Source organism: Somniosus microcephalus, chromosome 3, assembly GCF_052327205.1.
Source record: "Somniosus microcephalus isolate GS21.2 chromosome 3, FLI_Smic_1.0, whole genome shotgun sequence".
NCBI lineage: Eukaryota > Metazoa > Chordata > Chondrichthyes > Squaliformes > Somniosidae > Somniosus > Somniosus microcephalus.
This window is the reverse complement of record NC_140989.1, coordinates 379,014,566-379,086,072: the sequence shown is the minus strand read 5'-3', so window position 1 is coordinate 379,086,072 and position 71,507 is coordinate 379,014,566. Positions and strand designations below refer to the sequence as shown.

Here is a 71,507-nt window from a genome sequence, read left to right as displayed (position 1 = left end):
AGTACTGCCCCTCCGACAGTGCAGCGCTCCCTCAGTACTGCCCCTCCGACAGTGCAGCACTCCCTCAGTACTGCCCCTCTGACAGTGCCGCGCTCCCTCAGTACTGCCCCTCCGACAGTGCAGTGCTCCCTCAGTACTGCCCCTCCAACAGTGCAGCACTCCCTCAGTACTGCCCCTCCGATAGTGCAGCGCTCCCTCAGTACTGCCCCTCCGACTGTGCAGCACTCCCTCAGTACTGCCCCTCCGACAGTGCAGCACTCCCTCAGTACTGCCCCTCCGACAGTGCAGCACTCCCTCAGTCCTGCCCCACCGACAGTGCCTCAGTACTGCCCCTCTGACAGTGCAGCACTCCCTCAGTACTGCCCCTCCGACAGTGCGGCACTCCCTCAGTACTGCCCCTCCGACAGTGCATTGCTCCCTCAGTACTGCCCCTCTGACAGTGCAGCACTCCCTCAGTACTGCCCCTCCGACAGTGCAGCGCTCCATCAGCACTGCCACTCCGACAGTGCAGCGCTCCCTCAGTACTGCCCTTCCGACAGTGCAGCACTCCCTCAGTACTGCCCCTCTGACAGTGCCGCGCTCCCTCAGTACTGCCCCTCCGACAGTGCATTGCTCCCTCAGTAGTGCCCCTCCAACAGTGCAGCACTCCCTCAGTACTGCCCCTCCGACAGTGCAGCACTCCCTCAGTACTGCCCCTCCGACAGTGCAGCGCTCCCTCAGTACTGCCCCTCCGACAGTGCAGCACTCCCTCAGTACTGCCCCTCCGACAGTGCAGCACTCCCTCAGTACTGCCCCTCTGACAGTGCAGTGCTCCCTCAGTACTGCCCCTCCGACAGTGCAATGCTCCCTCAGTACTGCCCCTCCGACAGTGCAGTGCTCCTTCAGCACTGCCCCTCCGACAGTGCAGCGCTCCCTCAGTACTGCCCCTCCAACAGTGCAGCATTCCCTCAGTACTGCCCCTCTGACAGTGCAGCGCTCCCTCGGTACTGCCCCTCCGACAGTGCAGCGCTCCCTCAGTACTGCCCCTCCGACAGTGCAGCACTCCCTCAGTACTGCCCCTCCGACAGTGCAGCGCTCCCTCAATACTGACCCTCCGACAGTGCAGCGCTCCCTCAGTACTGACCCTCCGACAGTGCAGCACTCCCTCAGTACTGCCCCTCCGACAGTGCAGCGCTCCCTCAGTACTGCCCCTCCGACAGTGCAGCACTCCCTCAGTCCTGCCCCACCGACAGTGCCTCAGTACTGACCCTCCGGCAGTGCAGCGCTCCCTCAGTACTGCCCCTCCGACAGTGCAGCACTCCCTCAGTACTGCCCCTCCGACAGTGCAGCACGGCCTCTTTCTGTGCTGTAAATGGTGGGACCAGGGAATGTTGGGAGTTCCTGAGCTCCAGGTTGTCAGGGGTCACAGCACAGGTCCGTCTACCCGGAGCCGGCATCGATTTTCCACCGGGAGAGGTGGGACCTCGAGGGTCCAGGTCAGGATCACAGGCCCGATCCCTGGAAACAATTGTACAGCAGCCCCTCACACAAAGAGGGCGGGGTGACAGCTATAGGAGGGGCAGCACTGAGGGAGCACTGCACTGTCGGAGGGGCAGTACTGAGGGAGCGCTGCACTGTCGGAGGGGCAGTACTGAGGGAGTGCTGCACTGTCGGAGGGGCAGTACTGCGGGAGTGCTGCATTGTCGGAGGGGCAGTGCTGAGGGAGTGCTGCACTGTCGGAGGGGCAGTACTGAGGGAGCGCTGCACTGTCGGAGGGGCAGTACAGAGGGAGCACTGCACTGTTGGAGGGGCAGTACTGAGGGAGCACTGCACTGTCAGAGGGGCAGTACTGAGGGAGCGCTGCACTGTCAGAGGGGCAGTACTGAGGGAGTGCTGCACTGTCAGAGGGGCAGTACTGAGGGAGTGCTGCACTGTCAGAGGGGCAGTACTGAGGGAGTGCTGCACTGTCAGAGGGGCAGTACTGAGGGAGCGCTGCACTGTCGGAGGGGCAGTACTGAGGGAATGCTGCACTGTCAGAGGGGCAGTACTGAGGGAGCGCTGCACTGTCGGAGGGGCAGTACTGAGGGAATGCTGCACTGTCGGAGGGGCAGTACTGAGGGAATGCTGCACTGTCAGAGGGGCAGTCCTGAGGGAGTGCTGCACTGTCGGATGGGCAGTACTGAGGGAGTGCTGCACTGTCAGAGGGGCAGTACTGAGGGAGCGCTGCACTGTCGGAGGGGCAGTACTGAGGGAGTGCTGCACTGTCAGAGGGGCAGTACTGAGGGAGCGCTGCACTGTCAGAGGGGCAGTACAGAGGGCGCGCTGCACTGTCAGAGGGGCAGTACTGAGGGAGTGCTGCACTGTCAGAGGGGCAGTACTGAGGGAGCGTTGCACTGTCGGAGGTGCCACCTTACTGATGGGACGTTATAACTAAGCAACATTTGACGTCTCAGGTGGACGTAAATTACACTATTTAAAAATAAAATAAAAATCTGGGATCAGTAAAAGCAATCACGAAGCTGTCCGATTGTTGTAAAAACCCAGCTGGTTCACTGATGTCCTTTAGGGATGAAACCTGCCGTCCTTACCCGGGTTACTGCTGTCCTGTTACAGCGAGTGTGTCATAAAACTCCTTTCATTACTCACAGCCCACAGAGGGTGTTTGAAGCACAATTGAACATCACCGATCCTGATCTATAACTCAGCGCTGGAGGTTCTGGTTGGAGAAGATTCACTAAATCAGCTCATTGTTTAAACTGCCACAAGCGATGTGAGATCATTCAGAACACATCTTTATCACAAAGGTCACACAACCTCAGGAACAGGCTGGAGGGAGAGAGACTCCCTCACCCCTAGCCCAGGGAACAGACTGGAGGGAGCGAGACTCCCTCACCCCTAGCCCAGGGAACAGACTGGAGGGAGCGAGACTCCCTCACCCCTAGCCCGGGGAACAGACTGGAGGGATCGAGACTCCCTCACCCCTAGCCCAGGGAACAGACTGGAGGGAGAGAGACTCCCTCACCCCTAGCCCGGGGAACAGACTGGAGGGATCGAGACTCCCTCACCCCTAGCCCAGGGAACAGATTGGAGGGAGCAAGACTCCCTCACCCCTAGCCCAGGGAACAGACTGGAGGGATCGAGACTCCCTCACCCCTAGCCCAGGGAACAGACTGGAGGGAGCAAGACTCCCTCACCCCTAGCCTAGGGAACAGACTGGAGGGAGCGAGACTCCCTCACCCCTAGCCCAGGGAACAGACTGGAGGGAGCGAGACTCCCTCACCTCTAGCCCTGGGAACAGACTGGAGGGTGTAAGGGGTCGTTTTAACGAGCTTGTGGTGTGCGAGATCGGTTTTTGATTTCACACTGCTCGTGAGCGGTTCCGAAGCGCTCTCCCCTCACCGGTTCTAGACACTGGGCTTATTGACAGACCACCTTGATGTGTTGGCCCAACTTGTGACTCGGAAGACAAATGGATCAGGTGAGACAAGGTAAGTTTTAAATCAAAGGTATCTTTATTTTTAAGGAGAATAAAACATAGAGAATGAAGAAACAATGCAGACAAAAATCATGAACACGCCTCTCAATGGGAACTAAAATTTAACACACAAGAGTTATTTTGACTATCATAATACAGGTAGACTATCCTTTATCCGAAAACCTCGGGACCAGCCGAGTTTCGGATAAAGGAGAATTTCGGATTTCGGAAGGTGGGTCGGCGGGGGTCCGCGGGGGGGGTCGGCGGGGGGTCGTGCGCACGACTTACGCTGACGCTCAGCGTAAGTCAGTCGGGGTCGGCGGGGGTCGGGGCCGGCGTGGTACGCGGGGGGGTCGGCGGTTGTCGGGGCCGGCGGGGTCCGCGGGGGGGTCGGCGGTTGTCGGGGCTGGCGGGGTCGGTGGTTGTCGGGGCTGGCGGGGTCCGCGGGGGGGTCGGTGGTTGTCGGGGCTGGCGGGGTCGGCGGTTGTCGGGGCCGGTGGGGTCTGCGGGAGGGTCGGCGGTTGTCGAGGCTGGCGGGGTCGGCGGTTGTCGGGGCCGGCGGGGTCTGCGGGGGGGTCGGCGGTTGTCGGGGCTGGCGGGGTAGGCGGTTGTCGGGGCTGGCGGGGTCCGCGGGGGGGTCGGCGGTTGTCGGGGCTGGCGGGGTAGGCGGTTGTCGGGGCTGGCGGGGTCCGCGGGGGGGTCGGCGGTTGTCGGGGCTGGCGGTTGTCGGGGCCGGCGGGGTCCGCGGGGGTGTCGGCGGTTGTCGGGGCTGGCGGGGTCGGCGGTTGTCGGGGCTGGTGGGGTCGGCGGATGTCGGGGTTGGCGGGGTCGGCGGTTGTCGGGGCTGGCGGGGTCGGCGGATGTCGGGGTTGGCGGGGTCGGCGGTTGTCGGGGCTGGCGGGGTCGGCGGATGTCGGGGCTGGCGGGGTCGGCGGTTGTCAGGGCTGGCGGGGTCCGCGGGGGGGTCGGCGGTTGTCGGGGCTGGCGGGGTCGGCGGTTGTCGGGGCTGGCGGGGTCGGCGGTTGTCGGGGCTGGCGGCGTCGGCGGTTGTCGGGGCTGGCGGGGTCGGCGGTTGTCGGGGCCTACGGGGGGGTCGGCGTTTGTCGGGGCTGGCGGGGTCGGCGGTTGTCGGGGCCGGCGGGGTCTGCGGGGGGGTCGGCGGTTGTCGGGGCTGGCGGGGTCCGCGGGGGGGTCGCCGGTTGTCGGGGCTGGCGGGGTCGGCGGTTGTCGGGGCCGGCGGGGTCCGCGGGGGGGTCGGCGGTTTTCGGGGCTGGCGGGGTCGGCGGTTGTCGGGGCTGGCGGGGTCGGCGGATGTGGCGTTTGGCGGGGTCGGCGGTTGTCGGGGCTGGCGGGGTCGGCGGATGTCGGGGCTGGCGGGGTCGGCGGTTGTCGGGGCCGGCGGGGGGGTCGGCGGTTGTCGGGGCTGGCGGGGTCGGCGGTTGTCGGGGCTGGCGGGGTCGGCGGATGTCGGGGCTGGCGGGGTCCGCGGATGTCGGGGCTGGCGGGGTCGGCGGATGTCGGGGCTGGCGGGGTCGGCGGATGTCGGGGCTGGCGGGGTCGGCGGATGTCGGGGCTGGCGGAGTCGGCGGTTGTCGGGGCTGCCGGGGGTTCGTGCGCACGACTTACCCTTTATCCGAACTTCCGCAACCGGAACCCTCTAAAAACCGAAGGTTTTTAGAGGGTTTCGGTTTTCGGAAGTCCGGATAAAGGGTAGTCTACCTGTACATCAATTCTAGATCAGCGATAAAATAAAACGGGGGTGGAGAAAGCGCACGGCACAACGAAGGATGAATAACACTCCCGAATTACAAAGCCCTTAATATTAAAAACCCTCCCGTCTCTACAGTATACCTCAACTAGATCAGCTAGGTGGAGTTGGGCCTTTATGCTCACCAGGGTTTAAAAAAAACTGTCCTTGACCTTGGTGCTCCTGTGTCGTCCGGGATCTCCAATCTTCCTTATGGGACCGGCTCCTGAACCTGCTCTCCTGCTCGAACTTGTAGGCCCTCCGTGCTCCTCGAACCGTAATCGAACCTCTCCACTCGCTCTGCCTTTGACCTCGTGTCTGTGTGAAACTGTCTTTTTGTCTCCTTTTCCCCCAACAGTTATACTGTTTTCTTGCTCTTATCTTGGCGCCAAATCAGGGGTTTTCTTTTGTTAAAGTAATGGGCAGGCTGCTTTGACAAAAGCGGGTACTTTAATTTAATAAGATAGCAAAATACTGCAGATGTTGGAAATCCGAAATAACAACAGAAAATGCTGGAAAAACTCAGCAAGTCAGGCAACATCCGTGGAGAGAAATTTGAGTTGACGTTTCGGGTTTGACCCTTCTTCAAAACTGGAGAGAAAAGGAACTAGATCGAAGGCAGGGCTGCGATCGGACAAAAGAATAAAAGAACCAAAAGAAGTAAAAGAGATTAGAAGCTAGACGAGATGGTAATAGGCTGTGATTAGGTGTAAAGTGTACCGGCAGGGCAAAAGATAGCTGCCAGGTGTGAGAGAGAAACAAAAGGAAAGGGGGGGGGGAAAGGAAAGGAGTGGAAAAATATAAGTGAAAATGAAATAGGGGCCGAGGTTATGATCTGAAATTGTTGAACTCGATATTGAGACCGGAAGGCTGCAGAGTGCCTAATCGGAAGATGAGGTGCTGTTCCTCGAGTTTACGTTGAGCTTCCGTGGAACAGTACAAGAGGCCAAGGACGGTGAGGTCCGAGTGGGAATGGAGCGGTGAATTGAAATGACAGGCGACCGGAAGCTCGGGGTCACCCTTACGGACTGAACGGAGGTGTTCCGCAAAGCGGTCACCCAATCTGCGTTTGGTCTCCCCAATTACTTTAATTTAATGTCTTGTGAATGAAACTAATGGGATCTGTCCTGTGTCCCTCTGAGTTTGGTACAGATAATAGGTTTTGACTGTGCTCTGCGATTTCAGAGATGGGTTTGCGTTTTGCTAGCAATTAACCCACCTTGAGGTGTAAATACTTTTGTTTTGACTTCGTTACTACTGTAACCATTTTACCATATCAATTGCAGTCAGTTCTGGAATCTTCAATTCGGTGGTGACTCAGGTTTCTGTAAGATACTGCAGTGGTATGTCCTTCTGAAATGAGTCATGTGATCTGCCAACTCCATCTTGTGTTCATAAAATGTGGCCATTTCAGGGGTTTTCCAATGTAGACTGTATTTTCCTGGATTTTTGCGAATCCTACAAGGGAGCGAGACTCCCTCACCCCTAGCCCAGGGAACAGACTGGAGGGAGGGAGACTCCCTCACCCCTAGCCCAGGGAACAGACTGGAGGGAGCGAGACTCCCTCACCCCTAGCCCAGGGAACAGACTGGAGGGAGCGAGACTCCCTCACCCATAGCCCAGGGAACAGACTGGAGGGAGCGAGACTCCCTCACCCCTAGCCCAGGGAACAGACTGGAGGGAGCGAGACTCCCTCACCCCTAGCCCAGGGAACAGACTGGAGGGAGAGAGACTCCCTCACCCCTAGCCCAGGGAACAGACTGGAGGGAGTGAGACTCCCTCACCCCTAGCCCAGGGAACAGACTGGAGAGAGCGAGACTCCCTCACCCCTAGCCCAGGGAACAGACTGGAGAGAGCGAGACTCACTCACCCCTAGCCCAGGGAACAGGCTGGAGGGAGCGAGACTCCCTCACCCCTAGCCCAGGGAACAGACTGGAGGGAGCGAGACTCCCTCACCCCTAGCCCAGGGAACAGACTGGAGGGAGCGAGACTCCCTCACCCCTAGCCCAGGGAACAGACTGGAGGGAGCGAGACTCCTTCACCCCTAGCCCAGGGAACAGACAGGAGGGAGCGAGACTCCCTCACCCCTAGCCCGGGGAACAGACTGGAGGAGAGAGACTCCCTCACCCCTAGCCCAGGGAATAGACTGGAGGGAGCGAGACTCCCTCGCCCCTAGCCCAGGGAACAGACTGGAGGGAGCGAGACTCCCTCACCCCTAGCCCAGGGAACAGACTGGAGGGAGCGAGACTCCCTCACCCCTAGCCCAGGGAACAGACTGGAGGGAGCGAGACTCCCTCACCCCTAGCCCAGGGAACACTGCCATATCGAACATTTCACCCAATCCCACAAAGACAGACAACGGACAGAAGTTTGCTCCGTGAACAAACCGATTGTGTGGGAGCTGTTTGCCCGCGGGTATAAATAGTTTTGAGCTCACACAGGGAGAAGCACAGACAGAAATGTCTGGAGATATTAATCAGTCAGTGATGGCCTTTTCCCGCCTGATAGACTCTACAGGTGGATTTGAAACCAGTCCTTTGGTGAAGGAATTCTACAAACAATCTCTGAAATCTCAGCCCACAAGATGAGCTCGGGATACAATGCCAATTAGGACTTCTCCTGATTCAGTAATATTGCCGCTTTATCACACAATGGATAAATGGGAAACACGGAGCTTAATGACCTTCCCACCGCCTCATTCCCAGAGAGAAATCCCAAATTGCCGACTATGAAGGCCGGGAATGATTTGCTGAAAGGAGGCAGTGGGCCCAGTGAGAGTGCTGAGCTGGAGAATGTTGTGTCCTCACCTCTCGCTCTCCTGACCCACTGGAAATCCCCGGGAGTGTTGATTAGAACAGCAATCATTGACCATGGAGGGCCTGCCCTGGAAGGCCATCTACCGCTGATTATTGCAGCATCTTTTCTATTCTCCACACACACAGCAGCTTTATATTGAGCAAGAGTGAGGCGCAGGCAGAGTATGCCTGCAGTCTCCCCACCCAGCGGCACTGGGCGATGGGCTGCTCCCTCCCCTCTCCTCCAATACTTGCTCATTAACTGTTCCTAATGAAACAGCTCCCTCTCAGCACAAGGCTCTGGGCTTTGGGAGTCTGCAGACACAAACTGTGGCTCGCTCGCAATGAATCTCAGCAATAAACACCCACACAAAGTCCGTTCAATGCTGTGTAACCAGAGAATTGACATCTGACTCACTGCTAAAAGGTTCATGGCTCTTCAATTCAACATCTTCAAAGAATAATTCATAATGTTTCAACATTAATGAAAGGCAGAAACTGTCCTCAACTCAAAGGGACACAGGAATGAATTGTAATCAAAGACAGACTTGTATTTCTATAGCGCCTTTCACATCCTCAGGACATCCCACAGCGATTTACAGATAATGAAGTATTTTGGGTGTAAATCTCGCTGATCTGGGGGACAGAATGATATATCCTGGCCTGCTCTCTGAGGGAGATTTCACAGCATTGAGACTGGGCTGGAGAGCTTCACTACAGGAAAGCTGCTCTCTCAATACAGCTCCTCGTCCCCTGTCCCAGAGCCCAGCTTCAGACCCGCCACCTTCCCCTCTGGGAATGGGAGTGGGCTCGGGGCCGGGGGGAGCAGAGGGATTTGGGGACAGGGTCACAGCTCATTAAAGGCAGCACCTCAGGGGATAAGGCTGTGAAACAGCTCCTGGAATTCGGGGTTTTATCAGAAGAGGTGCAGAATAATCGGGGTTGGGTGGTGTCGGGGTTAATGTTCCTGGACTGATAATCCAGGGACTGTGAGCTCAAATCCCACCCGGGCAGGTTCAGAATTAGAATTCAGTTAAATCTGGAAATAAAAATCTGGGACCAGTAAAAGTGACCATGAAGCTGTCGGATTGTCTAAAAACCCAACGGGTTCACTGATGTCCTTCAGGGAAGGAAACCTGCCGTCCTTACCCGGTCTGGGCCTATATGTGACTCCAGTCCCTCACCAACCTAGTTGACTCTGAACTGCCCTCTGAAGTGGCCGAGCGAGACCCTCAGTTTGTATCAAACCCACTCCCAGTGGTTCAGGAAGGCGGCCCACCCCCACCTTAACATTGCCCACCTCCCCCTTGCCCATTGATGCTGTAACCCTCACCGGTGCCTTTGCCACCTCCAGACTCGATTACTCCAACACTCTCCCAGCCGATCGCCCATCCTCCACCCTCTTCAGCTCATCCCAAACTCTGCTGCCCATCACCCTTGTCCCACATTGGTTCCCGGTCCCTCAATACCTCAAATTTAACATTCTCAACCTCCTGTTTAAACAATGTGAGTAATGACACCACAGTGTCAGCCAATGAGTTAGAGGCAGGGTGGGACTTATGGCAGGACTCACAACAAACAGTCTATTTTACTGCAAACAGAGTCTATTTACTCAGCAATCAGCAAACAGAGTCTATTTACTCAGCAACCAGTAAACAGAGTCTATTTACTCAGCAGTCGGCAGAGTCTATTTAAACAGAGTCTCTCTGAGCTTCAGCATACAGAACTCCTGACCGAAGCTGCAGCAAAATCTCCTGATTAAAGCAGGATTATTTCTCCAGCAAATAAAAGTGAGTAATTGCAGTGCAGAAAAAAACTGCAGGGCTTTGAAGAAAGAGCGGGGGAGTGGGATTAACTGAATCACTCTTCAGAAGAGCCAGCGCAGACTCAATGGGCTGAATGGCCTCCTTCTGTGCTGTACTATTCTCCGATTCTATGAGTGTGGAGGATAGTTACAGAATACAAGTGATGTGGGTGAAATCAATCCCAGTCACTGACAGCAGTGCGGCCTCCAGGTGTGATTGGCGGGGGAATTACCCAATCATCTCCATTCTGGCTGGGAATAGCTGTGTCGCTCTTTGCAGCCGTGTTTAAATCCCTTCACGGCGTCTCCAGCTCGCTCTCTATCTCTCTCTCTCTCTATCTCTCTATCACTCTCTCTCTCCCCACTATCTCTCTATTTCTCTCTCTCCCCTCTATCTCTCTCTCTCTCTCTATCTCTCTATCACTCTCTATCTCCCCACTATCTCTCTCTATCTCTCTCTCTCCCCTCTCTCTCCCCACTAATTCCAATTCCAATTAAAATGCTTTATTGGCATGAAAGTTTACAGAGAACCATATTGCCAAAGCTTACATAGCAAAAAGGTACAGTTTTCCAACATTCTGTAGGTGTCAATCGATTTGACATTTGTTGGGTACATACAATATTACTTTTAAACAATATTAATTTTAAACAGTCTTTGTACTTCATTTGGTACGTTCAATATTAATTTTAAACAGTCTTAATTTTAAACAGTCCTCAGGTTGTGACATGTTGTTACATATTTGGCCCCAAGGTATGGTCTGTCTCCTTCTCCTAGGACTAATCTCAATTTTGACAGATCATCCAATTCCTTGAAATCTGGGGTTGTTTGGCTTAGCTTGTTGAATAATATGTTTCTTGATGTGTTGAATTTTTCGCATTTTAGGAGGAAATGCATTTCTGTTTCAACCTCGCCAGCCAGACATTGATCGCATATTCTATTCTCTCTAGGCTGCCAGGATTTCTTGTATCTGCCTTTTTCAATTTCCAGTTGGTGGTCGCTTAGTCTGTACCTGGTGAGGGTCTGTCTCTGTTTTGTGTCTCTGATGGTCGTGAGGTAGTCTGCCAGTTTATATTCTCTTTTTAGGGCCCGGTAACATTCTAATCTGCTTTGGCTTTCGGTTATTTTGTTCCAATGTTCCAGGTAGGTTTCTTTGCATTTTTTAATGATTTGGTTCACTCGGATTGGTGTTTGGGCGGCTGTGTTGGTCTGGGGCTGGTCAGGGTCCGGCTGAGTACTTAGTTTCCGTAGCAGCTGACTCAGGGGACTCTTTTCTGGGTTTAGCTCTTGGGTCTGAAAGGCTTTGAAATGAAGGGTGTCTGGGGAGCTAGATTTGAGGTGATTTAGGAAGTTTAGTGCTCGTTTTTGGATGTTTATTATCAGTGGGTATCTGCCTAGTTCGGCTCTGCATGCATTTGTTGGCGTTTTCCTTTGGGTGCGAAGGATGCTTCGGCAGAATTCTGCATGTAGGGCTTCTATTGTATGTTTTTCCCATTTAGTGTAGCTTTGGTGATTTAGCGGGCCCCATACTTCACTACCGTACAGTGCAATGGGCAGGATTATGCTGTCAAATATTTTGAGCCAGATTTTGATTGGGATTTGGATGTTGTAGAATTTTCTTTTTATTGCATATAGGGCTCTTCGGGCTTTTTCTTTTAGTGCATTCACTGCTATGCTGAAGCTCCCTGATGCTGTAATAGTTAGACCAAGGTAGGTGTAGCTCATAGTGTGTCCTATAGTGATATCACTGAGGGTAAACTGGTATTTGTTTTCCTGACATCTGGGCCTTTTTTGAAAAATCATGATGTTGGTTTTCTTTAGATTTACTGTTAGAGCCCAATTTTGGCAGTATTTGTCGAGTAGGTCTAGTTGTTGCTGTAATCCCTGTTCTGTGGGAGACAGCAGAACCAGGTCGTCCGCATAGAACAGGGATTTCACTTCTCCATCTAGGAGACGGAGACCTGGTGACTCGCTTTGCTCCAGCATGTCTGCTAATTCATTTATGTATATGTTGAACAGGGTCGGGCTCAAATTGCAGCCCTGCCGGACGCCTCTTCTCTGGGTGAAGAAATCGGTGCGTTTGTCTCCAATTTTGACCCCGCATTTGTTTTTCAGATACATTGATTTAATAAGGTCATAGACTTTGCCCCCTATTCCACATTGAAGAAGTTTATAATAGAGCCCTTCGTGCCATATAGAGTCAAAGGCTTTCTTGAAGTCGATGAAACAGGCGAATATTTTCCCATTTTTTGTTTGGTGTATATGTTTTTCAATGAGGGTGTGAAGGGTATAGATATGGTCGGCGGTGCGGTGTTTTGGAAGAAAGCCTATTTGGTTTTTTCTGAGGATATTATGTTTGTTAAGAAAATCAAGTAATCTACTATTTAGAATACTGCAGAATAACTTCCCTAGACAACTGTTGACACAGATGCCGCGGTAGTTATTTGGGTCTGATTTGTTTCCGCTTTTATATATGGGGGAGATTAGTCCTTGGCACCAGATATCGGGAAAACAGCCTGAACGTAATATGATGTTGAATAATTTGAGTACCACACCCTGCATCTCCATATTGCTGAACTTGAGCATTTCATTTTTGATGTTGTCTGGGCCACAGGCTTTCTTTAGGTGGAGAGATTTTGTTTTTGTGGCCATTTCTTTCCATGTGATTGGGGAGTCTAGAGGGTTTTGGTTGTCTTTGATTGTTGCTTCTAATGTGTGGAGTTTTTCTGTGACCTGATGTTGACTTGGGTTTGTTTCGTTTATTGGGATGTCTTTGTAGAGGTTTTCAAAATGTGTTCTCCAGATGTCGCCATCTTGGATTGGTAATGCTTGCAATTGTGTTGTACTCAGGTTATTCCACATTTCCCAGAATTGTTTTGGGTTGGTGGAGTTTTCAATTTCTTCTAGTATTTTGTGGGTATAGTTTTGTGTTTTGTTCCTAATGGTGTGTTTATATCTTTTGAGGGTTTCATTGTATCTAGTACGTAGGTCCGGATTGTTTGGTTGGCGATGCTTTTGGTTTGATATTTTTCTCAGGTCTTTTCTGGCATTTTTGCATTCGTGGTCAAACCATTTCTTATTTTTATTTTGTCTTTTGTGACTCTTCCTCTTCTGTTTCACGAGGTCGGCTTTTACAGCTGCCTCATGAAAGATCATATTTATATCCTCTATGGCCATGTTTACCCCATCTCTGGTGATCTCATATAGATTTTCTTTAAATTTTGAAATTTTACTTGTGAGATCAGGTGAATTTAGTGCTGTGATGAATTTATCTCCACTGTCTGGGGCCCATCTGTATGTCTGGTTTATTTTATGTAGCTTACTGGGTTCCTTTTTTGTGTCTGTAGTTTGGGCAGAAAGTTTAAGGTACACATTTATTTGGTTATGGTCTGAGAGGGGGGATTGCTGCCTGACAGTGAATGCGTTGATATCGCAGGGGTCCAGGTCAGTGATTGTATAATCCACCACACTAGACCCAAGAGTTGAGGAATATGTGAGTCTCCCTAAGGAGTCCCCTCTGAACCTACCGTTAACTATGTACAGGCCTAAGGCTCGGCAGAGTTGCACTACCTCCCTACCGCTTTTATTTATTTCACAATCGAGGTTGTTTCGGTTTGCGATGGCTGGTGTGACATATAGAGGGGTCTGGCCAAACACATGGTTGTTGCCCTGTGGGTCTATGAAGTCAGGTTCACATCCTGTCCTTGCATTTAGGTCCCCACATAGTAGCACCTTTCCTTGGGCCTGGAAATGGCTGATTTCCATGTGGAGAGTGTCAAATATCTCCTCTTCAAAATATGGCGATTCTATTGGAGGTATGTAGATCGCACATAAGTAAACATCGTTTTTTTCTATTCCTATATTTTTATCTAATTTTAGCCATACGTGTGATTTTCCCTGTTTTATCGGTGAGATGTGTTTGTTCAGTTCTCCTTTATACCACACCAGGATTCCCCCGGAGGTTCTGCCCTTGCGTGTCTTAATGTTCTTTACTGAAGGCACAATAATTTCATGGTACATTGGGGGACAGTGGGTCGGCATGTCCTTTTGGCACCATGTTTCTGTTAACACAATTATATCAATGTCTTTTATAGCTTTTAGGAATTCAGGGTCTGTACTCTTCATCCCAAAAGTTGAGGAGCGGAGGCCCTGGATATTCCAGCAGCTTATGTGGAAAGAACGCATTTATATAGTTCAATAAAACGAAATAAAATGGACCTATTTTGTGGGATGAGTGTGGAAACACTATTTTCTATAATGCTAAATGATGATTTAGTATAAATTTCATGAGGCATGCACATATATCTATCTAATAGTAGTAATAATACTGATAAGATAACAATAATGATAATGATAAATAACAATATTAATAATTTCTCCGGCTTTCTATCAGGCTGTTCAGCATCGTCATGATCTTTCTCAGTTCTTGGTCTACAGTCTGTGGTCTAGAGGGGGGTCTTGGGTTCTGTTGTTGGTTTTGTAAAGGGGGGTGGGGGACATTGGTGGTCCTGTTTGGGTTACGGCTCCCAATGGTAGAGGGGGTGGGAGGGCTGCGTCTTTTGGCAGTGTTTATGAGGTTTTTTGCAAAGACCCACATCCGCTGTTTGAGTAGATGTATTTCGTCATAGAGGTCCCTTGTGTTGATGTTTGGATGATGGGCCAGGTAGACGTTGGGGAAGACAGAACATCTCGTGTCGATCTCCCTGTTGGTGTTGTGGATTATATAGGCTGGGGTGTCCTTTCTGGGCAGTAGTGTGGAGATCACGATCCGCGCCTCGGGGAATTCCTTGCTGGCCTTTTCCGCCATCCTGCTCACCGCCCTAGCAGTGCCTTCCCGTAGGGTGCGTAGGTCGTTTGTGCCTGTGTGGATCACAAGCCATTTGGGGCTTCCAAGGGATTCTTTGTTCAGGATCTTCATTGCATGTTCTGTGTTGCTGCACCATTTTTTCAGGACTTGATGACCTGGGAACAGCCTCTGGGGGTCCAGAAACTTTCCGTTGGAGTCGGTCAGCAGGACCGCCTGAGGGGCTGGTTTTTCAGACTGGGTAGCAGTAGTCTGGGCAGGACTCGACTGATGGCTGGTTGTTGGCTGGGTTTCTGGGATATGTTGTGTGGCAGGAGCGGGGTTTGAGGCTTTCGGTGTGTCCTCGTGTGGGGGGGCATCTGACGGGTTCTGCGTCCCTGTGTGTGAGGACTGGGTAGCGGTAGTCTGGGCAGGACTCGACTGAGGGCTGGTTGTTGGCTGGGTTTCTGTGGTGAGCTGTGTGGCAGGAGCGGGGTTTGTGGCTTTCGGTGTGTCCTCGTGTGGGGTGGCATCCGACGGGTTCTGTGTCCTTGTGTGTGTTGTTTTTTGGACCTTAAGAGGTTTGTGTTGCCTGCTGAGCCTTTCTACGGCCTCCGTCATTTTGTTTAGTTGGGTATGGAGTTCTTGGATCTTATTTATTTGTTCCTCTACGGTCTTTCTCAGATTGTGGATGGTGGACTCGTTTTCCATTTTCAGCTGTTTGAGTTCCTCCGTCCAGTTCTTGGTCTGTGTTTCTCTGTATTCGTTGAATTCGAGTTCTAGTTTGGACAGACTCTCTTTCAGCAGTTTGTTTGCGTTGAGAGGTGTGGGGGGGGTGGAGATGGTCAGGGAGGTGTGTGTCTCTGCTGGACTCTCTTCTTCTTCCTCCGCTTGGCTCTCATCATCCTCTGTTCGATTCTCTTTTGCCTCCTGTCCATTGGTCCTATTTGTGTCTGCCTTAGTTTTCAGCTGGGGGAATTCCTTTTCGAAGGAGTCCAGACTTTCTACATTCCCCTGTATCATGATCTTTCCTTTTTTGTTGTAGTAGCTTATGGTTAGCAGGGGGTCATCTTTATCTAGATTTCCATCTTTACATATTTTCAGTCTGCCTCCACTGCCAATACCTTCGCTGGAGACGTATGCGTAGTATTTTTGTAAAGTCTCCTTCCATGAGGGAATGGAGTCGGTGTAGAATATGAGGTTGTTCTTCGTCTTAATCCCTTTGTGTGTGGTATAGTCAACGTAGAGGACCTCTGGGTTACTTTTTAGTGTTATGTCCTTGTGTTTTTCCTTTGCTTTATTTTTTGTGCATTGCTCAGGATATTTCATTTCCCTGCTCATTGTAGTCGTTTGTTTTGTCTCAGGTAGATAACTTTTTTTCTCTTTTTTGTGTCGTGTTCCACCTTATCCCACTTTTAGGTCCAAAATTGAGAGTTTTTCAGGGGTTCATCTTTGATATAGCTGCTCTTAAAAGTTTCTCTCTCTCTCTCTCACAGGTTCCTGGTTCGGGTTGTTTATCGTTTCTCTCTGGTTTCTATTCCTTTTTTTTTTTTCTTTCTTTTTTTTTTTTTCTTTTTTTCTTTTTTTTTTTTTTTTTCTTCGGGTTTGTTGTTCTTTTTCTAGGTTAACTAAATTTAGGTAGATCTAGGTATAGCTTTTTTCCTCCGGACCCGGAGTTTTCCTCTCTCTCCTCGCGTCGGTCTCAGGCTGTTTCTGCTCTGGTCCCAGCCCCTCGGCTCGGCTGTGCAGTCCCGTCCCGGCCCGGTGTTTGTCCGAGTTTCTCCGACCCCGGAGTTTCTCGGGTTTCGGGCCCCGGGCTTGCTCTCTCTCCGGGCTTCTGCCCTGGTCCCAGCCCCTCGGCTCGGCTGTGCAGTCCCCGCCCGGCCCGGTGTTTGTCCGAGTTTCTCCGATCCCGGAGTTTCTCGGTTTTCAGGCCCCGGGCTTGCTCGCTCTCCGGGCCTCTGCCCTGGTCCCAGCCCCTCGGCTCGGCTGTGCAGTCCCGGCCCGGCCGAGTCTCTCCGACCCCGGAGTTTCTCGGATTTCAGGCCCCGGGCTTGCTCGCTCTCCAGGCCCGACCCGATCCGGCACCCCTACCTCTCCACTCGCCTCTTTGACTGGCTCGGGCCGTTCCTCCCGGTCTGGGTCGACTCCTGTTGCTGCTCGCTCTCTATCTCTCTATTTCTCTCTCTCCCCTCTATCTCTCTCTCTCTCTCTATCACTCTCTATCTCCCCACTATCTCTCTCTATCTCTCTCTCTCCCCTCTCTCTCCCCACTATCTCGCTGTCTCTCTCTCTCTCTATCTCTCTATCACTCTCTATCTCCCCACTATCTCTCTCTCTCTCTCTCTCTATCTCTCTCTATCTCTCTATCACTCTCTCTCTCCCCTCTCTCTCTCTCTATCACTCTCTATCTCCCCACTATCTCTCTATCTCTCTCTCTCTCTCTCTATCTCTCTCTCTCTATCTCCCCTCTATCTCTTTATCACTCTCTCTCTCCCCTCTCTCTCTCTCTATCTCCCCACTATCTCTCTATCTCTCTCTCTCTCTATCTCTATCTCTCTCTCTCTCTCTCCCCATCACTCTCTCTCTCCCCTCTCTCTCTCTCTATCTCTCTCTCTCTATCTCCCCACTATCTCTCTATCTCTCTCTCTCTCTATCTCTCTCTCTCTATCTCCCCACTATCTCTCTATCTCTCTCTCTCTCTCTCTCTCTCTATCTCTCTCTCTCTATCTCCCCTCTATCTCTCTATCTCTCTCTCTCTATCTCTCTCTCTCTATCTCTCTCTCCCCACTATCTCTCTCTCTCTCTCTCTCTATCTCTCTCTCTCTATCTCCCCACTATCTCTCTATCTCTCTCTCTCTCTCTCTCTCTCTATCACTCTCTCTCCCCCCTCTCTCTCTCTCTATCTCTCTCTCTCTATCTCCCCACTATCTCTCTATCTATCACTCCAATTCCAATTCCAATTCCAATTCAAATGCTTTATTGGCATGAAAGTTTACAGAGAACCATATTGCCAAAGCTTACATAGCAAAAAGGTACAGTTTTCCAACATTCTGTAGGTGTCAATCGATTTGACATTTGTTGGGTACATACAATATTACTTTTAAACAATATTAATTTTAAACAGTCTTTCTACTTCATTTGGTACGTTCAATATTAATTTTAAACAGTCTTACTTTTAAACAGTCCTCAGGTTGTGACATGTTGTTACATATTTGGCCCCAAGGTATGGTCTGTCTCCTTCTCCCAGGACTAATCTCAATTTTGACAGGTCATCCAATTCCTTGAAATCTGGGGTTGTTTGGCTTAGCTTGTTGAATAATATGTTTCTTGATGTGTTGAATTTTTCGCATTTTAGGAGGAAATGCATTTCTGTTTCAACCTCGCCGGCCAGACATTGATCGCATATTCTATTCTCTCTAGGCTGCCAGGATTTCTTGTATCTGCCTTTTTCAATTTCCAGTTGGTGGTCGCTTAGTCTGTACCTGGTGAGGGTCTGTCTCTGTTTTGTGTCTCTGATGGTCGTGAGGTAGTCTGCCAGTTTATATTCTCTTTTTAGGGCCCGGTAACATTCTAATCTGCTTTGGCTTTCGGTTATTTTGTTCCAATGTTCCAGGTAGGTTTCTTTGCCTCTCTCTCTCTCTATCTCTCTCTCTCTATCTCCCCACTATCTCTCTATCTCTCTCTCTCTCTCTATCTCTCTCTCTCTATCTCCCCACTATCTCTCTATCTCTCTCTCTCTATCTCCCCACTATCTCTCTATCTCTCTCTCTCTATCTCTCTCTCTCTATCTCCCCTCTATCTCTCTCTCTCCCCTCTCTCTCTCTCTCTCTCTCTATCTCTCTCTCCCCTCTCTCTCTCTCTCTATCTCTCTCTCTCTATCTCCCCTCTATCTCTCTCTCTCTCTCTCTCTCTCTCTCTATCACTCTCTCTCTTCCCTCTATCTCTCTATCTCTCTATCACTCTCTCTCCCCTCTATCTCTCTATTTATGTCTCTTTTTCTCCTTCTATGTCTCTCCCCTCCTCTATCTCTATCTTTCTATATGTATCTCGGCGGCGGAAATCCTGAGCGGCAGAGCGGGGCTGTAAAAGCCCCAGAGACCAGGTAAGGCCTCACAGCGTCGGCGGGAATCCTGAGCGGCAGAGCGGGGCTGTAAAAGTCCCAGAGACCCAGGTAAGGCCTCACAGCGTCGGCGGGAATCCTGAGCGGCAGAGCGGGGCTGTAAAAGTCCCAGAGACCAGGTAAGGCCTCACAGCGTCGGCGGGAATCCTGAGCGGCAGAGCGGGGCTGTAAAAGTCCCAGAGACCAGGTAAGGCCTCACAGCGTCGGCGGGAATCCTGAGCGGCAGAGCGGGGCTATAAAAGCCCCAGAGACCAGGTAAGGCCTCACAGCGTCGGCGGGAATCCTGAGCGGCAGAGCGGGGCTGTAAAAGTCCCAGAGGCCAGGTAAGGCCTCACAGCGTCGGCGGGAATCCTGAGCGGCAGAGCGGGGCTATAAAAGTCCCAGAGACCAGGTAAGGCCTCACAGCGTCGGCGGGAATCCTGAGCGGCAGAGCGGGGCTATAAAAGGCCCCAGAGACCAGGTAAGGCCTCACAGTGTCGGCGGGAATCCTGAGCGGCAGAGCGGGGCTATAAAAGTCCCAGAGACCAGGTAAGGCCTCACAGTGTCGGCGGGAATGCTGAGCGGCAGAGCGGGGCTATAAAAGCCCCAGAGACCCAGGTAAGGCCTCACAGTGTCGGCGGGAAACCTGAGCAGCAGAGCGGGGCTATAAAAGTCCCAGAGACCAGGTAAGGCCTCACAGCGTCGGCGGGAATCCTGAGCGGCAGAGCGGGGCTATAAAAGTCCCAGAGACCCAGGTAAGGCCTCACAGCATCGGCGGGAATCCTGAGCGGCAGAGCGGGGCTATAAAAGCCCCAGAGACCCAGGTAAGGCCTCACAGCGTCGGCGGGAATCCTGAGCGGCAGAGCGGGGCTATAAAAGCCCCAGAGACCCAGGTAAGGTTTACCAGTCTCCAGTCTGGAAGGATAGAGGTAAAAAGTAATCCAAGTGTGACGTCACCAGAAAGCGGGTAAGTGATTGGTTGGTGAGTATTTCTCCCTTTTTAAGCTTAAATCTCTTTGGTTTATAGTTTCTAAGGTGTGATATTCACCATCTAGAATCGGGGCAGAGGATATTTAAGAATAATATTAATAAATTTAATTAATTACATAGAATGGGAGATCAGGCGATGTGTTACTGCTGCAATATGTGGGAGCTGGTGAACACCATTGATGCTCACAGTGATCACATTTGCAGTAAGTGTTGGCTGCTCGAGGAACTCCGGCTCCGTGTTGAAGAGCTGGAGTCCGAGCTTCAAACACTGAGACACATCAGGGAGGGGGAGAGTTACCTGGACTCTGTGTATCACAAGGTAGTCACACCAATTAGATTAATTAATTCAGATGTAGTCCGTGGCCAGGGTCAGGATGGTGTGACTAGAAGTGAGGCAGGTACGGGGATCCAGGAGGTAGTGTTGGAGGAGCCGCAGCCCTTGCACTTGTCCAACAGGTTCGAGGCTCTTACTCCCTGTGGGGACAGGAGCAGGGACTGCAGGGAGGATGAGCAACCTGGCCACAGCACCGTGGAGCAGGGGGCCATTCAAGTGGGGGGAGTTAAAAGAAATGTTGTAGTGGTAGGGGATAGTATCGTTAGGGGAATAGATAGAGTTCTTTGCAGCCGAGAGCGAGAGTCCCGAAGGCTGTGTTGCCTGCCCGGTGCCAGGGTTAAGGGCATCTCCTCTGGACTGGAGAGAAACTTGGAGTGGGAGGGGGAGGATCCAGTTGTTGTGGTCCATGTTGGTACCAACGACATAGATAGGACAAGGAAGGAGGTTCTGCTGAGGGACTTTGAGCAGCTAGGGGCCAAATTAAAAAGCAGAACCACAAGGGTAATAATCTCTGGATTATTACCTGAGCCACGAGCGAATTTGGCTAGGACAAATAAAATTAGAGACTTAAATGCGTGGCTCAAAGACTGGTGTGGGAGAAATGGGTTTTGCTTCCTGGGACACTGGCACCAGTACTGGGGCAGGAGGGAGCTGTTCCGTTGGGACGGGCTTCACTTGGCCAGTGCTGGGACTAGAGTCCTGGCGGATCATATAACTAGGGCTGTAGAGAGGGCTTTAAACTAACTAGTCGGGGGGAGGTTCCTCGAGAGCAAATAATAAAAATGACAACAGAGAAGGTCATAGACTTAGGTAGCAGTGGGGAAATTAAAAACCAGAGCATGTCAGGAAGGGGCAGAAGGTATGGAGTAAAAGGTAAAGTAATAAAAAGGGCAAAAGCAGGAACTAAGTGTCACAAAACATCTTTGAAAGTTCTCTATCTGAATGCACGTAGCATTCGTAACAAAATAGACGAGTTAATGGCACAAATAACTACATATGGGTATGATCTTGTGGCCATTACAGAAACATGGCTGCAGGGTGACAATGCCTGGGAATTAAACATACCAGGTTATTTAACGATCAGGAAGGACAGGCAGGAAGGAAGGGGAGGTGGGGTGGCTATGTTAATAAAGGAAGGAATCACTGTAATACAGAGAAATGATATTGGGTCAAAAGATCAGGATAATGAAACAGTTTGGGTGGAGGTAAGGAATAATAAGGGGAAAAAAACACTAGTGGGCGTAGTCTATAGGCCTTCGAACAGTGGCAACTCTGTTGGACGGAGTATCAATCAGGAAATAGTTGAGGCTTGTAATAAGGGAACATCTATAATTATGGGGGATTTTAACTATCATATTAATTGGACAAATCAAATTGGGCAGGGCTGCCGTGAGGATGAGTTCATTGAGTGTATTAGGGATGGGTTTCTTGAGCAGTATGTAACTGAACCGACCAGGGGGCAAGCAACCTTAGATCTGGTCCTGTGTAACGAGATGGGATTAATTAAAAATGTCCTAGTAAAGGATCCCCTTGGAATGAGTGACCATAACATGGTTGAATTCCATATTCAATTAGAGGGTGAGAAGGTTGGATCTCAAACAAGCATGCTAAGCTTGAATAAAGGAGACTATGAAGGTATGAGAGCGGAATTGAGTAGAGTGGATTGGGAAAATAGATTAAAGGGTAAGACGATACATGATCAGTGGTGTACATTTAAGGAGTTATTTTACAACTTCTAAAAAATATATATTCCACTGAGAAGAAATGGGTGTAAAAGAAAAGACAGCCATCCGTGGCTAAGTAAAGAAATTAAGGATAGTATTCAACTAAAAACAAGGGCATATAAGGTAGCCAAATCTAGTGGGAGGATAGAGGATTGGGAAAACTTTAAAAGACAGCAAAAAATAACAAAAAGATTGATTAAGAAAGGGAAGATGGATTATGAAAGTAAATTAGCAAAAAATATAAAAACAGATAGTAAGAGTTTTTATAGTTATATAAAAAGAAAAAGGGTGGCTAAAGTAAATGTTGGTCCCTTAGAGGATGAGACCGGGAAATTAATGGTGGGAAATATGGAGATGGCAAAAATACTGAATGAATATTTTACATCAGTCTTTACAGTAGAAGACACTAAGAATATCCCAACACTGGACAAACAGGGGGCTAAAGGGGGGGAGGAGCTAAACACGATCAAAATCACTAAGGAAGTGGTGCTCGGTAAAATAATGGGACTCAAGGCGGATAAATCAGCTGGACCTGATGGCTTACATCCTAGGGTCTTGAGGGAAGTGGCGGTAGGGATTGTGGATGCATTGGTAATAATTTTCCAAAACTCCCTGGACTCGGCAAAGGTCCCGGCAGACTGGAAAACTGCTAATGTAACACCCTTATTTAAAAAGGGCAGTAGACAGAAGGCTGGAAACTATAGATCGGTTAGCCTAACATCTGTGGTAGGTAAAGTTTTGGAGTCCATTATTAAGGAGACAGTAACAGGACATTTGGATAATCATAATTTAATAGGACAAAGTCAGCATGGTTTTATGAAGGGGAAGTCATGTTTGACAAATTTGCTGGAGTTCTTTGAGGAAGTAAGGTATAGGGTGGATAAAGGGGAACCAGTGGACGTAGTGTATTTAGACTTCCAAAAGGCATTTGACAAGGTGCCACACAAAAGATTATTGCTTAAGATAAAAAATCACAGGATTGGGGGTAATATTCTGGCATGGATAGAGGATTGGCTATCTAACAGAAGGCAGAGAGTTGGGATAAATGGTTCATTCTCAGACTGGCAATCAGTAACTAGTGGTGTTCTGCAGGGGTCAGTGCTGGGTCCCCAACTCTTTACAATCTATATTAACGATTTGGAGGAGGGGACCGAGTGTAACATATCAAAGTTTGCAGATGGTACTAAGATGGGAGGGAAAGTAGTGAGTGAGGAGGACATAAAAAACCTGCAAAGGGACATAGACAGGCTAAGTAAGTGGGCAGAGATTTGGCAGATGGAATACAATACTGGAAAGTGTGAGGTTATGCACTTTGGCAGGAAAAATCGTAGAGCAAGTTATTGGCCCAGAAATTCGAGTCGGGGGCTTGCCGCGCGTGTAAGCCCCCGATCTGCACTTACCCGACGCGCCGGCCGTTGAGCTGCAGGGACGCCTGGAATTGCTGTTTTAAAATGTTGACTCCCGGGCAGCATCTGACGTCACGCCGCCCAGGAGTGCAGCCAGCGCGAAGCCTGGAGCGCGCTGTGCAAGTGAGACACGCCCCTTGAGGTCTCAGTTTAATAGGACACGCCCCCAATGCTTCTCACAAGCTGCTAAGCATTTTTACATGCAAAGCAGCATTTTAAATAGGTTTTTGGTATTTTTATGAAGCTTTTGGTAACTTTTATAAACTTTTAAAAACGTTTACATTATTTTGAAGAATCTGAAGTAGTTTTAAACAGAATTAAAGCAATTTAAAGACTTTTAAAAGCCCTAAAAGAATTTTTTAAACTCCATTTATTTATTTAGCAATGTCGTCATCATACGTGTCTTCACACTGTTCCCTTTGGGGAACTGTATGAAGTGGTGGAAGGATTTATGGCCGTGATTAACACTCATTCCGTGACCGTAACCATCTTTGAACCAGCCATTAGGGTGGTTAGTCCTATGGCGGGAGGGTTTTATGGGCTCCCACAAGCTATACAAGGAGGGGGGGCCACCCACACCCACAGACGCAAATATCCCACTGGATGTCAACCCAGAATTTAGAGCCGGAGCTCCGACTCCACTTGCCGGGACTGTCTGGAGCGGGGTTCGAAACCCTACCCCGTCTGGCCCAGCGGCGGGGATCCTACCGCTACGCCAAAGGCCCAATCCGATTAGCAACGTGAAATGGCTGGAATGAGCACAATTCACGGCATTAAAAGAACTCACAATTGAACTGATGATGACCTCAGCAATCTCCTCAATGAGGTGGAGGCGCAGCACCTGCTCATCATTGGTAATGAGAAGTCAAAGGCGCCGCAAAAAGGACAGATGATAGCTTGGTCTTTCAAGTGGCAGCATAGGGCTCCAGTCACGGGGAGGGAAAAGGCGCAGGAAACGTATGGGTGTCACCTTTTGCACGGAGTGGGCCTTTTGCGTAGCGGTAAGCATCCCCGCCGCTGGGCCAGAAGGAGTAGGGTTTCGAACCCCGCTCCAGACAGTCCCGGCAAGTGGAGTCGGAGCTCCAACTATAAATTCTGGGTGGACATCCAGCGGGATACTTGCGTCCGCGGGTGTGGGTGCCCTCCCCCCCCTCAGATGGGTTGTGGGAGCCCGTAAAACCCTCACGCCATAGGGCAGGGCTGGAAGGCATTTATTTTAATGCAAGGAGTCTTGCAAATAAGGTGTATGAACTGAAGTTGTTGTTGAACACATGGGAGTACGATATTGTTGCCATCATGGAGACATGGTTGAGGGAGGGTCAGGACTGGCAGCTCAATATTCCGGGGTATAGAATCTTCAGGCGAGACAGAGGGGGGTGTAAAAGGGGAGGGGGTGTTGCAATATTAATTAAGGAGTCAATTACTGCTGTAAGGAGGGATGATATATTAGCGGGTTCCTCAAATGAGGCCATATGGGTAGAACTTAAAAACAAAAAGGGGGCAAGCACTTTGCTGGGAGTGTACTATAGGCCCCCAAACAGTCAGGGGGAGATAGAGGAACAGATATGTAGGCAAATCTCAGAGAAGTGTGAAAATAATAGGTTAATAATAGTGGGGGATTTCAACTTCCCCAATATAAATTAGGATAGTCAGAGTGTGAAAGGCTTAGAGGGTGCAGAATTCTTAAAGTGCATCCAGGAGAGCTTTTTGAGCCAACATGTAGAAAGTCCTACAAGAGAGGGGGCGGTACTGGACCTAATTCTGGGGAATGTAGCCGGGCAAGTGGTGGAAGTATCAGTAGGAGAGCATTTTGGCGACAGTGACCATAATTCGGTGAAATTTAAGGTGGTCATGGAAAAAGACAAAGACGGCCCGGAAATAAGGGTTCTAAATTGGGGGAAGGCCGATTTTAATATGATAAGGCAGGATCTGGCCAAAGTGGACTGGGAGCAGCTACTTATAGGAAAATCCACATCAAAACAGTGGGAGACTTTCAGAAGGGAAATAGAGAGAGTACAGCGCCAACATGTTCCTGTAAAGGTCAAGGGTGGGACCAACAAGCAAAGGGAACCTTGGATGACAAGGGAGATACAAAAATGCATTAGAAATAAAAGGGGGGCTTTTGGCAGTTACAAAAGACTAAAGACGGAAGAAGCCCTAGAGGAGTATAAAAAGTGCAGGGGCATACTTAAAAAAGAAAATAGGAGGGCGAGGATGGGCCATGAAATAACACTGGCGAGCAAAATAAAGGAAAATCCTAAGATGTTTTATAAGTACATTAAGGGCAAGAGGATAACCAGGGAAAGGGTAGGGCCCATTAGGGACCAAAGTGGCAATCTGTGTGTAGAACCAGATGATGTAGGCGGGGTTTTAAATGAATTTTTTGCATCTGTGTTCACTATGGAGAAAGACGATGCAGACATAGAAATCGGGCAAGGGGATTGTGACATACTTGAACATATTAGCATCGAGAGGGAGGAGGTGCTAGCGGTTTTAGCAGGCCAAAAAGTGGATAAATCCCCAGGCCCGGACGAGATGTATCCCAGGTTGCTGTGGGAGGCAAAGGAGGAGATTGCAGGGGCTCTGACACAAATTTTCAGAACCTCTCTGGCCACAGGGGATGTACCAGAGGACTGGAGAACAGCTAATGTAGTACCATTATACAAGAAGGGTAGCAGGGATAAACCAGGGAATTACAGGCCAGTGAGCCTAACATCTGTGGTAGGGAAATTATTGGAAAAAATTCTGAGGGACAAAATTAGTCTCCACTTGGAGAGGCAAGGATTAATCGGGGATAGTCAGCATGGCTTTGTCAAGGGTAAATCATGTCTGACAAATCTGATTGAATTTTGAGAGGGGGTGACTAGGGAGGTGGATGAGGGAAATGCTGTGGATGTGGTTTACATGGACTTCAGTAAAGCTTTTGACAAAGTCCCGCATAGGAGACTGGTCAAGAAGGTAAGAGCCCATGGGATCCAGGGTGCCTTGGCGCGTTGGATCCTAAACTGGCTGAGTGGCAGGAGGCAGAGGGTGATGGTCGAAGGTTGCTTTTGTGACTGGAAGCCTGTGTCCAGTGGGGTACCTCAGGGATCGGTGCTGGGTCCCTTGTTGTTTGTGATCTACATAAATGATTTGGATGAGAATGTAAAAGGGATGATCAGTAAGTTTGCAGATGACACGAAAATTGGTGGGGTGGTAAATTGCAAGGGGGAAAGCCTCAGGCTACAGGACGATATAGACGGGTTGGTCAGATGGGCGGAAAAGTGGCAAATGGAATTTAACCCTGAAAAGTGCGAGGTGATGCATTTTGGACGGACAAATAAGGCAAGGGAAGAGTGGTAGGACCCTAGGAAGTACAGAGGGTCAGAGGGACCTCGGTGTACATGTACATAGATCTCTGAAGGCAGCGGAACAAGTAGATAAGGTGGTTAAAAAGGCATATGGGATACTTGCCTTCATTAGCCGAGGCATAGAATATAAGAGCAGGGAGGTTATGATGGAGCTGTACAAAACGCTGGTGAGGCCACAGCTGGAGTACTGTGTGCAGTTCTGGTCGCCTCACTATAGGAAGGATGTGATTGCTTTGGAGAGGGTGCAGAGAAGATTCACCAGGATGCTACCTGGGATGGAGCGCCTCAGCTATGAAGAAAGACTAAACAGGCTGGGGTTGTTTTCCTTGGAGCAAAGAAGGCTGAGGGAGGACCTGATTGAGGTGTACAAAATGATGAGGGGCATAGATAGGGTAGACAAAGAGGAACTTTTCCCCTTAGTAGGGGGGTCAATAACAAGGGGGCATAGATTCAGGGTAAGGGGCAGGAGATTTAGAGGGGATTTGAGGAGGAACTTTTTCACCCAGAGGGTGGTTGGAATGTGGAACTCAATGCCTAAAAGGGTGGTAGAGGCAGGAACCCTCACAACATTCAAGAAGCATTTGGATGAGCACTTGAAATGCCATTGCATACAAGGCTATGGACCAAATGCTGGAAAATGGGATTAGACTGGACAGGGATGGATGGGCGGCGCAGACACGATGGGCCGAAGGGCCTCTTTCTGTGCTGTAAAACTCTATGACTCTATGACTCTATAACCACCCTAATGGCTGGTATGAAGATGGTTATGGTCACGGAAGGAGTGTTAACGTGGCCAGACATCCTTCCACCACTTCATACAGTTCCCGAAAGGGAACAGTGTGAGGATACGTACGACGATGACCTCTTGCGCAAAGCACCTCCTTGGACCCTCAGTCGCAGATGCGAGGGGGCAAATCGTGCAATTGTTAAATTTTTCATTTTATTGACATGTAAAATGTTGGCCCAGTAATTCCCTTCCAAACGCGCGAGTACGGTCGGGGTACTTACGCGTCTGACCGGAGGAAATGCCGGTTTTCAGCATGCACAGCGCATGTGGGGAAAACCAGCATTTCCTGTCCTCTGAACGAAGGGGTTCAGAGGCAGAACGCGTGCGACTGTACAGGCAGCGCGTGCGCAGTAAAATTCGCCGCTTTCATTCATGCTTTCAGTGAGGTCAAGTCCTTACAACTTACACATGAAAAAAGCATGAGTACAGTTGCTCCAGAGGCTGCGGAGGAAGATGTTTCTTATCGTGGAGCTTCTTGAAGGCAATATTTCTGTTTGGGAAAGGGAGGAAAGTTATTTTAAGAAATGCTGAGGTAAGTTTTAAAGTTTATTTTCGTTTTTTAAAATGGATTTTCAGTACTGTAGGTAGAAGGATCAATTGTGGCTATGTGAATTGAATTTGCTGTGTTTATTAAATGTGAAAATGACTCCAACATTTTTAAGAAAGAAACTTTTCATCAGTAATATATTCTTTTAAGTAATTATGTATGTATGTCTGTATATATTCCTTTGCGTGTATGTATATATTCCTTTACTTATGTGTATGAATGTATGTATTTAATTATGACTTTCAGAGAAAGTAACTTATTGGAAAATCATAATTAAAAACATACATTCATACACATAAGTAAAGGAATATAAAACATACATACATATACGTAAAGGAATATATGCGGACATACATACATAATTACTTATTACTGATGAAAAGTTTCTTTCTTAAAAGTGTTGGAAATGTTACATTACTCATTTTAGAACACTCATTCTCACATTCAATTCACACAGCCACAATTGCTCCTTCTACCTACCGTACTGAAAACCCGTTTAAAAAAAAAAATTTAAACTTTAAAACTAACCTCAGCATTTCTTAAAATAATTTTCCTCCCTTTCCCAAACAAAAATATTGCCTTTCAGAAGCTCCACGATAAAATATATCTTCCTCTGCAGCCTTGGAGCAACTTTACACATGCTTTTTTCAAGTGTAACTTGTAAGTACTTACCCTCACTGAATCCATGAATGAAATCGACGAAGTTCACTGCGCACGCGCTGCCTGTGCAGTCGCACACGCTGTGCCTATGAACCCCTTCATTCCGAGGACTGGAAATGCCGGCGTTCCCCGCATGCGCTGTGCATGCTGAACGCCGGCATTTCCAACGGCCAGATGCGTGAGTACCCAGACCGTACTCACGCATTTGGACACGAATTTCTGGCCCATTATCTTAATGGCAAGAAACTGGAAAGTACTGAAGTACAAAGGGATCTGGGGGCCCTGGTGCACGAAACTCAAAAGGTTAGTATGCAGGTGCAGCAAGTGATTAAGAAGGCCAATGGAATGTTGGCTTTCATTGCTAGGGGGATAGAATATAAAAATAGGGAGGTATTGCTTCAGTTGTACAAGGTATTGGTGAGACCGCACCTGGAATACTGCGTACAGTTTTGGTGTCCATACTTAAGAAAGGACATACTTGCTCTCGAGTCAGTACAAAGAAGGTTCACTCGGTTAATCCCGGGGATGAGGGGATGGACATATGAGGAGAGGTTGAGTAGATTGGGACTCATTGGAGTTCAGAAGAATGAGAGGCGATCTTATTGAAACATATATATAAGATTGTGAAGGGGTTGGATCGGGTGGATGCGGGGAAGATGTTCCCGATGATGGGTGAAACTAGAACTAGGGGGCATAGTCTTAGAATAAGGGGCTGCTCTTTCAAAACTGAGATGAGGAGGAACTACTTCACTCAGAGGGTGGTAGGTCCATGGACTATGCTGCCCCAAAAAGCTGTAGAAGCTACATCATTACATAAATTTAAAACAGAAATAGACAGTTTCCTAGAAGTAAAGGGAATTAAAGGTTACGGGGAGCGGGCAGGAATTTGGACATGAGTCTAGGTTCGGATCGGTCATGGCCCTGTGGGTAGCGGAGCGGGCCCAGGGGCCGTGTAGCCTGATCCTGCTCCTATTTCGTGTGTCTAATTCTGTTAGATTCAGGAGATGGTTCTGTGATAGTGGATTGGCGGTTAGGATCAGATCAGCCATGATCTTATTGAATGGCGGAGCAGGCTTGAGGGGCCGATTGGCCTACTCCTGCTCCTATTTCTTATGTTCTTATTATCTCTGTTTTTCTATATCTCTCTCCATATATTATATATATATAAATATATAATATACTAGCTAGAGTGCCCGGCGGTGCTGAGGCTTTTTCGAGGGCATGTTGTTATTGGAAGAGAGAGAGAGCGCGACTGGGGGTAAGAGAGAGCGCGACTGGGGGGAAGAGAGAGCACGACTGGGGGGAAAACAGAGAGCGACTGGGGGGAAGAGAGAGAGCGACTGGGGGGGAAGAGAGAGAGAGAGCGACTGGGGGGGAAGAGAGAGAGAGAGCGATTGGGGGGGAAGAGAGAGAGAGCGACTGGGGGGAAGAGAGAGAGAGAGAGCGACTGCGGTGTAAGAGAGAGAGCGACTGGGGGGAAGAGAGCGCAACTGGGGGGAAGAGAGAGCACGACTGGGGGGGAAGAGAGAGCGCGACTGGGGGGGAAGAGAGCGCGACTGGGGAGGAAGAGAGAGCGCGACTGGGGGGAAGAGAGAGCGCGACTGGGGGGGAACAGAGAGCGCGACTGGGGGGAAGAGAGTGCGCGACTGGGGGGAAGAGAGAGCGCGACTGGGGGGGAAGAGAGAGAGCGACTGGGGGTGAAGAGAGAGCGCGACTGGGGGGAAGAGAGAGCGCGACTGGGGGGGAAGAGAGAGCGCGACTGGGGGGGAAGAGAGAGCGCGACTGGGGGGGAAGAGAGAGCGCGACTGGGGGGGAAGAGAGACCGCGACTGGGGGGGAAAGAGAGACCGCGACTGGGGGGGAAAGAGAGACCGCGACTGGGGGGAAGAGAGAGAGCGATGGGGGGAAGAGAGAGAGCGACTGGGGGGGGAAGAGAGAGAGCGACTGGGGGGAAGAGAGAGAGCGACTGGGGGGGAAGCGAGAGCGACTGGGGGGAAGCGAGAGCGACTGGGGGGAAGAGAGAGCGACTGGGGGGAAGAGAGAGCGACTGGGGGGAAGAGAGAGCGACTGGGGGGAAGAGAGAGCGACTGGGGGGGAAGAGAGAGAGCGACTGGGGGGAAGAGAGAGCGACTGGGGGGAAGAGAGAGCGACTGGGGGGAAGAGAGAGCGACTGGGGGGAAGAGAGAGCGACTGGGGGGAAGAGAGAGCGACTGGGGGGAAGAGAGAGAGCGACTGGGGGGAAGAGAGAGAGCGACGGGGCGGAAGAGAGAGAGCAACTGGGGGAAGAGAGAGAGCGACTGGGGGGAAGAGAGAGAGCGACTGGGGGGAAGAGAGAGAGCGACTGGGGGGGAGGAGAGAGAGCGACTGGGGGGGAAGAGACGGAGCGACTGGGGGGGAAGAGAGAGAGCGACTGGGGGGGAAGAGAGAGAGCGACTGGGGGGAAGAGAGAGAGCGATGGGGGGAAGAGAGAGAGCGACTGGGGGGGAAGAGAGAGAGCGACTGGGGGGAAGAGAGAGAGCGACTGGGGGGAAGCGAGAGCGACTGGGGGGAAGCGAGAGCGACTGGGGGGAAGAGAGAGCGACTGGGGGGAAGAGAGAGCGACTGGGGGAAGAGAGAGCGACTGGGGGGAAGAGAGAGCGACTGGGGGGGAAGAGAGAGAGCGACTGGGGGGGAAGAGAGAGAGCGACTGGGGGGAAGAGAGAGCGACTGGGGGGAAGAGAGAGCGACTGGGGGAAGAGAGAGCGACTGGGGGGAAGAGAGAGAGCGACGGGGCGGAAGAGAGAGAGCAACTGGGGGAAGAGAGAGAGCGACTGGGGGGAAGAGAGAGAGCGACTGGGGGGAAGAGAGAGAGCGACTGGGGGGAAGAGAGAGAGCGACTGGGGGGGAGGAGAGAGAGCGACTGGGGGGGAAGAGACGGAGCGACTGGGGGGGAAGAGAGAGAGCGACTGGGGGGGAAGAGAGAGAGCGACTGGGGGGAAGAGAGAGAGCGACTGGGGGGGAAGAGAGAGAGCGACTGGGGGGGAAGAGAGAGAGCGACGGGGGGAAGAGAGAGAGTGACGGGGGAAGAGCGAGAGCGACTGGGGGGGAAGAGGGAGAGCGCCGGGGGGGAAGAGAGAGCGACTGGGGGGGAAGAGAGAGAGAGCGACTGGGGGGAAGAGAGAGAGCGACTGGGGGGAAGAGAGAGAGCGACTGGGGGGAAGAGAGAGAGCGACTGGGGGGAAGAGAGAGAGCGACTGGGGGGGAAGAGAGAGAGCGACTGGGGGGGGAGAGAGAGAGAGCGACTGGGGGGAAGAGAGAGAGCGACTGGGGGAAGAGAGAGAGCGACTGGGGGGAAGAGAGAGAGCGACTGGGGGGAAGAGAGAGAGCGACTGGGGGGAAAGAGAGAGCGACTGGGGGGAAGAGAGAGAGCGACTGGGGGGAAGAGAGAGAGCGACTGGGGGGGAAGAGCGAGAGCGACGGGGGGGAAGAGTGAGAGCGACGGGGGGGAAGAGAGAGAGCGACTGGGGGGGAAGAGAGAGAGCGACGGGGGGAAGAGAGAGAACGACTGGGGGGAAGAGAGAGAGCGACTGGGGGGAAGAGAGAGAGCGACTGGGGGGAAGAGAGAGAGCGACTGGGGGGGAAGAGAGAGAGCGACTGGGGGGGAAGAGAGAGAGCGACTGGGGGAAGAGAGAGAGCGACTGGGGGGGAAGAGAGAGAGCGACTGGGGGGAAGAGAGAGAGCGACTGGGGGGAAGAGAGAGAGCGACTGGGGGGAAGAGAGAGAGCGACTGGGGGGAAGAGAGAGAGCGACTGGGGGGAAGAGAGAGCGACTGGGGGGAAGAGAGAGCGACTGGGGGGGAAGAGAGAGAGCGACTGGGGGGAAGAGAGAGAGCGACTGGGGGGGAAGAGAGAGCAACTGGGGGGAAGAGAGAGAGCGACTGGGGGGAAAAGGGAGAGCGACTGGGGGGGAAGAGAGAGAGCGACTGGGGGGAAGAGAGGGCGCAACTGGGGGGGAAGAGAGAGAGCGACTGGGGGGGAAGAGAGAGAGCAACTGGGGGGAAGAGAGAGAGCGACTGGGGGGGAAGAGAGAGAGCGACTGGGGGGGAAGAGAGAGAGCGACTGGGGGGAAGAGAGAGAGCGACTGGGGGGGAAGAGAGAGAGCGACTGGGGGGAAGAGAGAGAGCGACTGGGGGGGAAGAGAGAGAGCGACTGTGGGGGAAGAGAGAGAGCGACTGGGGGGAAGTGAGAGAGCGACTGGGGGGGAAGAGAGAGAGCGACTGGGGGGGAAGAGACGGAGCGACTGGGGGGGAAGAGACAGAGAGCGACTGGGGGGGAAGAGAGAGAGCGACTGGGGGGAAGAGAGAGAGCGACTGGGGGGAAGAGAGAGAGCGACTGGGGGGGAAGAGAGAGAACGACTGGGGGGGGAAGAGAGAGCGACTGGGGGGGAAGAGAGAGAGCGACGGGGGGAAGAGAGAGAGCGACTGGGGGGGAAGAGAGAGAGCGACTGGGGGGGAAGAGAGAGAGCGACTTGGGGGGGAAGAGAGAGAGCGAGTGGGGGGGGAAGGGAGAGAGAGCGACTGGGGGGAAGAGAGAGAGCGACTGGGGGGGAAGAGTGAGAGCGACGGGGGGGAAGAGAGAGAGCGACTGGGGGGAAGAGAGAGAGCGACTGGGGGAAGAGAGAGAGCGACGGGGGGAAGAGAGAGAGCGACAGGGGGGGAAGAGAGAGAGCGACTGGGGGGAAGAGAGAGAGCGACGGGGGGAAGAGAGAGAGCGACTGGGGGGGAAGAGAGAGAGCGACTGGGGGAAGAGAGAGAGCGACTGGGGGAAGAGAGAGAGAGAGAGCGACTGGGGGGGAAGAGAGAGAGCGACTGGGGGGGAAGAGAGAGAGCGACTGGGGGGGAAGAGAGAGAGCGACTGGGGGGGAAGAGAGAGAGTGACTGGGGGGGGGAAGAGAGAGAGCGACTGGGGGGGAAGAGAGAGAGCGACTGGGGGGGAAGAGAGAGAGAGCGACTGGGGGGAAGAGAGAGAGCGACGGGGGGAAGAGAGAGAGCGACTGGGGGGGGAAAGAGAGAGAGCGACTGGGGGGGGAAGAGAGAGAGTGACTCGGGGGGAAGAGAGAGAGCGACTGGGGGAAGTGAGAGAGCGACTGGGGGGGAAGAGAGAGAGCGACTGGGGGGGAAGAGAGAGAGCGACTGGGGGGGAAGAGAGAGAGCGACTGGGGGGGAAGAGAGAGAGCGACTGGGGGAAGAGAGAGAGCGACCGGGGGGGAAGTGAGAGAGCGACTGGGGGGGAAGAGTGAGAGCGACTGGGGGGGAAGAGAGAGAGCGACGGGGGGGGAAGAGAGAGAGCGACTGGGGGGAAGAGAGAGAGCGACTGGGGGGGAAGAGAGAGAGCGACTGGGGGGGAAGAGAGAGAGCGACTCGGGGGGGAAGAGAGAGAGCGACTGGGGGGAAAGAGAGAGAGCGACTGGGGGGAAGAGAGAGGGCGACTGGGGGGGAAGAGAGAGAGCGACTGGGGGGAAGAGAGAGAGCGACTGGGGGGGAAGAGAGAGAGCGACTGGGGGGGAAAGAGAGAGAGCGACTGGGGGGGAAAGAGAGAGAGCGACTGGGGGGAAGAGAGGGAGCGACTGGGGGGAAGAGAGAGAGCGACTGGGGGGAAGAGAGAGAGCGACTGGGGGGAAGAGAGAGAGCGACGGGGGGAAGAGAGAGAGCGACTGGGGGGGAAGAGAGAGAGCGACGGGGGGGAAGAGAGAGAGCGACTGGGGGGAAGAGGGAGAGCGACTGTGGGGGGAGAGAGAGACTGGGGGGGAAGAGAGAGAGCGACTGGGGGGGAAGAGAGAGAGCGACTGGGGGGGGAAGAGAGAGCGACTGGGGGGGGAAGAGAGAGAGCGACTGGGGGGGGAAGAGAGAGCGACAGGGGGAAGAGGGAGCGACTGGGGGGAAGAGAGAGAGAGAGAGAGAGGGGATGGGAAGGGGAGGGGGAAGGGGGGAGGGGAAGGGGTGGGGGGTGAAGGGGGTGTGTGGGGGGGTGGGGGGCAAGGGGGCTGCGGTTGTCGGATGGAAGTGGGGGTGGGGGAAGGGGGGGTGGGGGGGTAAGTGGGGGGGTGGGGTGTGGTGAGGGGGTGGGGGGCGTGGGGGGTGGAAAGGGAAGGGGGGGGAGATAAACTTAAAGTACAGGAAACTTTGTGCTATCCGGCACCCAGTCTCCAGAGTTAATGTTGAGAGATACCGAGATTCTTATCCCCGTATTTGACAACAAACACTGTTGCGATAGCAAAATACTGCAGATGTTGGAAATCCGAAATAACAACAGAAAATGCTGGAAAAACAGCTTCTAAACACTGGGTGTGGCCCTAAAGCTCTGCAGCTAAAGCTGTTGCTACAGCTACAGACCTTGCACAGCTTGACTGTTCAAACAAAGGAGAATAAAGAAACAAAGAATAGGCTGCTGATTTTTGTGGTGGCTCCAGATTGCCGGATAGCACAAAGTTTCCTGTACTTATAAAACATTTTTGGTAAATCTTTCTATAACATACACTTTACAACCTCACCAATCTTTTTATTAAACAAGGGGTCCTCACCTCTCAGTGTTGTACCACAAACAATGGCCGCCGCTTGCTTTTCAGTTGGAAAGATTAGGCCCCGCCCACACAGCCGATTGTCTGTCTCGGTCACCAGGACCCGATTTGGAGCACAGAAGCCCCACCCACTCTATGTTCCTGTACTAAGATGGCCGCGCATGCACACTTACACACTGAATCAAAATGGCGTCGCACTGTAACTTTTCACCCTCCTTGACAAAGATGGCTGCCGTTAACTTGGGGCTGTCAGCAGAAGAAATTTCCTCAGCTGCAAACACAGGATCTTCAGATTATTATTCGGGGCTTGCGACCTACCCCAGTTGCTTATGAAGCCTCCCCACCTACTGACCCCGGGAATGGAGCTGAGGCAGCACACCCTCTCTCCTCTGCCAGTGTTTGTCTCTGCCTAGGCCGGGAGCCTGGGTCTAGATTTGCACTGCTGGCAGTTGGAGAAGCCTAGGCCCCGGGCCTGGAAAAACGGTGAAAGGTAGGAGAATTATAGAGGTTAGAGAAAAGATTTACAAATTAATTAACTTTTTTTAAAAACAATTTGTGTTTTAAAAGCAACTTTTCTTTTGCTGGAAATGTAGATTTGAAAAGAAACACGCAGAAAGCGGGAAAAAGAAATGAAAAGTTTAGAATCAAGATGGCGGCGACTCACCTCGGTTCAGAACGATAAGGCCCGCCCACACACGCACCGATTGGTCGACCGTCAGGTCACCAAAGCGTAGGATTGGTCAATCGTCCCGTCACTCGGCTGTAGGAGGGCCCACCCGCACGCGCCAGGAACCCGGCGTATGATTGGTCGACCTCGAAGTCACTCTGTCGCTAATGAGCGGATAATGAGATGCTAATGAGTGGAATTTTGACCGTTTTTCGGATACCGCGGGCGCAATTTTTGTCCGGCCGAAACGTAAATACGCTTACAATCGTTTTGGAATGGTGAGCTTTCTTTCGACGTAATGCACGCGTAGGTACGCTCTGTAACTTTCGAGCGCATAGCCGGACAGACGTACACGTGAGGACAGACAGACAGAAGGACAGACAGAAGGACAGACAGACAGACAGACAGAAGTATCCGTTTATATATGTAGATATATCATTGAGCTGGTGCCTGAGAATGGAAAGAGTTAATTAGTTTGGGTCAATAATCTTCTGCCCCAGCTCACAGACAGGCTGCAGACATCCGTCTCTCTCCGTGTTTTCAAGGTGCCCACGAGGAGACTCGCAGGAAGAGAGTGTGGAGGTCGGGCAGTGGCTGTGAGATTTCCCAGGAGAAGGACAGACATGCACACAATCACTGAACAGGAGCAGCGGTAGTGAAAGGAGAGACAGAATGGTGGCGCAGTGATTATGTTACTAGACTAGTAATCTAGAGACCTGGAGTAATGATCTGGAGACTCGAGTTCAAATCCCACCACGACAGCTGGGGAATTTAAATTCAGTTAATTAAATAAATCTGGAATAAAAAGCTAGTATCAGCAATGGTGAACATGAAACTATAGGATTGTTATAAAAACCCCTAACTAATGCCCTTTAGGGTAGGAAATCTACCGTCCTTACCTGGTCTGGCCTATATTTGACTCCAGACCCACAGCAATGTGATTGACTCTTAACTGCCCTCTGAAATGGCCGAGCATCACTCAGTTGTAAAAAAATGGCTACGAAAAACAATATGAATACAAAAACCAGACAGACCACCCGGCATCGACCTCAGCACCAACAATGGCACAACCTGCCCAGTCAACCCTCCAAAGTCCTCCTCGCCAACATCTGGGGACTTGTGCCAACATTGGGAGAGCCGTCCCACAGACTAGTCAAGCAACAACCTGACATCGTCACACTCAAAGAATCATACCTTTCAGTCAATGTCCCAAACTCCTCTATCACCATCCCTGGGTATGTCCTGTCCCACCAGCAGGACAGACCCACTAGGGGTGGCGGCACAGTGGTATACAGTTGGGAAGGAGTGGCCCTGGGAGTTCTCAACATTGACTCCAGACCCCATGAAGACTCATGGCTTCAGGTCAAGCATGGGCAAAGAAACCTCCTGCTGATTGTCACCTACCGCCCTCCCTCAGCTGATGAATCAGTACTCCTCCATGTTGAACACCACTTGGAAGAAGCACTGAGAGTAGCAAGGGCACAGAATGTACTCTGGGTGGGGGACTTCAATGTCCATCACCAAGAGTGGCTCGGTAGCACCACTACTGACTGAGCTGGCCGAGTCCTGAAGGAAATAGCTGCCAGTCTGTGCCTGCGACAGGTGGTGAGAGAACCAACACGAGCAGAAAAACCTACTTGAGCTCTTCCTCACCAATCTACCCGTCGCAGATGCATCTGTCCATGATAACATTGGTAGCAGTGACCACCACACAGTCCTTGTGGAGACGACATCCCGTCTTCACACTGAGGACACCCTCCATCGTGTTGTGTGGCACTACCACCGTGCTAAATGGGATAGATTCAAAACAGATCTAGCAGCTCAAAACTGGACATCCATGAGGCGCTGTGGGCCATCATCAGCAGCAGAATAGTATTCCACCACAATCTGTAGCCTCATGGCCCGGCATGTCCCTCACTCTAGCATTACCATCAAGCCAGGGGACCAACGCTGGTTCAATAAAGTGATGCTCGGCCATTTCAGAGGGCAGTTAAGAGTCAATCACATTGCTGTGGGTCTGGAGTCAAATATAGGCCAGACCAGGTAAGGACGGCAGATTTCCTACCCTAAAGGGCATTAGTTAGGGGTTTTTATAACAATCCTATAGTTATTGAAGAACATGCCAGGCATACATAAAAATGCGGTGCCAACCTAGGGAAGCTGCAACACAGGATTACATTCATGCTAAAAAGCAGAAGCAGCATGCTATAGACAGAGCTAAGCGATCCCACAATCAACTGATCAGATCACAGCTCTGCAGTCCTGCCACATCCAGTCGTGAATGGTGGTGGACCATTAAACAACTAACGGGAGGAGGAGGCTCCATGAATATCCCCATCCTCAATGATGGTGGAGCCCAGCACGTGAGTGCAAAAGACAAGGCTGAAGCGTTTGCAAACATCTTCAGCCAGAAGTGCCGAGTGGATGATCCATATCGGCCTACTCCCGAGGTCCCCACCATCACAGAAGCCAGTCTTTAGCCAATTTGATTCACTCCACGTGATATCAAGAAACAGCTGAGTGCACTGGATACAGCAAAGGCTATGGGCCCTGACAACATCCCGGCTATCGTGCTGAAGACTTGTGCTCCAGAACTAGCCGCACCTCTAGTCAAGCTGTTCCAGTACAGCTGTAACACTGGCATCTATCCAACAATGTAGAAAACTGCCCAGGTGTGTCCTGTCTACAAAAAGCATGACAAATCCAATCCAGCCAATTACCGCCCCATCAGTCTACTCGCAATCATCAGCAAAGTGACAGAAGCTGTCGTCGACAGTGCTAGCAAGTGGCACTTACCAATAACCTGCTCACTGATGCCCAGTTTGAGATCCGCCAGGACCACTCAGCTCCAGACCTCATTACAGCCTTGGTCCAAACATGGACATAAGAACTGAATTCCAGAGGTGAGGTGAGAGTGACTGCCCCTGACATCAAGGCAGCATTTGACCGAGTGTGGCATCAAAGAGCCCTAGTAAAACTGAAGTCAGTGGAAATCAGGGGGGAAACTCTCCACTGGCTGGAGTCATACCTAGCACAAAGGAAGATGGCGGTGGTGGTTGGAGGTCAATCATCACAGCCCCAGGACATCGCTGCAGGAGTTCCTCAGGGCAGTGTCCTAGGCCCAACCATCTTCAGCTGCTTCATCCATGACCTTCCCTCCATCATAAGGTCAAAAGTGGGGATGTTCACTGTTGACTGCACAGTGTTCAGTGCCACTCGCAACTCCACAGATAATGAAGCAGTCCATGCCCACATGCAGCAAGACCTGGGTGACATTCAGGCTTGGGCTGATAAGTGGCAGGTAACATTCACGCCACACAAATGCCAGGCATTGACTTTATCCAGCAAGAGAGAGTCTAACCACCTCCCCTTGACATTCAACGGTATTACCATCGCCGAATCCCCCACCAACAACATCCTGGGGGTCACCATTGACCAGAAATGTAACTAGACCGGCCACATAAATACTGTGGCAACAAGAGCAGACCAGAGGCTGGGTATTCTGTGGCGAGTGTCTCACCTCCTGACTCCCCAAAGCCTTTCCACCATCTACAAGGCACAAGTAAGGAGTGTGATGGAATACTCTCCACTTGCCTGGATGAGTGCAGCTCCAACAGCACTCAAGAAGCTCGACACCATCCAGGACAAAGCAGCCCACTTGATTGGCACCCCATCCACCACCTTAAACATTCACTCCCTCCACCACCGGCGTACCGCGGCTGCAGTGTGTACCATCTACAAGATGCACTGCAGCAACTCACCAAGGATTCTTCGGCAGCACCTCCCAAACACACGACCTCTTCCACCTAGAAGGACAAGGGCAGCAGGCACATGGGAACACCACCACCTCCAAGTTCCCCTCTACGTCACACACTATCCTGACTTGGAAGTATATCGCCATTACTCCATTGTCGCTGGGTCAAAATCCTGGAACTCCCTCCCTAACAGCACTGTGGCTGTTACCACACGGACTGCAGTGGTTCAAGAAGGCGGCTCGCCACCACCTTCTCAAGGGAAACTAGGGATGGGCAATAAATGCTGGCCTTGCCAGTGACGCCCACATCCCATGAATTAATAAAAAAAGGACTTGCTGAGGGTCAGAGAGCAGGCTGTCATTTCCTGAGCCTCTGACACTGTGCTGGGATGAAGTGGAATTGGGGACTTTCTCCTGTGTCCCTGCTCCTTGTCCCCAGTGACACACAGGGAATAAGGATTGAGTCTTGGATTGTCCCAGTTTACAGGCTTCGGCTGACACTGGGCACTCAGAGAAACATCATTATCCAGCCACTAAACACACCTGGAACATCTGGGCGGGAGCTCAGTGACACAACTAGTCAGCAACATCTGTAAATGGCGGTCTGCTCCCGGGCATCTGTCCCTCCAATCCCCAAGAGGGAATCACCTTTCTCAATGATTCTTTTCACAGAGTCTTCACTGTGAGTTAAATATTGGCCGTGTGTGGTTAGTAAACACAATTCTACACAAAGCACCCTCAGAGATCAGCAAGATCATTGTCTTACAGGAATCTCACAGCACAGAGGAGGCCATTCCGCCCATCGTGCCTGTACCGGCCCTTTATCTGCTCATTTTCACGCTGCTGTTTGTGGGATCTTGCTGTGCACAAATTGGCTGCCGCGTTTCCTACATTACAACAGTGACTACACTTCAAATTTACTTCATTGGCTGTGAAGCGCTTTGGGAGGTCCTGAGATGGTGAAAGGTAGAAATACAAGTCTTTCTTATTACTTTCCAACTCTCCCACTGGGTGTAACGGGGAGGTGAGACAATGCTCACTGACTGGGATAGTCCCAGCATCAGATTCACAGGAGAGAGAGACAGAGACAGAGAGAGAGTAAGCGAGAAAGACAGAGAGAGAGACAGAGAGTGAGACAGAGAGTGAGACAGAGAGAGAGACAGAGGGAGAGACAGAGAGAGAGAGAGAGAAAGAGAGAGAGAGTGAGACAGAGAGAGAGACAGAGAGAGAGACAGAGAGAGAGTAAGCGAGAAAGACAGAGAGAGAGAGAGTGAGACAGAGAGAGACAGAGAGAGACAGGGAGGTGGGGAGACTCACCCTCACTGATCGGGGGGGGGCCCTGGGCTTTAGTTCTTGTTGTGTTTGTACCGCTATACACAACTACATAAAATAATAAAGCAGCAGAGACTGAGAGTAACTTCAAGTGATCTTTACTGGGTAACTGGAATGTCGGCACTGACTGTACAAATCGATATGCGTCTGTTATATACGCTCGCAACTAAGGATGTACATCTGCAAAACAAAGTAGTCCCTTCAATGTTGTATACGTTACACTTCCTCCCCCTTTAGTTTAATAGTATATTAACGCAAAATTTCTATAATTAACATAGAGAGCCTGTCTTTACAGGAACCTTTTTGGTTTTCTTGAAAGTAACAAAATTCAAATTCCAACATAACATTTATTTTGTCAACAGCCCTTTGACAAGTCAAGTCTCTGGGGAGGCCTCCTCTGCCTCTCTGGGTAACGTCTCTCCAGACTCTTTTGCTTTGGAGAATGAGACTGTACAGGTACAGGTGCATCAGGTGAGCTATCAGCACAGGTAGAGCTCTCAGCTGTGGATGAGGCTGGTGCTGATGCTGATGAATCAGGAGTGCCTGTTTCCATGTCAGGTGAGTCTGGGCGAGGTATAGGGGTGTTTTCCACCTGAACATCCAGAATTTGGTCCACATGACGTCTCAAAACGTTCTCTCCCACATCCACAGTATACATCAGTGGTCCCTCTCTTGTGGATATTGTACCTGGTTGCCACTTTTCTGTCCGGAAATCACGAGCAAGAACTGACTGTCCCACACTGAAGCTTCTTGTTGGCTTAGCATTCAAATGTTTGAACTGTTTGTTCTCTACATCACGACGTACATTCGGTTCAAGAAGGTCCATGCGAGATCTCAGGTTCCTGTTCAGAAACATCATCGCTGGAGTCTGATTAGTGGCTGCGTGTACTGCGTTCCGATAAGCAAAGAGGAAATTGTCTATCTTGTGTTGCAGTGGTAGATTCTCGCTGTACATTGCTTTGATGGCCTTCTTGAAAGTCTGTACGAATCTTTCTGCCAAGCCATTTGTAGCTGGATGGTACGGGGCAGATGTGTAGTGCTTGATTCCATTTTTCCTCATGAAACCTTGGAATTCGTCAGAGACAAATTGTCGTCCATTGTCTGTGCAGATTTGTTCTGGTAGGCCATTTCTAGCGAACATGGTCCTCAGAACTGAAATGGTCTTTTCAAATGTGGTTAATTTCATTTTAATGACCTCGGTTCATTTGGAATGTGCATCGACTACAATCAAGAACATGGAGTCCATGAACGGTCCAGCAAAGTCGATGTGCACACGTTGCCATGGTGATGAGGGCCATTCCCATGGATGGAGAGGGGCTTGTGGTGGTGCGTTCTGGACCTTTTGACATCCTGAGCAGCTCTTTGTCAGGTCCTCGATCTGGTTGTCAATTCCCGGCCACCACACGTATCCACGGGAAAGGCTTTTCATCTTTACCGTACCTAAGTGGTCTTCATGCAGTTCATCTAGCACTCGGTTACGAAGCTTGGGAGGAATCACAACTCGTGAGCTGCACATCAGTGTTCCCCGACACACTGATAACTGCTCCCTCCTGGCTGAGAATGCTGGAAACAATGAGTCACCATGCGCTGGCCATCCCTTCACAGTGATGTCATAAACTTTTGACAATGTAGGGTCATTGCGTGTTTCTCTTTCAATGAGGGAGTTTGTCACTGGTAGCTGCTCAACTATTGTTGTGTGAAATACCTCTGCTGAGTCAACTGTTGTAGTTCTCTCTGAGGTCGGCAGTGGTAAACGTGACAAACCATCGGCATTGCCATGTTGCTTGGTCCCCTTGTATTCAATGTCATACAGGTGAGCCCCTAGGAAGAGTGACCATCGCTGTAGCCGTTGTGCCGTCATCACTGGAACCGCCCTTCCTTGGGTTGAAGATTGAAACGAGAGGCTGGTGGTCAGTTAACAGTGTAAACTGTTGACCATACAAGTAGTGGTTGAATTTCTTGACTCCCCACACAAGGCTGAGGGCCTCTCGGTCAATCTGTGCATAATTGCGTTCAGCTGTAGTCAATGATCTTGAGGCAAAGGCTATTGGGCCTAGAAATTCAGTGGGCTGCGCCACCAGTTAGCGCCCAAAGAGGGCACTCAGTGGCTTTAACACCACTGGCCACACCTCCCGCGATATTTAGCGGGGCGCAAATGGCGGCGTTAGCCTGTAGCGCTGCGCCGCCACCGATGACGTCATCGGTGTGCGCAGCACCCCGCTCCCGCCCCGATCACCATATTTGGTCACGCCCGCCTCTTTAACGCCGGTCGCAAATCGCGACCGGTTCACAGGGCCTACCTGTGGCGGTAGTGGCGCTAGTTAAGGTGGAGGTGCGGGGCGGCCGCTTTTTCGGCGGCCGCCTGCCAGCACCTCCGTCCCCGGCCTCCTAAACCCCCCCCCCCGCGGCATTGCCGGCTGTTTCCCGAGAGCCCGGCACTTCTCCTTGGTGCCGGGCTCATTTGCCGGCACTCGCGAGCGGGGATCGCGCTGTTGCAGGCACCTCCCCCTTAACAGTGGGAGGAAGGCCTGCAGTACCGCAGCGTGCCGTGCCGCAGCGTGTGGCGCTGCGGCCCTTAGCGCGCCGATATTCAGGGTGAGCGCCCCAAGCGGGGCGCGGGGAGCCTCGAGTAGCGGCCCGCTTCCGTTTGGGGCACAGAAACTGAATATCGGGATGGCGCAAGTGGCTCCGCTCGCAGCGGTAATTCCGGCGCCCAGGCGAGCTTGGCGCCCCAAACGACGCCCAACTGAATTTTTAGCCCTTGGTCTTTCTGAGCCATCTGGGAACTTATGTGACAACACGGCACCAATGCCATGGGGTGAAGCATCACATGCCAGTCGAAAAGGTAAGGATGGGTCAAAGTGAGCTCGCACCTCTTCTGAAGTAATGAGTCTTTTACTCTCTTGAAAAGCTTGTTCACAGCTGTCACTCCACTTCCATTGTGACCCTGTCTGTCGCAGTGCATTTAGTGGATGTAACACTGTGGATAGGTTGGGCAAGAACTTGTGATAGTAGTTCACCAGTCCAAGGTATGATCTCAACTGAGACACATTTTCAGGTGTTGGTGCATTAATCACAGCTTCAATCTTGTCTGGAGACTTGTGTAAACCGTCCTTGTCAATCACATGTCCACAGTATGAGATTTCCTTTTTGAAAAACTCACACTTGTCTCGGTTCGCTCGGAATCCATACTCCCATAACCTGATGAGTACCTGTTCGAGGTTGGAAAGGTGGTCGTTGTCATTCTTGCCAGTAATGATGATGTCATCAAGATAGCACTGAGTACCTGGGATCCCCTGCAGGACTTGGTCCATTGCCCTTTGCCAGATTGCAGGAGCTGATGCTATTCCGAATACCAGCCGGTTGTACTGGTAAAGGCCTTTGTGCGTATTTATTGTCAGGTACTTCTTTGATGCATCATCAATTTCCATTTGGAAATAGGCCTGGGCAAAGTCAATCTTTGTGAAGTGTTCCCCTCTTGACAGGGAAGCAAAGATGTCCTCAATGCGAGGCAATGGGTACTGTACTGTGTGGAGGACTGGGTTAACAGTCACTTTAAAGTCTCCGCAGATGCACACTTTTCTTGGCTTTCCTGGTTTTGTGCTGGAGGTTTTCTTCATCACTGGAACTATAGGTGTGGCCCATTCACTCCAATCCACCTTGGGCAGGTCCCCTAACTGCTCCAAGTTCTCCAGCTCTGCTTCTACTGAAGGGCGAATTGCATAAGGCACTGGTCTGGCCTTGTGGAACTTTGGATTTGCGTTCTCCTCAATCTTAATTTTTGCTTTCATGCCCTTAAGTGTTCCTATTCCCTTCTTGAACACTTCCTGAGAGTCAGAGAATATTTGTGACAGTCTCTCAGGAGTGGCGTTGCTGTCCTCCTTTGCTGACACAAACAGTGCTTGGATGGTGTGCCAATCCAACTGTATTTTCCTGAGCCATTCACGTCCCAGTAATGGTGGTCCTCCATTTTCCACTACATAGAGGTTCAATTATGGTATTTTTTTTTTTTGTATGTCACCGTCACTTTTATTTTACCTTTGGGGCACACTCTTTGTCCTGTGTATGTCTTTAACAGTACTTTAGTTGGCCTCAGCGGTATGTGTGAAAACAGTCGTTTGTAGTCATGTACAGAGATCACTGTTAAAGCTGAGCCTGTGTCCAACTCCATTTTCAGCCTAACTCCTGCCACTTCTGGAGTAACCCATATTATTCTGTGATCCCCTGTCTCTTTCACACTGTGTAGTTTTAGACAAGCCAGATCCTCTTCCTCTGAGTCTGTGTCACTTTTTTCTTTATCTGAACTGTCTCCAGTCACGTAGTGTACCTTCTTGTATCTATCTTTGAAAGGTTTCTTGTTTTCAGTCACTTGATGTGCCTTTTTGTTACTCTGTATTGTATCAGTTTTCGGCTTCTTATTTGCTTTGCAGACTCTTTCAATGTGCCCTCGTCTGCCACATTGTCTGCAGTCTTTGTCTTTAAACCAACAGGCATTGTGGTCATGTGACATTTTGCCACAGCGATAGCACTTCTTTTCTTGTTTCAGTGACATTTTATTAGTTGAATATTCCAGGGATTTTTGTTGAATTTCTAAAGCGCCACGTGCTGCTGCTTCCATTGATATTGCGATACTCAGAGCCTTCTCCAATGTGAGGTCTTTTTCAGACAGGAGCTTCTTTTGTGTGCTTTCACTTTGCATGCCACACACAAATCTGTCCCTCAATGCGTCTGCTAAGCCCACTCCAAATTGGCAATGTTCTGTTAATTTGCGCAACTTTGCCAAATATTCAGAAATGCTTTCATTTTTGCTCTGGTTCCGTTTATGGAATTTAAATCTTTCAGCTATGAGCAGTGGTTTGGGCCTTAAATGGTCTTGGAGTGTGTCCACTATTTGTTTGAATGTTTTGTTTGCTGGTTTTTCAGGGGTTAATAAACTACGTAGCAGCCCGTATGTCTTTGCGCCCATAACACTCAGCAAAACAGTGGCTTTCTTTTCTACCTCCACTCCGTTAGCCTCACAGTACAACTCCACTCTTTCAATGTAAGTTGCCCAGTCTTCAATGCTGCTATCAAATGCTGCAATCGTGCCAATCATCGCCATTTTTTTCCCCAAACCCGTTTTTCTTTCTTTACTAGTTAGCTAGCGTCATGCAAGTCCTGTGCACTTTTCACTTGACTTACGTATCCCCTGCCTAGCTTAGCAAGCGTGCTCCGTTTTCTCTACCTTCTCGCTCCTTTCTTCCAAGTTTCGGTGTCCTCTGGATGCGATGCCAGAATAGGAAGACGTAGGTTCATAATTCTCGTTGCCAATTTGTTGTGTTTGTAACGCTATACACAACTACATAAAATAATAAAGCAGCAGAGACTGAGAGTAACTTCAAGTGATCTTTACTGGGTAACTGGAACTTCGGCACTGACTATACAAATCGATACACGCCTGTTATATACGCTCGCAACTAAGGATGTACATCCGCAAAACAAAGTAGTCCCTTCAATGTTGTATACCTTACAGTTCTGAAGCAGTCCGATCTCCTGCTGCTGTTTCCCAGTCGCTCTGTCACAGATCCCGAGCTCTCCTCGTTTCCCCTCAAGGAATCTTTCAGTAACGGAGAGAGAGAGAGAGAGAGAGAGAGAGAGAGGGGGAACGGGGATGGGCTGCAGGACAGTAAAGGCTGTTCCCCAGGACCCTTCACCAGACGGAAGGGCTGGAGGTCAGGAGGAGCTTTGTGTTTGGGAGTTTCTCACAGCCCAGAGTGAATGTGACACAAGTCCCTGTGTCCACAGTCGCTCGCTCTCACTCCCTCTCATTCTCAGGCTTCACCACAGCACCTTGAGCCGGGCTTTTATTGATCAATCTTTTCTTGGGCTGCAGTGAATAATTCCAGCTGTGTGGAGAGTCCGGCTGGGTGTGTGAGGAGTGGGAGGAGCTTCCTGTCTAACCTACTGCTGGCCTCTGCTCCTTATCTCAAGCCTCTTCTTTCCTTCTGCTCTCTCGCACATGCTCATTAAAGGCTCTGTGCCGATTGGTTAGCGAGTGGCCAATGATGGCAGGTGGCCACAGGTTGTCTTTCTGGGATTTACATCCAACTGACTGAGTCCCAGTGAAAGCAAAACTACAACCTGCATTTATATAGCACCTTTAACTAGCAAAATCTTCAAAGGAGAGTAAATCAGACACAAACTGACACCGAGACACATAAGGAGATATTAGGACAGGTGACCAAAAGCTTGGTCAAAGAGGAAGGTTTTAAGGAGGGTCTTAAAGGAGGAGAGAGAGGGAGAGAGGCGGAGAGGTTTAGGGAGGGAATTCCAGAGCTTAGGGCCCAGGCAGCTGAAGGCACGGCCGCCAATGGTGGAGCGATTAAAATCGGAGATGGACAAGAGGCCAGAATTGGAGGAGCGTAGAGATTATGGAGGGGTGTAGGGCTGAAGGAGGTTACAGCAATAGGGAGGGGTGTAGGGCGGGAGAGGATTACAGAGATATGGAGGGGTGTAGGGCAGGAGGAGGTTACAGTGATAGGGAGGGGTGTAGGGCTGGAGGAGCTTACATAGATAGGGAGGGGTGTAGGGTGGGAGGGGGTTACAGTGATAGGGAGGGGTGTAGGGTGGGAGGGGGTTACAGTGATAGGGAGGGGTGTAGGGCTGGAGGAGCTTACATAGATAGGGAGGGGTGTAGGGCTGGAGGGGGTTACAGAGATAGGGAGGGGTGTAGGGTGGGAGGGGGTTACAGTGATACGGAGGGGTGTAGGGTGGGAGGGGTTACAGAGATAGGGAGGGGTGTAGGGTGGGAGGGGGTTACAGTGATAGGGAGGGGTGTAGGGTGGGAGGGGGTTACAGTGATAGGGAGGGGTGTAGGGTGGGAGGGGGTTACAGAGATAGGGAGGGCGAGGTTACTGAGGGTTAATTGTGTAACACGGGTTCTGGACAATCTCTCTCCTCACTCGAGTGTTGTCCTCACAGCTGATCCATCAGCTCTCACTAATCCCCGAGACTGAGGCTGTGAACTGGAGTCACTAATGACCGTCTAGAATCACATCACAAGACAGAGACAGAGAGATTGATGCCGGTGAGAAGGTCTGGGAAACACAGCACAAACTGTCAATGATCCCGGTGAGTCACCGTGAGCAAGTCCATTGAGGAGAGGGTGAAATGTGCTGAGGGAATAAAGTGGAACAAGTGGAGAGCGAGCGGCAGTGAGTTAGAAAAGGCAGCCTGAAGCTCAGTGCTGACTCGGGGGTGAATAGCAGCGATGTATTTCAGGGGAAGCTGGATAAACACATGAGGGAGAAAGGAATGGAAGGTTCTGGTGATGGGGTGAGATGATGAAGGGTGGGAGGAGGCTGGTGTGGACCAGACACACCAACATGGACCAGTGGGGCCGAATGGCCTGTTTCTGTGCTGTGGACTCTGTAACTCGATATATTGGATGCTTTGCCCCTGTTTTGGGCCTGAAAGCCGGGCGTGTGGCCATCGAATGTCCGGGCCGTGAGGGGGAGGGACAGAGAAACAGGGGAATGAGGGAAGAGTCTGAGGCGGGAGGTTTCCCAGATTCACCTCACGCCGCCTGGAGACAAATTACATCCCAAGGCTGGAATCTGTCAGAGTGAATTATCCCGGCCTTGCTGCAGGTCCCAGTTTAAACACAGATTTCCCCAGCTGACTATTCCCAGATTCTGATTATTTCCCGCAAAGCACTGAAATCGCAATAAGAAAAAGAGCCATTTCTGAGCATCAAATCAGCTCATTGTGTCATTAACCCATCACAAGCTGCCCTGGAGACAATCTTCAAACACTCGATTCAATGTTAGGATGTGAGCGGGAGTTAGTGTGAGGCAAACTCCAGCACTTTCTCCCACACACTGCTGACAATTACTGGAGCAGGAATCTCACTGACAACTTGAGGCATTTCTGGAGAGATGGGAAAGGACGGATTCGATCCATCGATGGGAATGATCTGTAAAAAAACGAAAGGATAAAAAGAAGATAAAGAAATGAGTGAGGAGAGAAAGAGAAATAAAAGAGAGAAAACAAATGAAGAAAAAAAGAACAAAAGAAAGTATTTTTGAAGTGTGGTCACTGTTGGGATGTAGGAAATGCGCCAGCTAACTTTTGCACAGCAAGATCCCCAATAAAAGGAATGAAATAACTGATCATATAATTTGTTTTTGGATGTTGTTTGAGGGATAATATTGGCCAGAGGGAGAACTCCCTAACTCTTCTTCAAAATAGAGCCGTGGAATCTGTTATGCCTTCCTGAGATGGCCTTGGTTTAACGTCTCATCTGAAAGACTGAACCACCAATAGTGCAGCACACAGTACTGCTCCCTTATTACTGCCCCTCCAACAGTGCAGCACTCCCTCAGTACTGCCCCTCCGACAGTGCAGCACTCCCTCAGTACTGTCCCTCCGACAGTGCAGCGCTCCCTCAGTACTGCACCTCCGACAGTGCAGCGCTCCCTCAGTACTGTCCCTCCGACAGTGCAGCGCTCCCTCAGTACTGCACCTACGACAGTGCAGCGCTCCCTCAGTACTGTCCCTCCGACAGTGCGGCGCTCCCTCAGTACTGCACCTCCAACAATGCGGCACTCCCTCAGTACTGACCCTCCTACAGTGCGGTACTCCCTCAGTACTGACCCTCCGACAGTGCAGAGCTCACTCAGTACTGTCTCTCCAACAGTGCAGCACCCCCTCAGTACTGACCCTCCGACAGTGCGATGCTCTCCCTCAGTACTGCCCCTCCGACAGTGCAGCGCTCCCTCAGTGCTGCCCCTCCCACAGTGCAGCGTTCCCTCAGTACTGACACTCCGACAGTGCAGCACTCTCTCAGTACTGCCCCGCCGACAGTGCCGCGCTCACTCAGCACTGCCCCTCCGACAGTGCGATGCTCCCTCAGTACTGCCCCTCCGATAGTGCAGCGGTCCCTCAGTACTGCCCCTCCGACAGTGCAGCACTCCCTCAGTACTGCCCCTCCGACAGTGCGACGCTCCCTCAGTACTGCCCCTCCGACAGTGTGGCACTCCCTCAGTACTGCCCCTCCGACAGTGCAGCACTCCCTCAGTACTGCCCCTCCGACAGTGCAGCGCTCCCTCAGTACTGCCCCTCCGACAGTGCGGAGCTCCCTCTATACTTTGTAACATTGTATTAGGTTGTGAGTAAAAGTGTTGCCCATGGGTAAAAGTGATATTAAATTGTTTCCGGGCTTGGTAACAGGGAGTTGTGGTGAATGGCTGTTTGTCAGGCTGGAGGCAGCTGTACAGTGCTGTCCCCCAGTGTTCAGTACTCCGTCCACTGCCAATTTTGATAAACATTAATGACTTGGACTTGTTCGTACTGGGCACAATTTCGAAATTAGGAGATGACACGATCCCTGGAATGTAATCAACAGTGAGGAGGACAGGGATCGACTTCATGAGGACAGAGACAGGCTGGTGGAATGGGCGGACACGTGGCCGATGAAATTCAGCACAGAAAAGGTGAGGCGATACATTTCGGTAGGAAGAATGTGGAGAGACAATACTCACTAAATGGTACAATTTTAAAGGGGGTCGAAGAAGAGAGAGACCTGGGGGAGTTTGTGCACAGAGGCAGGTGACGGTGACAGGACAGGTTAACAAAGCAGTTCATGAAGCCGATGGGATCCTGGGCTTTATAAATAGAGGCACCGAGCACAAGAGCTGAGAAACTGAGCTCAACCCGCATAAAACACTGGTCCGTCCCCAGCGGGAGGATTGGGTCCAATTCTGGGCACCGCACGATAGGAAGGACATGAAGGCTTTGGAGAGGGTGCAGAGGAGATTTACTAGAATGGTTCCAGGGATGAGGGAATACAGTTACGTGGATAGACTGGAGAAGCTGGGATTATTCTCCTTAGAGCAGAGAAGGCTAAGAGGAGATTTAATAAAATCCTGAAGGGTTGAGTTAGAGTAAATAAAGAGAAACTGTTCCCAATGGGTGAAGGGTCGATAACGAGAGGACACAGATTTAAGGTGATTGGCAAAAGAACCAGAGGTGAGATGAGGAAAAACTCTTTACGCAGCGAGTGGTCAGGATCTGGAATGCGCTGCCTGATCGGGCGGTGGATACAGATTCAATAGTAGCTTCAAAAGGGAATTGGAGAAATCCTTGAAGGAGAACAAATTGCAGGGATCTGGGGAAGAGCGGGGGAGTGGGACTGACTGGATCGCTCTTCGAAAGAGCCGGCACAGACTCGATGGGCTGAATGGCCTCCTCCTGGGCTGGACTATTCTAGGATTCTATGAACCAAAGGATAACCTTTCATCGCTGGGCCCAGCATGTTTCTGTTCTCCAATCAGACGCGTTTGATTCGCTCGGGAGGGGGTCACAGAATAGAAACCATTCAGTGAAAGGTGAAGAGACTCAATGGAGTCGCCCCCTGGTGGAAATAGAATCTCTTTTAGATTTAATCAAAAACACAACAACTGGAGGCAATTGGACTTTGAGAAAATGCTGAGCTGGGGCTGACACACACTGTGATCACTAATAGCAGGGAGGGCCGCAGAGAGAGACATTGGGCATTGGATAGGGGCAGGGACTTTCAGACAAGGACCCCCCAGATATCACGGGGAACAGCGATGGGGGAGATCCGACAATCTTCAGGCTTGTAAATCCCAAGTGCAGAATCAGCTCCTTCCTGATTTATCTCCTCTCTTCTCAAACTCACTCCTGTCGGACACCGTGGGCCTCCGATTCTCAACAACAGATCATTCCAAATCTCCCAGCTCTGTGATGACACAGGGCAGCTGAGCAACACCTCACCCCACACAGAGAGAAAGCTTTGTCCCCAGCCTTTCATTTCAAAAAAGGAAAATAATGCCAGTGGTCCCATCAGTCTAGGATCCTAGAATGATGCAGCACAGAAGGAGGCCATTCGGCCCACCGTGCCTGTGCTGGCCCTGTGAGAGAGCTGTCCAATTAGTCCCACTGCCCTGTCGGAGTGGCTGCCTTTCAGCTACTAGTCGGAGAGATGATTAACGGAGGGAATGAGCTCATTTCTCCACCATTGGTTCGCAATAAAGGTCACAGGTGACAGTGTCAATCTAGTCACTGGGTCCTACTATAAATAATCCACACAATTCACCTCCACAAACATCACTGTCCCACTTGAAACAGACTAAAACAAGAGGAGAGAGATTCCCAGCATCACCTCTGAACCGGCACTGAGCTGGTGGATCAATGAAAGGCTGGTGCAGGGGCCGCTAGTTACTGGTGCAGGGGCTGCTAGTTACTGGTGCAGGGGCTGCTAGTTACTGGTGCAGGGGCTGCTAGTTACTGGTGCAGGGGCTGCTGGTTACTGGTGCAGGGGCTGCTGGTTACTGGTGTAGGGGCTGCTGGTTACTGGTGCAGGGGCTGCTGGTTACTGGTGCAGGGGCTGCTCGTTACTGGTGCAGGGGCTGCTAGTTACTGGTGCAGGGGCTGCTAGTTACTGGTGTAGGGGCTGCTAGTTACTGGTGCAGGGGACTGCTAGTTACTGGTGCGGGGGCTGCTCGTTACTGGTGCGGGGGCTGCTAGTTACTGGTGCGGGGACTGCTAGTTACTGGTGCGGGGACTGCTAGTTACTGGTGCGGGGGCTGCTAGTTACTGGTGCAGGGGCTGCTAGTTACTGGTGCAGGGGCTGCTAGTTACTGGTGCAGGGGCTGCTAGTTACTGGTGCAGGGGCTGCTAGTTACTGGTGCAGGGGCTGCTAGTTACTGGTGCAGGGGCTGCTAGTTACTGGTGCAGGGGCTGCTAGTTACTGGTGCAGGGGCTGCTAGTTACTGGTGCAGGGGCTGCTAGTTACGGGTGCAGGGGCTGCTAGTTACGGGTGCAGGGGCTGCTAGTTACTGGTGCAGGGGCTGCTAGTTACTGGTGCAGGGGCTGCTAGTTACTGGTGCAGGGGCTGCTAGTTACTGGTGCAGGGGCTGCTAGTTACTGGTGCAGGGGCTGCTAGTTACTGGTGCAGGGGCTGCTAGTTACTGGTGCAGGGGCTGCTAGTTACTGGTGCAGGGGCTGCTAGTTACTGGTGCAGGGGCTGCTAGTTACTGGTGCAGAGGCTGCTAGTTACAGGTGCAGGGGCTGCTAGTTACGGGTGCAGAGGCTGCTAGTTACTGGTGCAGAGGCTGCTAGTTACTGGTGCAGGGGCTGCTAGTTACGGGTGCAGAGGCTGCTAGTTACTGGTGCAGGGGCTGCTAGTTACTGGTGCAGGGGCTGCTAGTTACTGGTGTAGGGGCAGCTAGTTACTGGTGTAATACCCACTGGAAATGTTATGTACGCTAAGTATGGTTATCAATCTTTAACTTCGACACTGTATTATCATTGTTATAAATCCCTGGGTTAAAGTTGCCCATGTGAAGGTACGGCAAGAACTTTTAAGGACGCAATGTGACTAAGAGCAGACTTTCCATAATTCTGCACCAGTATCAACTGTTGCAGACAGTGAGGCTGCGCAGTCTCCAGGCAGAAACCCCAGGAGGAAGGGGTGGAGTCGGGGTTTTCGAGCGGGAAAAGAGGAGCGACTGGAAGAGAAGAGGGCAGGAGCTCTGAAAAGAGGGCTCAGGAGGCAAATGGCTGTCGCATCCCGTCCCGGGCTTCCAAAATCGGCCGCCGCCCTTCGTATTAGTAGCACTGCATCCTGAACTGGCTGGCTGCAAGTCACCAGTACCGGGGGATCGTCGTCTGAACCCAGATCTGCAAGGCAGAGGTCTGGGGAGAGCTGCTTGCCTCGTGCTGATGGGGAGTTACTTGGAAAAGCTGCAGAGAGAGAGAGAGAGAGAGAGAGAGAGAGTCACCAACTCCAGCTGCTGCTGTGTGCTCTGCATCCAGAACTCAAAGTGGGATTCAGTGATCGTGAAGAGAATTCAACGAAGGGGTTCGGAGCCGTAAGTGTTGCAGACATTATACATACCATGAGCTCCAACTTAAGCGCGCCAACGAAAGAGTGCACTCGAATTTGGACACAGGGACAGATTCTCCTTTGAATCCATGTAAATGGAGAATGTATGTTTATTATGTCTAGATTCATTCTAATGTATGCAAATGTCTAATTTAGTTCATTGACCTGTAATCTTCTTATACTGTCTGATGTTAAAACTATAAAGTAAGATAATTAGAATTAAGCCATTGTAGTAGTGATCTCCTTACTGGACTATAGAATACTGACTACAACAGAGACCACATCTCACATATATCTAGAGAACCGTGAAGGGGTTACATTTTGGGGGCTCGTCCGGGATTGTGGTCTATTTATGTCAGTAAACTAACAGTATTGAATGCTCATTGCTAAGAGAGTGGTTTGTGGTTTCTACTGGGCTGTTTGAGCATAAAGATGGATGTTATTGAGGTTGAAGCTTGGTGCAAACGGAAGCAGATAGCTACTACCCATGTCATTGTGCTGAATGGTGTTGCTAACGATGACCCTGATGATGTCTTGCTAAGGGCTCTGAATTGTGTCAAAGCCTTTGGAAAGGTTAGGATAGTTGAGCGCTGCTTGGATACAGCTACCAAGAAGCAGTTTGTGTTGATCCAGACATCAGAGAACCTGAGAGGTCATGGTTTACCTGAGGCAGTTGGGCTTTCTGAAGAGGCTGGTCCCTGGCCAGTTCAGTTTTTCCCTATTACTACTAAGGAAGAAGAAGGGTTTCAGACCAAGTTGTTGTCATTCTTGAGACAAGAAGGAAAGACTGTTGCTGATGTCAAAGGTCTGATAGGTCCTTCAGCCCTGGATATGAACACTCAGTTGGTCAGTGCCATTAGTTCTCTGGTGGATAAATGCACCAATCTGCCCTTCGAGGCTCAGGGATACCGTAAGCTCCGTATGTTCTCAGGAGTGAGACCAACTCCCAGTGGGGAAGAGGAGTACGACGCCTGGGCTGAGCAGACCCTGCCTCTGCTGGAGGAATGGCAGTGCAGTGACAATGTGAAGAGGCAGAGAATAGTAGAAAGCCTTAAGGGTCCTGCTGCTGACATTGTAAGATTCTTAAAGGCGCAGAACACCTCTGCTACTTCCTTTGACTACATGCAGGCTCTAGAAACTGCCTTTGGGACTACTGAAACCATTTCAGATTTGATGGTCAGATTCAGAAGCACATTCCAGTGTGAGGGAGAGAAGCTGTCCAGTTATCTGCTGAGAATAGACAAACTGCTGCATTGTATGTTATGGAAAAGAGGGATTGAGTTGCCTGAAATGAATCGGTTCTGCATTGAACAGGTTGTGCGAGGTGCATTGCTCGAAGACGTGACTGCTCTTCGCATACGCATGACCCATAAGTTGCGAGATCCACCTACCTTCACTGAGCTGCTAAGGGAAGTCAGAGAGGAGGAGGATATGCTTCAGGCCCGGAATGTAGCAAAGAGTGCTGTGATGTCCAAGCTTGTGACTCCTGTTACAGTTCCTACTCCTAAGGGTGATGTCAACCCTGAGATGGAACAGCTGAAGAAGGAAATAAATGTCATGAGAGCCGAGATGGCATATTTTCGGTCTAAGCCCAACACAGAAAGGGATGACGCACGGGTGCAAAAGGTTGAACACCCTGCGAAGTCTAACAGCAAAATGAATGATTCCTCTAAAGGATATCCCCATGAAGGAGATAGACCTGGAGTCTTTTGTTATAACTGTGGAAAGGATGGACATTTCAAGCGAGAATGTGGAGGTGAGGAAAATCTAAAAAAAGTAAATGACCGTCTCATAAAACTTACCAAGAAGTCGGGAAACTACAAAGGGGCACAGTAACGGAACGGCCTGCTGTCCCTGTAGTTAAGACACGTTCCGCTAAGTGCAATAATAGACGAGGGGATATGAAAGACATCATACCTGAAGGTTTAGTAGGGCCGAGTTCTGCTGTATCAATACAGATTGAAGGCATTTATACTAAAGTTATCCTCGACACGGGTTCTCAGGTTACCATACTGTACAGATCCTTCTATGACCGATACCTGACGCATTTGCCGTTAACCCCAATCAGTCTTCTGCAGATCTGGGGCCTTAGTCCTGCTGATTACCCATATGATGGCTATTTGTCGCTGAGGTTGGAGTTCTTGGAAGCTGATGTAGGGACCACTGAGACCATTGATGCACTTGTGTTGGTTTGCCCTGACCCCATGGTGAAAGGTGAGGTTTCCATACTGATTGGCAGTAATACACCCATAGTGAGACGACTCCTGACAAGCTGCAAAGAGCAGGGAGGTGAAAACTTCTTGAGCACCAGACACATTCACCCTGTTTTCAAAAAGGCTTTTGAGAAACTGCCTGAACTTTCTTCCGACGTAGATGATAGCAAAAGAGGAACTGTGTGGTACGTTCGAGCCAAACCTATCACCCTGTGTCCTGGAGGAGTGGCTAGAATCCCTGGGATACCAAAATTCCCTGGAACACCAGGTACTGAAGCCATTCTGATAGAGTCACCTGATGATCCTGCAGAAGTGTCACGGTTTCCAAATGAGCTTCTGGTGAGACCAGAGTTGCAGACCTCGACAGCTGTGATGCCAAGGAGAGTTACAGTGACCGTGAGGAATATGTCAGGCAAAGGAATCACATTGAGGAAAGGAATGCCGATTGCGCATCTGTTTCCTGTAAATGTACTGTCGTCACATGTGAAGGAAGAGTCCAAAGTTAACTCAACCGGAGATCTGACACCCTCCTCCTTCAACTTTGGAGATTCATTCGTTCCTAAAGAATGGAAGGACCGATTAGTCAGGAAGATGATGGAGCGGAGAGGAGTTTTCTCTACTCATGAGTTTGATGTTGGTTGTAGTAAGAGTACTCGCCATTCTATCAGAATTACCGAGGATAAACCCTTTCGGGAGAGGTCTCGACGACTGGCACCAGCTGACATCGAAGCAGTGAGACAGCACCTGTCGCAGTTAAAAGCTGAGATCATTACCGAGTCCAGGAGTCCTTATGCATCTCCTATAGTGGTGGTGAGGAAAAAGAACGGAAAGATTCGGATGTGTGTGGACTTTAGGACGCTTAACAGACGTACTATTCCCGACCAATACACCGTTCCAAGAATTGAGGATGCACTGGCTTGTCTTAATGGAAGCAAGTGGTTCAGTGTGTTGGATCTCAGAAGTGGATACTACCAAATACCGATGAGTGAATCGGACAAAGAAAAGACAGCCTTTATATGTCCAGTTGGGTTCTACCAATTTGAAAGGATGCCACAGGGAGTTTCAGGCGCTCCAGCAACTTTTCAAAGAATAATGGAACAAACAGTTGGGGACATGAACTTGCTCGAAGTATTGGTGTACTTGGATGATATCATTGTGTTTGGGGCAACCCTTGAACAACACGAAGCTCGGTTGCTGAAAGTGCTTGGTCGCCTGGAGGATGAAGGTCTCAAGCTATCATTGGACAAGTGTCAGTTTTGCCAAACATCCGTGTCCTATGTGGGGCATATTGTATCACAGGATGGAGTAGCCACAGATCCATCCAAGATCGAAGCTGTTACCACATGACCCAAACCGAACACAGTGACTGCCTTGCGGTCATTTCTTGGGTTCTGCGGATATTACAGGCGCTTTGTGCAGGATTACTCCAAAGTGGCCCATCCTCTGAATCAGCTGCTGGCTGGTTACCTCCCACCAGCCGAGAGGAAGAAAAAGGCTAACGGTAAAGAGAATAAGGACTACTTCAAACCCTCTGAGCCTTTTGGTGTTAGATGGGATGAGAAATGCGAAGAGGCCTTCCACACCTTAAAGCAAAGTCTTACTCAAGCCCCCGTGTTGGCTTTTGCAAACCCACAGCTGCCGTATGTGCTACACGTGGATGCCAGTCAAGAAGGGTTGGGTGGTGTGTTGTATCAGGACCAAGGAGCAGGGCTGAGACCCGTAGCGTTCATCAGTCGCAGTCTTACGCCATCAGAGCGTAACTACCCAGCTCATAAGCTAGAATTCTTGGCGTTGAAGTGGGGGGTGGTGGATAAGCTGCAGGATTATCTGTATGGAGCGAAGTTTGAAGTGAGGACAGACAATAATCCATTAACCTATGTGTTGACTTCGGCAAAACTTGATGCCACCGGCCACCGCTGGCTTGCTGCACTATCTGCTTACGACTTTAGTCTCAGGTACAGACCTGGGAACCAGAACATTGACGCAGATGCTCTGTCTCGTCGCCCACACTACCAGAAACCAGAGTGGAAAGATGTTGCTTCAGCAGATGTGAAAGTAATGTGTCAGATGTCCGTGGTATCTGGACCAAAGAAGTCATTTCATGCCCAAGAGATTGACCACTTGGGAGCGTCAATGCATGCTGTTCCCCAGGCATTTTGCAACCTTTCCAGTTTGGATGTACAAAACTTACCCATGTTGTGTTCATCTGAAATATCCAAAGCACAACAGGAGGATCCCTGTATTCATGAGGTGTTTTCAGCTCTCCGTCTGGGTGATATTACACAGATCGACAAATCAAAACATCCTGACTGTCGTCTGCTCCTAAGAGAATGGGACCACTTGGAAATTAAAGAGGGAGTGTTGTGTAGAATCACTCACCCACCCACTAAACCATGTCATTCACAGTTGGTCCTGCCTGAAAAGTACAGGGAAATAGTGATGAAGTCTTTGCATGATGACGCAGGTCATCTGGGAGTAGATAAGACCTATGGGTTGGTCAAGGACAGATTCTATTGGCTGCGTATGAAGTCTGCGGTTGAGGAGTTCTGCAAGTCCTGTGCACGCTGTGTCCAGAGAAAGACTTTACCTAAAAGAGTTGCTCCTCTGTTTCACATGCAAAGTGATGGACCTCTAGACCTTGTCTGTATGGATTTTCTGTCCATCGAACCCGATTCCAGCAATACCGCAAATGTCTTGGTCATTACAGATCATTATACTCGCTATGCCCAAGCTTTTCCCACAAAGGATCAGAAAGCATCCACCGTTGCCAAAGTGTTGTGGGAGAAATACTTCATCCACTATGGACTGCCAAAGCGAATACACAGTGATCAAGGTAGAGACTTTGAAAGTAGACTTATACATGAGTTGTTGTCCATGCTCGGGATTGAGAAGTCAAGAACAACTCCATACCATCCTCAGGGAGATCCTCAACCTGAGCGGTTTAACCGTACTTTGTTAGACATGCTTGGAATGCTGGATTCAAAGCAAAAGAACAAGTGGAGTCGGCACATTGGACATCTTGTTCATTCTTATAATTGTACCCGAAATGACACTACTGGTTTTTCACCGTACTACCTCATGTTTGGACGTGAAGCGAGGATGCCGGTGGATTTGTGTTTCGGAGTATCCAGTGATGGCACATCACAGAGAACTTACCTCAAGTATGTATCTGACATGAGAAAGGAATTGCAAGCTGCTTATGAACTTGCTGAGTCTGTTTCTGCCAAACAGAATAAAGGAAATAAGCAGAGGTATGACCAGAAGATCCGTTTTTCCCAACTCATGCCTGGTGACCGAGTTCTCATACAGAACCTAGGACTTCAAGGGAAACATAAGTTAGCAGACCGCTGGGCTTCTACACCTTACATTGTTGAAAGTCAAATGTCACAACTACCTGTGTTTCGGCTAAAACCTGCAGGTGGGAATGGACCCATAAAAATACTGCACCGGAATCATATCCTGCCATTGGGACAGCAAGTGCATCTGGATCCGCCAGCGGATAATGAGCCGACACCTAGTAGGAGAACCCTGCAGAGAAGGAGGAGGAAAAAAATGAGAAACCAGGAAAACTTTGTTCCAGAAGACAGAAAACCCATGACACAGTGTGTGGATCATGAGGAACCTGATGAGTCGGAGGATGAAGAATGGGATCTATGGTACGACCTCCCAGAAAGACGCATAAGACAGAATCTGGATGAATTGTCTGAACCATTTAGCTCAGACTTGGACATGGTCTGGGAAGAACCAGATGCTTCCGAGAAGGAGATAAGAGAGATTGAAAGGCATGATAACAAAGGAACCAACGCCTCCAACGTAGCTGAAGGAACTGAAGACCGGGTATCCGAAATAAGGAGCTCACAGCGAGTTAAGAAGGTTCCTGAAAGATTGACATACAGTACACTAGGAGTGCCAAGTGTAATGATAGCCCCTACGGTTCACTATGTTACCTCCCTTTATACATGGTTGGGAAGCATGCAACCACTTATGTGTAAAGTTCATTAGTCATGGGGACATGCCTATATTTGGTAGGGGGGGAGTGTAATACCCACTGGAAATGTTATGTACGCTAAGTATGGTTATCAATCTTTAACTTCGACACTGTATTATCATTGTTATAAATCCCTGGGTTAAAGTTGCCCATGTGAAGGTACGGCAAGAACTTTTAAGGACGCAATGTGACTAAGAGCAGACTTTCCATAATTCTGCACCAGTATCAACTGTTGCAGACAGTGAGGCTGCGCAGTCTCCAGGCAGAAACCCCAGGAGGAAGGGGTGGAGTCGGGGTTTTTCGAGCGGGAAAAGAGGAGCGACTGGAAGAGAAAAGGGCAGGAGCTCTGAAAAAGAGGGCTCAGGAGGCAAATGGCTGCCGCATCCCGTCCCGGGCTTCCAAACTCGGCCGCCGCCCTTCGTATTAGTAGCACTGCATCCTGAACTGGCTGGCTGCAAGTCACCAGTACCGGGGGATCGTTGTCTGAACCCAGATCTGCAAGGCAGAGGTCTGGGGAGAGCTGCTTGCCTCGTGCTGATGGGGATCTACTTGGAAAAGCTGCAGAGAGAGAGAGAGAGAGAGAGAGAGTCACCAACTCCAGCTGCTGCTGTGTGCTCTGCATCCAGAACTCAAAGTGGGATTCAGTGATCGTGAAGAGAATTCAACGAAGGGGTTCGGAGTCGTAAGTGTTGCAGACATTATACATACCATGAGCTCCAACTTAAGCGCGCCAACGAAGGAGTGCACTCGAATTTGGACACAGGGACAGATTCTCCTTTGAATCCATGTAAATGGAGAATGTATGTTTATTATGTCTAGATTCATTCTAATGTATGCAAATGTCTAATTTAGTTCATTGACCTGTAATCTTCTTATACTGTCTGATGTTAAAACTATAAAGTAAGATAATTAGAATTAAGCCATTGTAGTAGTGATCTCCTTACTGGACTATAGAATACTGTCTACAACAGAGACCACATCTCACATATATCTAGAGAACCGTGAAGGGGTTACACTGGTGTAGGGGCTGATAGTTAGTGGTGTAGGGTTTGCTAGTTACTGGTGTAGGTACTGCTGGTTACTGGTGCAGGGATTGATAGTTACTGGTGTAGGGGTTGCTAGTTACTGGTGCAGGGATTGCTAGTTACTGGTGCTGGGGCTGCTAGTTACTGGTGCAGGGGCTGCTAGTTACTGGTGTAGGGGCTGTTAGTTACTGGTGTAGGCGTTGCTAGTTACTGGTGTAGGGGCTGCTAGTTACTGGTGCAGGGGCTGCTAGTTACTGGTGAAGGGGCTGCTAGTTACTGGTGAAGGGGCTGCTAGTTACTGGTGAAGGGGCTGACAGTTACTGGTCAAGGGTTTGCTAGTTACTGGTCTAGGGTTTGCTAGTTACTGGTGTAGGGACTGCTAGTTACAGGTGCAGCGGCTGCTAGTTACTGGTGTAGTGGCTGATAGTTACTGCTGAAGGGGCTGCTAGTTACTGGTGTAGATGTTTCTAGTTACTGGTGTAGGGGATGCAAGTTACTGGTGCAGGGGTTGCTAGTTACTGGTGTAGGTGCTGCTAGTTACTGGTGTAGGGGCTGCTATTTACTGGTACGGAGGCTGCTAGTTACTGGAGCAGGGATTGCTAGTTACTGGTGTAGGGGCTGATAGTTACTGGTGTAGGGGCTGATAGTTACTGGTGAAGGGGCTGATAGTTACTGGTGCGGGTGCTGCCAATTGCTGGTGCTGGGGTTGCTAGTTACTTTTATAGGGGCTGCTAGTTACTGGTGCAGGGGTTGCTAGTTACTGGTGTAGGGGCTGCTAGTTACTGGTATAGGGGTTGCTAGTTACTGGTGTAGGGGCTGCTAGTTACTGGTGCAGGGGTTGCTAGTTACTGGTGTAGGGTCTGCTAGTTACTGGTATAGGGGTTGCTAGTTACTGGTGTAGGGGCTGCTAGTTACTGGTGTAGGGGCTGCTAGTTACTGGTGCAGGGGCTGCTTGTTACTGGTGTAGGGCTGCTAGTTACTGGTGTAGGGGCTGATAGTTACTGGTGTCTGGCTGGATGAAACTCTCCGTGCTTCCACTGTCGAACAGGCAGGTCGTGGCGTGGCCGTTTACTTTGATGTCCATCATGGACTTGGACAGGTGGTGCGGGCGGGCTTGGTCCAGTGTGACGGAGGCTAGTGTATAGCTGAGCGAGTTGCTGTCGTCTGCGGGTGAGGCGGAGGTCGGGTCTGGAGGCACGGTGGCGGTCGAGCGTGGTGGGTAAAATGGCGGCGCCCACGAGGTTGGACAAAATGGCGGAGAAGATGGCTGCCCCCACAACTCACATGAGGCACTGCTGGTGTCGGTTGCCTGGATCAAAGATGGCCGCCCCCATGACTCACATGTGGGGATGCTGGCCTCTGTGGCCTTGATGGAAGATGGCCGCCCCCACAGCTCGCATGAGGCACTGCTGGCCTCTGTTGATCTCCCTCTGCAGGCCTTTGCAAAGTGGCCTTTCTTCAGGCAGCTCGAGCAGGTCGCGTGTCTGGCTGGGCAGCGCGCCCTCGGGTGTTTCGCCTGGCCGCAGAAGAAGCAGCCGGCGGCCCGATCGTGGGGGTCCGATGTCGCAGCCGGTACCGGGGGTGGTGGTCCCGATCGGGTCCGGGACGCCGACGCTGAGGTAGGTCCCAGGGGGGGGTGCTGCGGGGGGTATTGCGGCCGGGGTCGGTCCCGAGTCCCAGGGTCGCAAATTACAGTACCTGGAATATGCCTCGAGGTCCCGATGGGCCACTTCTAGGGAGCGAACGAGGGCTGCAGCTTTGTCCAGGTCGAGGTCCTTTGCTTCAAGCAGTCTTTGCCGTGAGTAGTCGGACCGCAGGCCTTTCACGAAGGCATCGCGGACATTGTCTTCAGTATTTTCTGCCGCCGTTACCGCTTTAAAGCTACAGTCCCTGCCGAGTGCTTGTAGCGCCTGTAAAAATTCATCTACAGACTCTCCTGGCTGTTGCGGGCGGGATCTTAGGAGGTGTCTGGCATACATGGAATTTACCGGGCTCTGGTACTGTCGTTTCAGCCGGTTGATGGCGTCCTCATATGTTTTAAGGTCCCGGATGAGTGCGAATACTTTAGGGCTCACTTGGGCGGTCAGAACTCTTAGCTTGGATTTCTGAGGCACGCCGGATTCTCCCAGGTAGGACTCGAAACAGCTCAGCCAGTGTTCGAAGTCGAGGGCTGAGTTTGCTGCCTGTGGGTTTAGATCCAGGTACAGTGGTCGGAGGGCTCGCAGCCAAGCCGGCTGCTGTGGCTGTTGTAGCTGGGCGTCTGGCTGGTCGTTTGGCTGCTCATCTGGCTGGTCGTTTGGCTGCTCAAGTAATGACATTTTAAAATTTAGCCAATAAAATTGATATACCTATCAATTTATCCAATGAAAAGCGACGAGTTAAGAAAGTAACTATAGGTTTTTATTGGCTAAATAACAGAGCCCACCCTCGTGGGTGATCGGATCCAACAAGGAGGAATACCAGCCAGTCGACCACCTTTATACCTGGGCAGGTAGGTGGAGCCGTGGGCAGAGTCAGCAGTGGTCAGCCCAGGTATAACAGCGTGACAAGAGGCGACCTCGTATAGTGATACAACAGTGTGAACAGTGATAACCATAGAGTAACGATATAACAGTGATAACTATAGTGTAACGCTAGTGAACGATAAAAGTAGTCTACCACACTGATGTAGGGACTGCTAGTTACTGGTGCAGGGGCTGCTAGTTACTGGTGTAGGGGTATTAGTTACTGGTTTAGCGGCTGCTAGTTACTGGTGTAGGGGCTTCTAGTTACTGATGCAGGGGCTGCCAATTACTGGTGCAGGGGTTGCTAGTTACTGGTGTAGGGGCTGCTAGTTACTGGTGCAGGGGTTGCTAGTTACTGGTGTAGGGGCTGCTAGTTACTGGTATAGGGGTTGCTAGTTACTGGTATAGGGGCTGATAGTTACTGGTGTAGGGGCTGCTAGTTACTGGTGTAGGGGCTGCTAGTTACTGGTGCAGGGGCTGCTAGTTACTGGTGCAGGGGCTGCTAGTTACTGGTGTGGGGCTGATAATTACTGGTGCAGGGGCTGCTAGTTACTAGTGCAGGGGCTGCTAGTTACTTGTGCAGGGGCTGCTAGTTACTGGTGCAAGGGCTGCCAGTTACTGGTGCAGGGGCTGCCAGTTACTGGTGCAGAGGTTTCTAGTTACTGGTGTAGGGGCTGCTATTTACTGGTCCAGGGGCTGCTAGTTACTGGTGCAGGGGCTGCTAGTTACTGGTGCTGGGTCTGCTAGTTACTGGGGAAGCTCTGCACTGTCGGAGGGGCAGTACTGAGGGAGCGCTCCACTGTCAGAGGGGCAGTACTGAGGGAGCGCTGAACTGTCAGAGGGGCAGTACTGAGGGAGGGCTGCACTGTCGGAGGGGCAGTACAAAGGGAGCGCTGCACTGTCAGAGGGGCAGTACTGAGGGACTGTTGCACTGTCCAAGGGGCAGTAGAGAGGGGCAATATGAAGCGAGTGCTGCACATTCGGAGTGGCAGTACCGAGGGAGTGCTGCACTGTCGCAGGGGCAGTACTGAGGGAGTGCTGCACTGTCGGAGGGGCAATACTGAGGGAGCGCTGCACTGTCTGAAGGGCAGTACTGAGGGAGCGCCGCACTGTCAGAGGGGCAGTAATGAGGGAGCGCTGCACTGTCAGAGGGGCAGTATTGAGGGAGCGCTGCAGTGTCAGAAGGGCAGTACTGAGGAAGCACTGCACTGTCTGAAGGGCAGTACTGAGGGAGTGCTGCACTGTCGGAGCTGCCATCTTTTGGATGAGACATTAAACCAAGACACCATCTGCCCTCTCAGGTGAATGTAAAAGATCCCACGGCCACTATTCAAAGAAAAGTAGGGGAGTTCTCCTCCGTGTCCTGGGGCCAGTATTTCTCCCACAACCAACATCAGTAAAACAGATTATCCGGTCATTTATCTCATTGCAGTTTGTGGGATCATGCTGTGCACAAATTGGCCACGTTGTTTCCTACATTACAACAGTGACTACACTTCAAAAGTGCTTCATTTTCTGTAAAGCACTTTGGGATGTCCTGAGGTGGTGAAAGGCGCTATAGAAATGCAAGTCCTTTCTTTCTACCAACCCTGGAATTAAACTCCTGAATCCACATAAAGTCCTGTGATCCTCACAACACAGCTCCTCTAATCCCGGGCTCAATCCCAGTCATTTCAATAGATTCTGACACTGGTGGCTCATTAGCTCCATTCTAGAATCACAGCACAGAAGGAGGCCATTCGGCCCATCGTGCCTGCTCCGGTGCTAGCTCTTCCACTGGGGCTGTCTGCTCGAAATCCTATTTCCCGCTCTGTCCCCACATCCTGTTCTATTTGCCCTTCTCATCAGAGCCTGAGAGCTGGAGAATCTCTCAACAGTTCACAGTCTTTGCCCCGCTGTCTCTCTCAGCTCTTCTCCCCTGACAAGGTTCCTGAAAGAACAGAGGCAGAGCTTTAGGGGAAGAATAAAGCTGGGATTGGCCTGTGCTGGAGTGCGAGAGTTCACAGTATGGACGGCAGTCATTGAGAGCTCGGTTACTCATCCTTCCTGGAATAAGACAATCGCCTCCTCCCACATTCCAGGCACTCTCAGCACTTTCCAAACTCATTCTTTAAAGCCTCCTCCTTCACTCTCCCTCCGATCACCCTCCACTTCTCTTTCATTCACATCTTCTTATTGCCTCGGAGAAACCCACCAGCTCCTTGTCCTCGCTGAATAAGGAGACACTTGTGAATGAAATGGATCCTTAGCCATTTTCTCTGAGGAACACTTGACATTTCTGAGACTTGTTCAGTTAATAGATCTCGACTTCAAGTTCTGAGCGTGTCTCCCCCTCACGGAGCCTCCAGGTACCACAAGTCAACCGTAGTTTATGTTTCTTCACAGAATCTCACAGCACAGGAGGAGGCCATTCAGCCCATCGTGCCTGTGCCGGCTCTTTGAAAGAGCTCTCCAATTAGTCCCACTCCCTGCTCTTTCCCCACAGCCCTGTTAATTCTTTCCTTTTCAAGTATTGGCAAAAGAACCAGAGGGAGATGAGGAGAATGTTTTTACAGCGAGTTGTTGTGATCTGGAATGTGCTGCCTGAAAGGGCGGTGGAAGCAGATTCAATAGGAACTTTCAAAAGGGAATTGGAGAAATACTGGAAGGGAAAGATTTGCAGGGCTGTGGGGAAAGAGCAGGGAGTGCGACTAATTGGAGAGATCATTCAAAGAGCCGGCACAGGCACGATGGGCCGAATGGCCTCCTCCTGTGCTGTTTCATTCTATCATTCTATGATTCTATGAAATGTACAAAGTCACCTCATCTTCCTTAATGTTCTTCCTGTTCTGATCGATGTAGAGACACATTACATCTTTACTGTCTCCGTGTTGTTACCAGGGCGATCTTCCAGACTGGAATAAACCAATCAACAGCACGATAATCCATTAATTCCTCTGGCCCAGACATCACAACACCTCAATATTACATTCAAGTCCCAGATTCCTGTAGCAGCTGCTCTGTGTGTAGGTCGAGGGCGACAGATCGTTACAGATAAGCTGTTGTACTGGAGACAGCGGCTTTAGTGAAGTGTGATCGAAGGTTTCCCATCTCTGTAACCCCCTCCCGCCCTACACCCCTCCCCATCTCTGTAACCCCCTCCCGCCCTACACCCCTCCCCATCCCTGTAACCCCCTCCCGCCCTACACCCCTCCCCATCCCTGTAACCCCCTCCCGCCCTACACCCCTCCCCATCCCTGTAACCCCCTCCCGCCCTACACCCCTCCCCATCACTGTAACCCCCTCCCGCCCTACACCCCTCCCCATCTCTGTAACCCCCTCCCGCCCTACACCCCTCCCCATCTCTGTAACCCCCTCCCGCCCTACACCCCTCCCCATCCCTGTAACCCCCTCCCACCCTACACCCCTCCCCATCCCTGTAACCCCCTCCCGCCCTACACCCCTCCCCATCACTGTAACCCCCTCCCGCCCTACACCCCTCCCCATCTCTGTAACCCCCTCCCACCCTACACCCCTCCCCATCTCTGTAACCCCCTCCCGCCCTACACCCCTCCCCATCTCTGCAACCCCCTCCCACCCTACACCCCTCCCCATCTCTGCAACCCCCTCCCACCCTACACCCCTCCCCATCTCTGTAACCCCCTCCCACCCTACACCCCTCCCCATCACTGAAACCCCCTCCCGCCCTACACCCCTCCCTATCTCTGTAACCCCCTCCCACCTTACACCCCTCCCTATCACTGTAACCCCCTCCCACCCTACACCCCTCCCTATCTCCGTAACCCCCTCCCGTCCTACACCCCTCCCCATCACTGTAACCCCCTCCCACCCTACACCCCTTCCCATCTCTGTAACCCCCTCCCGCCCTACACCCCTCCCTATCTCAGTAACCCCCTTCCAACCTACACCCCTTCTTATCACTGTAACCCCCTCCCACCCTACACCCCTCCCTATCTCCGTAACCCCCTCCCGTCCTACACCCCTCCCCATCACTGTAACCCCCTCCCACCCTACACCCCTTCCCATCTCTGTAACCCCCTCCCGCCCTACACCCCTCCCTATCTCAGTAACCCCCTTCCAACCTACACCCCTTCTTATCACTGTAACCCCGTCCCACCCTACACCCCTCCCTATCACTGTAATCCCCTCCCACCCTACACCCCTCCCCATCTCTGTAACCCCCTCCCACCCTACACCCCTCCCACCCTACACCCCTCCCCATCTCTGTAACCCCCTCCCACCCTACACCCCTCCCTATCACTGTAACCCCCTCCCACCCTACACCCCTCCCCATCACTGTAACCCCCCCCACCCTACACCCCTCCCCATCACTGTAACCCCCCCCCACCCTACACCCCTCCCCATCACTGTAACCCCCCCCCACCCTACACCCCTCCCCATCACTGTAACCCCCCCCCACCCTACACCCCTCCCCATCACTGTAACCCCCCCCCACCCTACACCCCTCCCCATCACTGTAACCCCCCCCCACCCTACACCCCTCCCCATCACTGTAACCCCCCCCCCACCCTACACCCCTCCCCACCCTACACCCCTCCCCATCACTGTAACCCCCCCCCCACCCTACACCCCTCCCCATCACTGTAACCCCCCCCCCCACCCTACACCCCTCCCCATCACTGTAACCCCCCCACCCTACACCCCTCCGTATATATGCAAACTGCTCTCACCGTACAATCCTCCGAGATCTCTGCGCTCCTCCAATTCTGGCCTCTTGTCCATCCTTCACTCCACCATTGCCGGCAGTGCCTTCAGCTGCCTGGGCCCCAAGCTCTGGAATTCCCTCCCTAAACCTCTCCGCCTCTCTCTCCTCCTTTAAGACGCTCCTTAGAACCTCCCTCTTTGATCCAGCTTTTGGTCACCTGTCCTAATATCTCATCATGTGTCTCGGTGTCAGTTTGTGTCTGATTTACGCTCCTGTGAAGCACCTTGGGAGGTTTTGCTAGTTAAAGGCGCTATATAAATGCAGGTTGCTGTTTTTGAACAGGTGCTGGAGGGAGTTTCAGAGAATCGCTCTCATTCTTCCTTGAAGTGAAAGTAGTTTAATTTCTGTCGCTTGTTGACTTGATGCGGGACTGTAATGAGCTGACTGGATATTCCCAGAGTCAGCAAGGTTATATTGGGAAATGGCTGGGCCAGGCAGCTCATGGAGCAATAACTCGGGGTTGTGGGGCATTCAGATCATTCTCAGCTGTGAAGAGAACAGTAACCAGCCCCCGAGGGATGATCCAAGCTGCCCACAGGATAGTTGGCCCATAAATCGGGCGCTGGCTGTATTTCAGGGCACTGACTCCCTCTCACTCTCCAACCTCACTCCGAGAAACTCCTCTCCTTCCTCCGCCCTCTCAGCAATGCTGCGGCCCCCAGATGCTGTCCTGTTTCTAGCCTGTCGACATCACTAGAATTGGGTTTGCCTTTTAATGAGGGTGGAATCTCGCTGCTCCCTCTTGGTCCCAGAAAGTTGTGTGTGTGTTGGGCGAGATCCCATTCCTCCCTCGCCATCTCTACTGCTCCAAGTAGGAGAGAAATCCCAATGGGGTTAAAGGCTGAGATTCCCATCTCTCAGGGACAGAACCAGCAGCAGAGATGATGGCCCCGATAGAGTCAGTTTCTGCTCCAGGCCATGTTCCGTTTGTTAGTCAGTGAGAACTCCTTCCCCAACAGTGAGCCGCTTGATCTCAATTAGCGAGGCTGATTGACAGATTACTGGCCCAATTGTCTCATTAGTATCCCGGCCCGCCCTGGGCTTCATCACATCGATTGATCCCCAGAAATATCAGGCCGAAGGAGACTGTCCGAAGGAGGCAGGAATCAGGGTTCAGTTTCTGTGGAGTTTGATGTTCTCTCGATGTTCCCTTCACACACTGAGCTGTGTCTGAGGATCTCAGGTATCGAGTGTTGCCCCAAATCCCCTGGATTGTGGGAGCCGGGTTAACACAATTAGACATTAATTAGTGCGATGAACAGATCACTATTAGTCAAATGTGGCCCCGGAGCAGAACTGAGCCTCAGAGCGAGAGAGCGGAGCCCAGGGACCTGCACCACTCCTGTCCCACAGGGGAATAGGACTGCTCCCAGCCAGACAGAGGGAGAGATGCACAGGACGTACGCAATACCTCAGACAGAAACAATCCATTAAGAGACAATAAGCAGATGTGCAGCAGCATCTACTTCCGCCTTATGGATCAAGGACTAATTAATAGAAAGAACTGTAACCAAATTGTATTAACTTTTGTAGACAACTGATGTGATCTTTTTTTTCCCACACTTAGACACGACAAACACGTACCACTCTTTAACCTATCATAGTAAAAGATCAAACTTAACATGAAATCCTTATATATTTCGACCTGGAATATCCAAGGTCTACGCTCTTCACTGCGAGAAGTGAAAAGTAGGACCCCAGAGTTCATAGATGAAACTAAAGACCTAGATATTATCATTTTACAGGAAACTTGGTATAAAGGAAAAGGACACACTGGCTGTCCCCAAGGGTACACTGAGCTGGTGGTCCCCTCCAATAAATTACCAAGTGTAACCCAAGGCAGAGACTCCGGAGGCATACTGATCTGGTTTAAAACAGAACTTAAGAATTACATCAAATTTATAAAAAAGGGCGAAAACCATATGTGGCTCAAACTTGAGAGGGAGATTATCTCAAACACCCAAGATGTTTACATTTGCGCTCTTTATATCCCTCCAATCGATTCCCCGTACTTTAAAGAGGACACCTTCTCCAACATGGAGGGGGAAATTATCCAATACCAGGCCCAGGGGAACGTGTTGATCTGTGGGGACCTCAATTCAAGAACGGGCGAAGAACCAGACTTCACCAATAATCAAGGAAACAATTACGTTTTCGGGAATAACCACTTTGACATCCCTTCCCTTCCATACAGGCATAACTGCGACAAGCAGTCAAATACCAACGGAAAACAGCTACTACAGCTCTGTCGAAACCTGGGTCTGTACATTGTCAATGGTAGGTTCATAGGAGACCTCCTAGGAAGATCGACCTATTGCTCACCTCTTGGCTGCAGCACAGTAGACTATATGATTACAGACTTAGACCCATCCTCTTTCAGAGCATTCACAGTCAAACCACAAACAACACTGTCAGATCACAGTCAAATTACTATGTTCCTCAAAAAGACAGAAACAAACAACATAGAAACACAACCCAGTAAACTGTACAACACCAAAAAATCGTACAGATGGGCCAAAAACGACACGGAAAAATACCAGAAAACAATTAGCAATGCATCAACTCAAGCTCTCTTAGACACCTTTCTGGATAACATATACACTCACAATAAAGAAGGCGTAAACCAGGCAGTTAGTAAACTAAACAATATTTTTGATAATTTGGCAACAAATGCAAACTTGAAAGCTCGCAAGAACAAACCCAAAACAAAAAACTATGAAAAATGGTTTGACCGAGATTGCCATAACATGAGGAAAAAACTTAGAAAAATATCAAACCAAAAACACAGACATCCAGAAAACGAGGAACTACGCCTTACTTATTGTCAGACACTAACACAATACAGAAACACACTCAGAACCAAAAAAGAGCAATATATTAAGAATACACTCAGCTCCATGGAGGAATCCATTGATTCCAATTGTTTCTGGGAAAACTTGAAAACACTACACAAAAAACAACACGACGATTTGGCCATTCAAAATGGGGACACATGGGTAAACCACTTTGAAAAATTATACCAGAAAAACACACTAAGACCAGAGCAACACCAAATATGCAAAAAACTGGAAAAGCTAGAAATGGCCATAAAAGATAACCAAAACCCGCTGGACGCCATAATAACAGAAAAAGAACTTCTTGAAAAACTCAAGGACCTGCGACCAGGAAAAGCCTGCGGGACAGACGGCATACTAAACGAGATGATTAAACACACAGACAACAAAATGAAACTGGCTATCCTAAAACTCTTCAACTTGGTTCTGAGTGTCGGTTATTTCCCTGATATCTGGAACAAAGGACTCATAACGCCCATATACAAAAGTGGGGACAAAATCGACCCAAACAACTATCGAGGCATCTGTGTAAACAGTAAC

The 71,507-nt window shown here is 50.8% G+C and overlaps 1 long non-coding RNA gene across 1 annotated transcript; it reads right to left on the bottom strand.

Annotated features, from left to right (window-relative positions):
* Positions 1-46,185: 46,185 nt before the first annotated feature.
* Positions 46,186-68,184, bottom strand: LOC147122463 (uncharacterized). Its single transcript, XR_015075433.1, has 3 exons — positions 68,099-68,184; positions 66,209-66,301; positions 46,186-48,742 (listed from the first exon to the last, which is right to left on the bottom strand). It is a non-coding gene; the product is annotated as an uncharacterized LOC147122463 (long non-coding RNA).
* Positions 68,185-71,507: the final 3,323 nt, after the last annotated feature.